The sequence below is a fragment of the Rhododendron vialii genome, chromosome 7a (genome assembly GCF_030253575.1).
Source record: "Rhododendron vialii isolate Sample 1 chromosome 7a, ASM3025357v1".
In the NCBI taxonomy this organism is placed as follows: domain Eukaryota; kingdom Viridiplantae; phylum Streptophyta; class Magnoliopsida; order Ericales; family Ericaceae; genus Rhododendron; species Rhododendron vialii.
In genome coordinates, this window is record NC_080563.1 from 11370037 (window position 1) to 11441151 (window position 71115).

The window sequence follows — 71115 nt, forward strand, 5'->3', positions numbered from 1 at the left end:
GTTCTCTTCTCTTCTCAAAAAAAAATTTTCAAAAAATTCCCCCTACTTCCACTATTTTTCTTTCTATCTCTCTCCACTTATTACCCCTACCATTTTTCAAAAAAAAATTCAAAACACAATCCAAACACATTGTCCAGAGTCATTTTAAAAAATGCCTTAATAAATTTTGTTGATTTACACACAGAGAGAAGAGACAATCTGAAAAAATTCAGAAGCTTGCCTTTACTGGTAATGAAGTGTGTGTGTGTATATATATATATATATATATATATATATATATATATATATATATACATACAGTAAGCTTCCAATAAGGGCGTTCTTACCGTAATACGGTAAGGACGTTCCTTTCCCGACCAATTTGCGATGATTCGAGCCGCTCAATGTGTTCACATTTTCAAACTCAAAAATAATCTAAACAAAAAATAAATTTTTAATTTTTTTTGCACCGTATTAAAGATCTCATTGAGATCTCTTAAAAAAAGATACATATTGCATATTTTTAAATTTCAATAAGCCTATTATTTTTGAGCTTGAAATTGCTTTATTAAAAAATAAGTACTTATTTGACTTTCTGCAACGGCGCCTTAGAAGCCGGTGGACGGCCGCGGCGGAGTGGTCTGTTTCTTGTAGTTGCGCTTGTTGGTGAGAGAATCCGCACCGTACTGTACCTCTTCAGCCATGGTAGTAGGTTTTACGCTGGGAGATTCGTGTGGAGAGAGAGAGAGAGAGAGAGAGAGAGAGAGGTGGGGGTTGTTAAAACCCTAGATAACAGAAGCTCGAGGATGGGAAGCGACTGTGATGACTTTTAGCGTTTTTTGGGTCGTGATTTAAGGTACGATTTACACCTGATTTCAATTCTAGGGTTTGTATGATTTGTGCAATTTTCCAAGGGTTTGGGATTGGGTATGGGTATTCTGCGAATTTTTGTATGATCTGTGCGATTTGTAGGGCTTATGGACTAGAATAGGCTTACAAAAATTTGTTTTTATAATGTTACTTCTTCAAGTTTGATGGTTTTAAACAATATCGCATTAAGTAGCCCTGATTGCAACTAGTATCTCTTACTCAAGGTCATTTAGTATTTGCCCAATACTTCCTCCTTTCTTTCTTTAATTCTTGGTTGCTTCCAGTTTAGCATCATCTGCAACCATTGACTTACCATTCGATAGGAATATTATTCTGCTAACGTTTCGTTGCTGATAAGATCCGCAATTGAATATTGCATTTGGCTTATTCCTGAGATAGGACACAGTATTTGATCCAGTCGCTCTAACCTGCGGTCATATCCACTGCTATACGTGTGCTTGCAAGGCTGCATCAGTGACCATTGTGGATGGATAAAAGGCTGCCGATCGCAAGGAGAAATGCCCTCTCTGATAAAATGTAAGTTAACTGTGCTGAAATTATTGAGCTTATTATTCCTTTTGCTTGGAAATTATTGAGCATATTCTTATTAGAAGCTCCTCCAATCAATCTGTGCACTAAAATTTTGGGAATTGATTTTTGTGCTCCCTGTTTACCATCTGCACCACTTTTTTTCCCCCTTTCTTTGTTATTAATCGTGTGTATTTAATACACCCCGTTTGATGTGTGAAATTGTGAACTTATAGTCATAGAAGGGTAAATGGTATATTCAAATGAATAGAAATAAATATGGTTAAGTAATTGCAAATTTGTTAAATGACAGGGTATAGGTGATTCGATACACTTAAAAGGGCGATGATGAAACAATAACAATGTTAATGAAGATAGTGCCTTGGCGAGGTAACTTTTGTTGCAGCCATGAATACCCTTGTGCTTTTCCTAATACTTTTCTGAGCCCACTTTGTAAACTGTAATTGAAATCTAAAGAGCTTTGGCTATGCGTTTTTTGGCAATGATGACAAAATTTTTAAAACAGCAACAAATGGTGTGGTTGCTATGTCCAAATTGGATATCCACAGACTGAGAGAAAGACGTGAAAAACTAATTGCCGCGCCTGTGCCATTTTGGTTGATTTTTTCAATTGGGCCCTTTGGATTTGGAGCCTTGTGCTTCATGCCGATATTGGTTTGGGTTTAGTATTCTTGTAGGGTATCATCAGCACTCATTTATTCCGCTTTGGCTAACTTAGTGTGTACACTAAACAGTAACTTTTAAATTTGCCCTGTGCCCTGGACTTGCTCGAATCACCACTTGAAAATGAATATCATAACAAATGCAGATTTCCGGTTGGAAATTCTCTGCAGGGCAATTCAACTGTGGGCTTTATGGTTGGAAATTTCAGGTAGTTGTTTTTATCTTTTAGGATTGACTCCCTTTCAATCAATTTTCCTTTCCACTTATCAAAGAGAAGTAACATTCATTTAGGGGAAGGGGTCGCTACAAGCGAAGTCGGTTTAGAAAGAACCTAAAAAAACCTGAAACTAGCCGCCCTTTTGGGCTACCAGATATGATGGGGGGCAAACCAGAAGGAGGGGCTGGGCAGCATTCCTGGTAACAAGGGGAGATCAAATTAGAATGGTCCCATGGGACCCATTGTCTCAATCACACATAAACATGACACGCTTTCTCAATTGCTTTTCATTTTTTAGTATTGGGTGTCTTGTCCAACTTATGCACACATAGACTAATCTTGAAAAACCAATCTCACCGTTCATTATCAAGTGCTCCATTTACAGTCAGAGAAAAAGCTCTATATAGACTGATCCGAAAAAAGTTGATAGCACTAAGAGGGTTTCGAAACTGAAAGCTTAGGAGTTGATTTGCTTTGTAAGTGCCTACAAGCTAGGAATGGGGCAAATTTAGATCACTATCAGTTAAAAAGTAGGGTGGTTATAGTTTTGCAATCTTGGTTCCTTTTTCCTATATCATTTTTCCTAGGGAAAACAAATCATAATACTATATGCCTAGATAGTGGATTATGAGAATATACTCCTATATTAAAGGACACTTGAAGATACAAGTGCTAATCATAATACTAGATGGTGTATACAAGTGCCTGCAAGTGCTATAAAGCATTTCAAACATGTTAGGGAGTTTGTTCTTGTTTAAATGCCTAACATGAATTACTGGGCATCTCCATTACACACATCTAACACACGTCTGATATGCTGACATCCATACTCTTATGCAAGTACAGAGCATCCGACATGAGTATTTGTACATTTAGAAGATTCCATTTCATAAAGACCTTACCTACTTCATGCACAGGTGGGAAACTTTTTCCTGTTCTTGGATCTTGTTTTATACACTATGGGATATTTCACGAGGTTAAAAAAGAAACAAGTGTGTATTTACTATTTAGAATCTTTGGGCAATCTGACTAAATGAAATACTCTATCCTCTTAAGTGGTGTAACACAAGACACTCCCAAGCGCGTGTGCGCAGGTACACACAAAGATGAAATGAATGAACTTACTAAAACAAGCACAGCTTGAGTCCAATGATAGAGAACGCATCCAGCGGCTTAAGTTAAGGTGGGCAGAAACTACTCTGCCTATGAAATGTATGTACAAAAAACATACATTGCAGCATATAATTGTGAAGCTAAATCTTTCACTTTCTCTTTGTTCATCCCCTGGTCCATCCGCTAAATCTCTATTTTTCTTTTCTTGATCCAAACTTTTCTTGCACTAGAGTAATTTTTTCAGGAAAAAACAACTCCAAAAAAGTAGCTGCTGCACTTGGGGTTAGCTACCGTTTGCCTCTCTCATTCTCATATGCAATTATGTTCGTACATATATTGGAGAAGAAATAGATCAAAAAAGCATACAGTTCTTACCATCACTGGTTAGTAACTTACAATTACCATTCTATAGATGCTTCGATTTGTTTTTTGGTTTGGTTAACTTTGTGTTTTGGGTTTTGTTTTTTGCTTTAGAATAAAACCTATGAAAATGCTGAAAGCCTCGTCATCGGAGTAAAGTTTTCATCTGTGTAAGGAAATGGAGTAATTCTTAAAAATTCAGAAACATTTTCCCTTTTCAAGTTGTCTATTTCAGGAAAATCTTCCCATTATGAGTTTTCGAAAACGTTTGTTTAACCTTTTGTGGAGTTTTTCGAAGAGAACTGAAAAAAAAGAACTGGTCTCTTGTTTCTTTTTCTTTTTCCTTTCATAAGTATGTATATTGTGTATATCAATGGTTTACAAGATCCTTAACAGGGGCCAGCAGCTATATACATATACACATAGCATTCTCAGAAGTTAGAGCTTCAAGTTTCTACACACTATTTTAGCTCTAAGAACATACTTGATGCCATGGGTTTTGGAAATGTCTACAGGCGAAAGTTGGCGGATGAGACAATAGTGGCCATATAACGCTTGAAGGATGTAATAGGAACAGCTGGGGAATCACAATTTTGGACTGAATTGGAGATGATTAGCTTGTTATCCGATGGAATCACAAATCCATCGGACTATGTTGCACTTGATGGGAAAGGCTTCTGGTGTATCCCTTGATGTGTAAGAGCAGTGTGATCACTAGGCTTAGAGATTAGTACCTCTCTTACTTGCTTAGAAATACTATCACTCTTCGGCTTTTGTTGAGTAAACTGAAAAGGTGATGTAAATGATAAGAAGATAGTGAAGTGACAAAATTAATTTTGATTTCTCTATCATTTTCGTCACCTATGCAAATTCTTCATCCAAACATCAAACAATGATCTTTTTTTTCAACAATCACAAATTCAAGGCCTGAGCTGGAGTCCTGTTATATTCTCATTTCAGTACTTGCTGAATTATGAAGTGAGGTACTTTATTAGTTTTTAACTTGATATAGACTATTATGAGCTACGGCTAGGTTAGAGTTGGGATCATGCTTAACTACTTTAGAAGGTTTTGTGGTTATGGGTAATCATTTATTTTTATTCCTACCTGAACTTTTCCCAGGATATGCCAATTTGGAGTTAAACTTGGAACTAATTCTGAAATTCTGGTACTTCTAATTCATTTCAAATGGAAACTTGAGTATCAGAACCATGCCTTGTGGATGACTTTTAACGGATGACAAGTATCTTCATCCTCAATTTCTTGGACAACTGTGGTTTGAAGCTCTGTTCTTTTAACTTTCTTGTCCTCATATAATACGTGTAAGTGTGACAGTTTTGCCTATTTAAGCTTTTTTGTGCTATATTTTTACTTTGGGTGTTTAAACCTTTTCCTTTGGACTTCATGCACCAATTTGAGCACAAGTATATTACAAGTTTCTTAACTTGAAGCTCCCATCTATTGTTGTCTGGTTCAATTTTGCCATATGGGTTGTTAGTATTTGGGGTGCTTCAAACTTGAGATTAATGCTATGAAAAATAAATTTCTAAATTCTTTCCATTGTGATGTTCATTATAATGTTCTGGCCATCTTAATATGTTGGCTATCTTAAAACATGTTTGTAACTCAGTACATAAGCATGTGCTTAAATATGATGCAGCTAAACTTTGAATATGAAACTTTTCAAGAACATATAAATCTTTGTGTTTTGCATTTTGTAAAATATATCTTAGTTCAAATATTGCTAATTGTGAAACCATGGGCATGATTGATCGTGCGTAACACGTAGGCCATGCTGGTCATGCTTTGTCGCCACTCAAACTTTTCATAACCATAAATATATATGCGTTTCAGCTAACACATATTTCTTATGATTACAATACCAAAGCACATAATTAGAATATATTACAACAATACCAAACATGAAAGCACCAGGCATGACTTTAGCCTACTACCTAAAGTAAGTATAAAAGGTGCGTGGGGGAAAAAACCCCATGTCTTTGCCCTTTCTGGCTTGATTTTTACGATTGTGTGCTTTGCTCCATACTACTGCATTACTCATTCTGTTACTTTCGCAAGCATAACAAAACATAAAAAACACACTTATAAGACTAATCAGTGCATTTGATGGAGGGACCATAGATAACCAAACTAGCCATTACTAAAATACAAAACGATCATATGCCAAACAAACAAACCTCAACAAATAAAACTTCGTAATTAACCCTTCTTTTACAACAATCTACCAAAAGAAACCCACATAATCCAAAATTAAACAATAATGCTAAATAAAATTCATTATGAGACCAGCGAGCATGACCGAGTGTGCAACGCACGTTGCTAACAACCTAGTATATATATATATATATATATATATATATATATAGAGAGAGAGAGAGAGAGAGAGAGAGAGAGAGAGAGAGAGAGAGTAAGCTTCTAATGCGGACCTCCGCATCCAAGCAAAGTGCGTACCTCCCCTTTCCCGATCGAATTTCAATGATCCGAGCAGCTAAATGTGTTCAGAACGTGATTTTAAGGGTATCTGCGAGAAATCAACAAAAAAAAAAAGGACCGGGAAGGGCTTCATCCGAGCAGTTTTTGTTTATTTTTTTATTGAATGGTTCAAATAAAAACTGTTCAAATCAAGCCCTTCTAGGTCATTTTTTTTCCCGATTTCTAGCATGTATCTTTAAAATCACATTTTGAACACATTGAACGGCTCGAATCATAAAAATTCAATCGGGAAAGAGAAGAAATGGGGTGGTCCGCACTTTGCTTGGATGTGGAGGTCCGCATTAGAAGCTTACTCTCTATATACTCCTTCCGTCCCAATTTACTTGTCCCAATTCTATTCTAACTGGTTTAAAAAACTTGTTTTATCTTTAAAGTAGTAATGAATTTTATGTCCAATATGGATCTTGTTTGATAAATCTCAATTTGTTCTATAATTCAATGTTTTCGAAATCACCAAAAGCATTATAAATTACAATATATAATTAATTGAAAAGTGACACGAACTCCAAAAAATGACAAGTAAATTGGGACGGAGGGAGTATATATATATGGACGTGTGAAATTGATTTTGTGATTTTGATTTTTTTTAAAAGGAATTTTGGGATTTGAGTAGGCATTTGCTTAGGTTGTTGGGAGAGGGGTGTATTTTGTGACCAATCAAAAAAGAACTTTGGTGGTTTGAGTATTTGCTGAGAATGCCATTGAGGCTGTTGGAGATGATCTAACAAATACTCTTTCTATCACAAATTGTTGGATACCTACGAAAACATGTATAATTTTGTGATAAAAAAATACTTTCGCACATCATTTTTTAAATTTCTTCGCACCATATTAAAGAGCTCTTGAAGTGCTTTAATTTGGTGTAAAGAAACTTAAAAACATAATGCTTGAAAATACTAATTTTCCAAACCAAAAATTGCATGACTCTTCCCAAAGGATGAGCAATTTTGGAAGGAAGGAGTCTATGTCATAGATTTTTATCTATACTGTTTTGTACTACTTCCGTCCCAATTTACTTGTTTCAGTTCTATTCTAATCGGATAAAAAAAACTAGTTATATCTTTGCATTGGTAATGAATTTTATATCTAATATGAATCTTGTTTGATAGATCTCGATTTATTCTATAATACAATATTTTCAAAATCACCTAAAATATTATAAATTACAAGATATAATCAATTGAAAAATGGCACGAACTTTCAAAAGTGACTATTAAATTGGGATGGAGGGAGTACTATAACTAACGAAAACACTACGTCCACTAACAGTGGAGTCGGTGGCCGGCCACCGACCGGTGTGTGGGGCCCACTCCAGGCCTCTCACAGATGATCCGAGCCGTTGAAAAAAAAATTTAAAAAAATTCAAGTGGAAAACTGCTAATCTTGATATCTGTTCTAAATCAGCCGGTGTAGTTTGGTTTAGTTTTTAATAGTCTAGTTTGGTCCTAAAAGCAAACAGTAGTGTTACCCACATAGTTTGTGCATAGATTATGGTGTTGGGTTCACTCCGGGTCACACACAAACAATCTGAGTCATTCATTAAGTGTAGAACATTTTTTCAAGGGCCCTTGCAAATAATTAGTTCAATCCAATGCTTATAAGTGTTTGATCCAATCATCTAATTTTTTCACACAGATTTTAGGACAATGAAAAGCTAGATTATTGGATCAAGCATCTACAAGTACCAGATTGAGCTAATTTTTTCGGAAAAGCCCTTAAAATAATATTTTACATTTCATGAACGGCTCGGATTGATTGTGTAGGATCCGGAATGGGCCCCACACATGTGTCTAACAGACTTTCCGAAAAGCAAAAAACAACACAGCTTTGGAAGATTATGCACGTACGCGTATACCACCGGGATCCAACAAATTCACTCTGTTTTCCAGTAGTATTTCTGTTAGTTAATTATGGATTAACGTTTTGACAGCCAATTTTATTTTATTTTGGTTTTGTGAGAAAATCATGGTCGGTTGGGGGAAAAAGGCCGTCATAATTAGGTGCCTTCTTTTGTATATTTCCCTCGTGGATGGTAAAAGAATTTATTCAAACCTCTTTAGTAAAAAGCAGTTAATTGGCCAGTGTAGTCACCTTTAAAGATGATTGGTGGATCTCATCGGACAAACCCAAATTTCGTAGAGCGGCTTTCGGCTGAATATTCACATGACCTTAATCGATTTTTTAAGCTTGAACGAGATTAGCTTGACTCGTCCGGCGTAAAGATTGAGAACGGGAGCGCATTGATACAAATTTTTGGATAGAACTCATTCTTGAAAACCGGCTTACAATGGGAGGTTGCCCAATAACTAATTATATGCACTTGGCCAAGCTCATACTTAGCCGATGTGGACATTAGGATCGTAACACGCATGATATTTTGGAAAATTTTGTGACTAAGGATATGACCGAAGTATGATTGTCGTAAACTGACTCGGACACACCTTGTTATTAAAAAAGTATGATTGTCATAAAGAACAATTTAACATATGGGTCGACTCTTTGCAAGTGGAGTAGTAGCCCCGTGTGAGATTCAAACCTCACTACCTACAACTAACATTACTAACTTTTGGTAAGTAAAAAAAAAAAAAGGCTCAACTCATTAAGAATTTGGCGAACAATTATTTTGGTTCGTTTTGTAAATAGGTCAAGCTTGAGTTAGCTGTAGCTCTGCTCTTGCAGATAAGGTTGGCTGGTATGTACAAGCTCGGTTCTTTTTATCGGCTCATTCAGAATTCGAACCGATCGAGCAAGAGTTCTCAAATAGTAATCAAACTCGAGCTCGAATATTTGCGCTTGATTCGAGCTTGAGACGAACTTGAGCTTACCGAATGTTAACAAACTGAAAGTTCAAATGCCGTAAAACTCAGCTCGACCTGTTTGCACTTGTAACGGGAGCTATGATTATGAAAATAAACTTGTGGATGCGTGCGGGACCATATGTTGCTCAAACTTTCGAATCTGTTTTAGTCCTTGCATGGAATTGGACGCTGTTGCTCTAAATTTGGATAAGTATTGTACTAGTTTGTGGCTTAGGGCATTTCATTGGAAGTCCTAATTTTACACCAGAAGAAGATGAAGAACATTCCAAATTCAACGGTTCTACAGTGACAAGTCGTCGGCCAGCGGTTTGGTCTCTATCCTCTTTTGTACAGTACATCAAAAAGTTCTGAGTCTAGACTCAGCCCTTTTTTTATCATTAGGGCAAATATCATTATGCCGCGGATCAGGTCAATTTGGCTTCCAACCACTTCAGTCCCTTCAGTGTATTCGGACCATCCAAAAGTGCCAAATTGACCAGACACCTTCTTGGGAAAATGACGGTTCAGAACGTGTTTTGTTAATTAATATCTGCCAATGATAAGCTAAGATCATTTGTTAAAGCTAAAAATATTCTTAACGAGTATTAATTATCAAAACATGTCATTGGCCGTCATTTTCCCCACCTTCTTTAAATCTGGATCGTCCAAAACACTTTTGGATGGTCTGAAAACTCCGAATGCACCAAAATGTTCGGTAGCCAAATTAAACGGATCCAATCCCCCCCTTTTATGAGCCCACAGAAAGGGGCCCCTTCAGTCTTTCGACTCTTTCTGAAGCAAATATGGTATGTGAGACCCATCGGGTGACATAGGGTATAGGTGCGAATATCATCACCATAGAGATTTCGCCTATTCTCATCGATAAACGTTTGTGCCAACTTGCACCGTTTTGACCAATTATTCTAATAACCTGAAGTTTACTACCATGCAAACTTTTAAGGACTCTAAGATATTTTGCTAATAGTGAGAGCCAAACATGCGAACTTGAAAGAATAAGGTTTTACTTTTAAGGACTCCAAGCCTTTTACTTTTTTGTCATGCTCTCACTCAAGAGAATAAGGTTTTATGTACTTAATTCAGAATACGGGATGGGATAATCCCTCACCATTCTAATCCCAAACCAATATTGGCCCTTCCCTATGACATGTTTTAACTCTTAACCTTAATTAAAGGAGTACGAGTATTCGCATAACCTTATTAGGGGTGTTTTTACTAACAAAAACACTAAAAATTTAATGCATTTTACCATTTCATTTTCGCTGACAAAAAAAGTTGTCAATAAAAACTTTTTTTACTACAGTAACTTTACTACAAACCCATCAACAATTTATTCAACATTATCGAAAACACTTAACAACGTTTTCAACCACAAATAAAAATCTAAAATGGTTTTTATTACCGGAAACACCCCTCACGTGTCCAGAATGTTGAGAACAACAAGAGCCATGTGAATATACGATGAGGTTATGGAAAGTGTTCCAGTTGAGTGTAACATCTCCATCATCAATCTAAAATCTTTGACAATTCCATGGGCTGCGACTAGTCTTCTTGTATTAATCAAGGACAATTTCCGTTTGACCAAAAAAAAAAAAAAAAGAATTAATCAAGGACGACAGCAGCAGCCCCCCAAATCTCATAGTAGACTAAGGTCCCGTTTTAAAAACATTCTTAAAAAATAAACAGCTTATTTCACACTTTCAAACTCAAAAATAATGTAAATGAAAAATAAATTTTTAATTTTTTTTACATCATATAAAAGATCTCATTGAGATTTTTCAAATAAGATTCATAATGCATATTTTTAAATTGAGAGCTGCTACACACACAGCAGTCTGTGCACAGATTGTGCACAGATTTTTTTGTGGGGCCCACCACGGGTCCCACACAAATCATCCGAGCCGTTCATTAAATGTAAAACAGTTTTTCAAAGGTCCCCGTAAAAAATAGGCTCAATCCAATACCTATAGGTGCTTCATCCAACCATGTAACTTTTCATTCAGATTTTCGATTAATGAAAAGTTATGTGGTTGGATCGAGCACTTATAGGTATCGGATTAAGCTTATTTTTTATGGGGTCCCTTGAAAAAGTGTTTTACATTTAATGAACGGCTCGGATGATTCGTGTGGGACCCGTGGTGGGCCCCACAATAAAATCTGTGCACAATCTGTGCACAAAGTGTATGTGTGTGTAGACTTTCTGTTTTAAATTTCAGAAATGCTGCTTGTACAGCAGGTTTTACACAGACAGTGCGTACAGCGCACATTTGGGCCCGTCTCGGGTCCAAAAAAGATAATCGGAGCCGCTCATTTTGTTCAATATATTTTTCTTAAGGTCCCTGTAAAAAACCAGCTTCATCCGAAAACGATAAGGGCATTTGCGAAGGGTCCGAAATCGCTTTAGAATTCTTTTACGGGGATTTTGGACGGTTCGCAAATGCCCTTATCATTTTCAGATGAAGCTGATTTTTTACAAGGACCTTAAGCAAAATATATTGAACAAAATGAGCGGCTCCGATTATCTTTATTGAACCCGAGATGGGCCCAAACACGCGCTGTGTAAAATCTGTTGTATCAGTAGCAAGGTCCTTTAAATTTCAAGATCCAGTGACCGCTCACTCGGCATTGATGTGCACGAGTTTCGTGTACGACTTGACAGCTAGCCTTTCTTCGCTTTATGACCTATTTGACTTCATCCTTCTCCAAGGTTTGGTAGTCAAATACTTGTAATAAAAGTCCTTTTGGGCCCACCATAAAAAGATGTGCAACTTCTGATCCTCTGCTATCAACTATGCCTTGATAATCATGTGCACAGTTAAAATATTTTTAAGAATTAAGCTTCAAAAAATAATATAAAAATAAATTTAAAAATGATAAATTAAAAGACGTGTATGTAAATATTTAAGCGTCTATCAAAAAATGATAAATTAAAGGGCGAAATTAGTTAGACGGTCGGTGAAATTTGTTGAATAAAGGAGTTAGGGATTGAGGGGAGAAATTAGTTAGAAGGTTATCGATTCTCTTTCTTCTCTCTCGTCTCTCTCTTGCATCTCTTTTTCCTTGTAACTCTTCTTCTTCTCCATTGTAATTCCTGGACTTTTGTAATCGATTCTCCATTAATAAAACCCGGAATTAGTTGAGTTTCCATTACATTTCTGTACAAAAGTTTATCAGAAAGTTGAAGGGATGGGTTGGTTGATCAATTCCCTTATGCTTCCATCAGGGCTGAAGCCCACCTTCTCACTCCCTCACCAGAAACATCAACAGAGTTCTCGCGTAATCTGCAGAAGAACAGTCAAACCCAAGATCCAGAAATCTTTTGTCCCTGTACTTTTCTCCCTTTTATTGGGTTTCTTGAACTAAGATTTAATCAACTGATTTTGTAATAAAATAATGGAAAACATTCACATGTTATGCTTAATTCTTGTGTTGATTGGAGAATTTTTTTTATTGGAACAACAGGTGGCGAGGTTATTTGGGCCAGCTATATTTCAAGCTTCGAAGCTGAAGGTTCTATTCCCGGGAGTGGATGAGAAGCAGCATCCAGGGAACCTTCCTAGAACTTACACACTCACTCATAGCGATATAACCGCTAAGCTCACTCTTGCCATCTCTCAAACCATTAACAACTCCCAGGTAATTGGTTTTTTTGCCAAAATTAAGTAAAACCCACTTCAATTAAGTTGCTTTGAGTTGATTTTTGGAAGGATTTTTAGATCTGCTTTATCACTAGAGCAATAAACAGAGGAAAACAGGGGATTCTTGATTTAATTTTGAACAGGGGGATGTTGCTTCTTTGGGCTTCTTTCTTGTGAATCAAAATTCAGAAAGCCCAGATCAAAAACATCAAATTTGGATTTCAATTTCTTCTGATAGGCCGGTTACTATACATGGATTGTGCTTGGGGCTTAGTCTTGCAAACCAGCCCATGAAGTGCTCACTAGACCAGCAGTAGTCAGCCCAACAATTTAAGAAGATCCAGCCCAGAAGCAGTTACTTAGTTAATTAAATTATTTTCAGTTAATCTCATTAGTTAATTAGTGTTTGGATTAGCTTGTTGGATTAGTGGTAGTTTGTTACGTTGTGCTGGCAAGTATAAAGGGAATGAGAGAGAGAGAAGGGTATGCTTTGTAATCAAGTAAAAAGATTGGGACGAGAATTTCCATAATCGCTTCTCTATCAATTCAATTCCCCAATTTTCCTTCGTTGTTCTTGTTTCTAGGCCAAATTTGATCCAATTACTTTATCATCTTCTTTAAATATGGGTATACATTTTTAGTATTACGTGATCATGCTTAATTTTGAATTTTTCCCCCTTAAGGTTATGTGCCCCCACCCTTAGTAAATCCTGGGTCCGCCACTGAACCTAGCTATGATTAAATTTCAAAAAAACCTTTGATTTATTTTATTCACGCCCAACATGTGTTTGGAAAATATATTCAAATTTTTAGTTTTAACAAAGAAGAAATGAATTTTACTTGCAGTTACAGGGGTGGTATAATAGGCTCTATAGGGATGAAGTGGTTGCAGAGTGGAAGAAGATGAAGGGAAAAATGTCTCTCCATGTTCACTGTCACATAAGTGGAGGCCATTTCCTGTTAGCTTTGTGTGCTGGGCTCAGATACTTCATCTTCTGCAAAGAACTCCCCGTGGTAAAATTCAATTCTTGTCTCTCAATATTAGTATGTAATTCGCAATTCCATTGTGCTAGGAATATAAAAGTTCGAGTAAATTTTAGCAGTAAATTATTCATGTTTGCTTTGATTATTTACTAGTGGATGTTATAAGGTGTTCAAGATTAGTTTGTTCATCAATTGAACCAAATCAGCCAACCAAGAGTCGAGTTCATGGAGCTTAATTATTTTCAACAGTGAAAATTAGTTGAACTTAAGTAGTGAATTGTTTAAGTTTTAGTCTACAATTTAACAAGTTTTACTAATGTATTGAAACTTAGTTGATCTATGTCATACGAAGCCAATCTCAAACGAGCCTTTAACAAACCGAACACATGATAAATTTTCTTGATCAAAACGAGGTTGACTATACATGGGCAATTCATTTCATCAATAAAAACACGTGGGATTGACTCATTTCTTGATCTCTCTTTGTATTACACCATTCCAGTAAGTCACATGAATGACACGACACAAGTATGAACAGGTTTTGAAGGCCTTTGTTCATGGGGATGGAAACCTATTCAACAGCTATCCAGAATTAGAAGAATCTCAAGTTTGGGTATACTTTCACTCCAACATTCCAAAGTTCAACAAGGTGGAATGCTGGGGTCCTCTCAGGGAGGCTGGAGCACCTTCTGATGGGCCCAATGGATCCACCCAACTGGACAAAAGGCAGCAAGAAAATCCATCAAGCAACTGGGAAGTGCCAAAGCCATGTGAAGAGGACTGCAGCTGCTGTTTTCCTCCAATGAGTATGATGATTCCTTGGCCACATGATGACCACCCATCGGAGACCTAGGGGACGCACCAAAGCCTTGCAGGAAGAACAAAACTTTGGAAGGTCTGGTGGGACTCTCTGATTGGTTTGTTTCCCATCAAAAAGGTGTTGTAGGGAAAAAGTCATCAAGATTAAATTTTTAAAAATTGTTTTTAAGTTCTTGGTGGTGGCAGAAACCAGAATTTGCTGCACATAATATTCATAGATAGTGATGGAGTAGTATTTCGTGGTCCCTTCATTTAGATATTTAAAGTTCTATATTGGGACTTCTACAAGGGGGAAAAAAGGGTTGATTGTTGGGCATTTTACCTTTAGGTCAAGAAAATAAAAAGTAATTCTCACAAAGTCTCATCAAATTAACGAAACAGTAAAACTCTATAAAAGTGCCTAAAATCCTAAACACTAAAAGTGTCTAACCCCTAGGGCACCTTATAAAAGTGCCTAAACGTCAAGGTACCCTATTAAAATGCCTAAACTCCTAAGGTACCTTATGAAAGTGCATAAACCGTTAAAACCCTATAATAGGAAAGTGCACCCTAAAACCCTTATGAAAGTACATAAACTTAAACCCTACGGCTTTATGAAAGTGCTTAAACCTAAACCATAGGATACCCTAAACCCTAAAATCTTAAAGTAGCCTAAAACCTTAGAGTACCCTAAAATCCTAGGGTACCCACTAGGGTACCATAAAACTCTAGCATACGTTAAAACCCTAGACTAACACTTCTATTAATGGTAAATATATATTTGTAAAAGTAGACCTAGTGGTAATTAAGTATTCCATCTCTTCTTAATGGAAATTAAGCGTCACTTTTCCGTACTTAGAGGTAAAAATCTCTTGATGTTACCCCGCTCTGGACAAATGTCTCTCAATGGAAGATTGTTTATTTCTTTGTCTTTACATGGATTTTAGCTATGTTGACTGGTCCATTTATTCCTCATTATAGATTTTTTTTTTTTCTTCCTGAAACAAGAATTCACAACCATAAGCAAAGGACACACTGGTTCTCAAAATACAAGAAACGAAAACAAAATACAATGGAAAAAGTCAAAAAAATAGCTGGGGTGTCGGAAGCCACCGATGATGTCGTAGAAGTGGGTGGAAAACAATGACCTGCATCCAGTTGTAGCTCGTTTCCGATGCAGTCGCCGCCACAAAACGCCTTCACTATTGTCAAGTTGTAGTCACCTCCGCAAGACGTCTTCACCGATGTCAATGGGTATAGCCTAGAAATTTGTAGCCTAAGAAGATCGGATCCAAGAGCCAAAACCCAGATCTTGTTTCCCAGATCAGCCACCACAGTCAAAAAATGACGAGGAGAGTGGGAGATCCTCTCTCCATAGGGAAAGAGTTTCAACCACCTCACCGCCGAGGAAGAGATGATGAAACTTCAACTTTCTAGGGACTTTCGCCGAGGAAAAAAAAAACATTATACTGACTACAACTATGTCAGAGTTCACATATTAGAACTATTAAACCAAGTACAAGAACCAAATCTACTTGAAAAACTATCGAAAAGATTACATACCAATCACGCCGAAAAATAACATTCCTTCTTTGGTGCTTTTCTGGATTTTTCGCTGACGAACAGAAAATTGGGTGAGCAATAATCAATTAACAGCTAACTGATTTTGATGGATGGTTGGCAAGAACTGATATTTTGCAAGAAAACATGGCTCTCAAGGCACATTTTAGGTGACTAAATGTTGTGGCAATACAGGTAGGGCTGTGGAGGAAATGGAATTCTACCCCTAACCTCTGACTAAATGTTTTAAAGCCAATAAATCAGTCATGCCATTATTGTCGCCAGCGCTTAATTTCAGTGTTACGACAAAAAGCTTTTTCTTTTGCCAAGATCAAGGAAAATATTTGCAAGTACTTTTAGAAGAAATTGGCCTCCCGGCAGTTTGCCTGGTGCAGTCGAGTCTTTTCCAGTCAATTACTTGCCGGATCTATTTCAGTAATCGGTTCCGCCATGATGTAGATCTTGTCGACATGCATAAAAAGTTAGTTTCCCTTGCACTAACACAGAACAGTGATTCTTTCGTATAGACCAAAACATAAAAACAATATTACAAGGAATTTAGGTGCATTTTGCACATTGATTTTCTAAATGAGTGTTGCTATATGTACCGACCACGGGGAGGGAAAACGTACCGACGGCCGCCGGCGGGCCGTCTCCGGCCACCGGACGGCCGATCCGAGCCGTTCAAAAATTCTAAAAAATAAAACCGAGGGGGTCAACGCGGGAATCAAGGGCATCCGAGGTGTTTAGGGTGCTCGATCAAAGCACCCTTTTTTCGTGTATATATGTGTGTGTACATATATACACGAAAAAAGGGTGCTTTGATCGAGCACCCTAAACACCTCGGATGCCCTTGATTCCCGCGTTGACCCCCTCGGTTTTATTTTTTAGAATTTTTGAACGGCTCGGATCGGCCGTCCGGTGGCCGGAGACGGCCCGCCGGCGGCCGTCGGTACGTTTTCTCTCCCCCAATGGTCGGTACTCATAGATTTTTCGTTTCTAAATATGATCTCTATGCTAATTACACAATGCAAGGGAGTAGTTATCGAGAGCTTCATAACACCTCCCACTGTACATGAAAGTTTACCACAATCGAAACCTATACAGAACCATCAATTACCAAGAAAGCAGAGATAATTAATCCTCTGCTCATCTCCAAGCTTCCGAGTTCCGAGATTCCTACTGCATATTCTCTGGCGATGCGTGGGCTCCGTTCAAGAACGGATTCGGTGTACATTCTTCACATTACCTTCTTTTTCCCTTGACAAACTATAAGATTCCACGCGGTTCTGCAGTAGCAGAAGGAATTCTAGATGCGGCCGCTCAACAAACCTAAGAAAGGTTTGGAAGGCTCACCGTATCTGAGTTCTTCCAAGAGAAGATGCTCCGATTTCACTGTCAGTGTTCTGTAATCATAATACCATCGACATATATGAGTTTTTTTTTTAATTATATATACCGCTAGATGGCTATATAAGAATGTAATCAAGATTCAAGAAGAACAACTATTGCATAAATCCTACTGGAGATTTTTTGTATAGTTTATTTTGTTCCCACTACCAGCGTTATATACGATACAGCAGTGTCTCATTAATCATTTAAAAAATGTGAATGAATTACAAACAAAATCGACATACCAAAAAAGCCAAGAATCTTGCCGTATACGTGTCAGACAGTCCGGGACACGCGTATGGTACACACCACATTGGTGTCAAAGAAATTTAATCATTTTTAAGCTGGGGACACACTGGGTACACATTGGAACTCCAGTGTCTCAACTTGGACACAAATGGAAACATGGCAGGGAACGATTCATAATATTGAAAGCTTATTTTGGGGTTATGATACTCCAAAAAAATATAAGGGAAAAACAAAAAATTAACTTTGATCATATAAAACCCTAATTTGACTTGTATTATTTTAAATGGAAACAATAAGAATTACAAAGATACTATTTGTTTTGGTTATTTCTGGACGGAAGCTTCAAATGACTAACAACTCAATATCTATCCTATATGTAAACATAGTTTTGCCCTCTCCCAGCCATATCAGTTGTCGGACCGCTTTTCCACCCACTCTCCTAACACCAATTGGTGATAGGACGAGTTTCAATTAAGTCTTTTAAGGCATTCGACATTGCACCCGCAAGTCTGTTTTTAGAGCGGTCGCAAGGAGTGGCATTGTGTAACTAAATCCATGAGGGCACTTCGGGCCCAACATCAGTGTCCCCATTTCGTTGGAATTGCCATGTCCCGTATCTGTGTCAGTATCTTGTTCCTATCTGTGATTCTTAGGCAGTGGCAATTTTGTAATTATAAGCTACAATGGCGCGGTCTTGGTGTGAAATGGAAGGACCACAAACAGACACATGTTCTGTATGGGAATCTTAAAAGTGGCACTCGTTGAACCACTCTCATTAATGCTCTAGCAAAGTCTGCCCTTCTGTGGACATGCAAAAACACTTTAGGGGCTTGTCAAGTGGAGAGGTTTCATTCTCAACCAAAGGATCAATTCCTAGGAAATACGACCCGTGTATTTCTATCAATAAGAAACCCAATCAAACTGGAACTCAATTTTAAGCAAATGCTGTTTCATCCAAAAAGAGTGTATTTCCAACTACTAAAGGCTACCTCTGGAATTACTTACTTGAGATTTAGGTGAAGGGAACACATTCCAGAACCTAAGTGTTTCATCCCCTGCACCTGTGACAATTGTCTGCAACAAAAGAAATATATATTGCAAACGCATAATTAAGGGAAAAAATAAAGCAAGGAATAGATTGATAAGTATCACAGTTTGATAAAAGAAACACGCAACAATCATAGCCTATCCAGTTACCTGTCCATCTGGTGAGATAGCAAGGTAAAGAACTCTGTATGTATGACCGGTCAGTGTGGCTAACTGCATTAAGAATATGAAAAATAAAACAATGAGATTTTTCTTCCTTTTTGCCTTTTACCATAGCAAACATGTCAGGAATCAGGATATACCTTTGACATTGTAGGATATCTCCAGACTACTATTTGGTTTTGCGAGTATCCATGGGTGCTGACAAGTTCATTGACGTTTTTAGACCATGCAAGATTGCATACCTGCAATGGGGTAAAATCAAAGTAGAATGGCTTAGTAAACTGGAGCATGGGCACATGTACAATTGAATTCCTTTTTTCTAATGCAAATTTTAGATATGATTTCAAATTTCTGGCTTGCTTGAGATCAAAAGGAAACAAGAGTAGGTAGATATCCCACTATAGGAGGTTTAGCATTTTCTATCCAATGTACTATAAATCCTCATCCTACCAGACTACGGGATCACTGCTGAATTCAGTTTCATCTATTTCTTCCTGGACGGTACGTAAGTTTGCCATTACATACTGTTCCATGAAATCATTGGTACTATCAACACCTTGAATGAGAAACCAAAATTGAAATTAAACAACAGTAGGTAGATATTCCCACATATGCTAAGATGTGTGAAACACCTAATTGAAGTCCAGAGCTGCGTATCAAAAAAAGAAGTCCAGAGCAGACACTTGGTAATGGCCTTCTTTTTCTGCCTTTCTAATAACCTAATCCTGGGGCATTTCTAATAACCTAATCATGGGGCATGAACCCCACTAATAAACAGGCTGCAATTATGTGTGAATCCCAATTGTTAACCCCATAACTACCATTCTTCAAAAAATTGGAGACGAGCAATCATCTGACAGCATTATAACTGTTATAGGATCATAACATGCTTTGAGATAACCCACAGGAGTAACGGAGATGCAAATTTTTATCTCCTTCAGAGAGCACAAATCAAACCACTACACCAAGGGAGAAAATGAGATTACCTGGCTGCCAGTGTCCATGCAGCTTAAATGTGTGTTAGTGGTTGTGTTCCAGAAGCGAATGCATTTGTCAGCAGTACCACCTCCAGAAGCTAGTAGCCCATGAAGATGAGGGGACCATGCAATTGCTTTTACAGCAGCTGTATGTTCGCAGTATTTTAGCACAGGTTGTGTTGAGTTTTGATTCCATACGAAAAGCTGCCAAAGAAAAAAAAAAAAATTGTTACCAGTTAATAGTGTAAATAGGTTATGTAAGCATGCCAATGATAGTACCAGGAATCATGATCAACAAGAACTAATACATACCCGGTTATCATTTCCCCCAGAAGCTAACTCACGGTTATCGTAAGACCACTTAAGCCCGCAAACCTATGCCACAAGAAGTAGATATCCTGGCTTAGAAGCATTTGCAAACATAACAGAAACAAAATCTACCAACCATTAATAAAAAAACTATATATCATCATGTATAACTAAACTCTCATTGACCTGCTAAAAAAAGGTGAATAAAGATGGAAATCTGACCTCTGACTTGTGTCCAGTCATCTTACTAACAAAATCCTCCTGAGTGCGTATATCTCGTTGAAGAATACTCTTATCCCGGCTTCCTGAAGACAGAAGGGATGAACTCCATGCTAGGGCCCCAACACGTAGTCTGTGGCCTTCCATAGTTCTCACCCTCCGACAGCGAGAGGCATCCCATATCTATAGTCACAGGGCAGAAGCATCATCTAGCTTAAGTTGGTGTGGTAAAGGTACTATTCAGACGCGAATTAGATACTTTTAAAAGGATCTATCCATGCATATCATGCTAGCTCATCAAGATTTCAACGTTATATAAACAAGTAGAAAAACTCAACTATGGCCAAAATTAAATTTTCTGTTTTACAATTTCCTGACCAGCCCACAGGCAAGTAATATAGTGTCAGGCCAGAATGATATGGATATACATAATTTCTTGCATGCACCAACAAGATGAGGGACAAGAGAAGTTCTAGGCCCATACATCTACTCCATCTACTTAAGTGTACTATATCAGATTTTGTGGTTTGCTTACTTTTTCACAGTCCAAGCTCTACACTATTTGCAAAAGGAATATAATTCTTCAGCAAACTTAGTTCAGGTAAGATTTACACTTCTGCATCTAGTGGAAGCATACATATCCTGTCGTCACCATCAGTAAAGAAGCATATGACAATTTTTTAATCCCAGCCGATCTTTTTCTCATGGATTGACGAGTAACAATGAAAATAGCTACTTGTGGTTCATCATTTGAGGTGTGATTAATCCATCAGCCGAGTAGCAAAAATCCCCACAAATCTATTTGCAATTGCCATTGAATAGAAAGATAAAGACCACAGCAACACTAAGGAAGAAGAAAATTAAAGGGATCGATTACCCCCTTTAGAGCAGAAAGGAAGGAGATTCAAGGTACGTAGGGTTGGCTTAGACAACTCTACGAGCATTCATGTTGCAAGTGGAAATAGCCATTCTATGTTGGATGTGACATGCCATGTTGAACGAAACGTACAACCCAAAACATGAAATACTTGACCAAGTAGTATTCCTCCAACATATACAGAACACTTTCTACGGCAAGCAAACATTAAGTTTTTGTTGTTTGACAAGTATACCTGAAGTTTTCCATTGCTGGTGCCAACAGCAAGATGTGTCCCACGCTGAGCCCAACCAACTGAACATACACTGTCATCGTTTCCCAAGTCACACAACTTTGTCACCTGCAAATTCAATCATAACACAACGTCGGACATCCTAAAATACTAACTTCTGAACAAGCTGTAAAATATACTGAACTAGTGAAGTCCATCAAAATGGTGGTCTAAACTCTAAAGTGGAAAACAGAAGACAAAAGAGTCAGAAGTGAGACTGCACCTTGCTACTACAAGCATTCCATAGGTAAACGCAATTACCCAAACCAACAGCCAATACATTATGCGAAGACCAGTCAACAAGATTCAGATAGAAATCATCTTGCAAAGCAGGTGCATCCAATACCTAACACACAAACAAACAAACAAAATACCAAACTCCATAAGTTCAAAGCACCAATAGGCCATAACAGAAAACTCAAATATAACCACACCACAACGAGGCAGCAAATAACAGTCGAGGTGAGGAGAGGAATGGGTTTTTTCAGCTTTGTTTAAGGATTTAACGATCAAATATGTTCAAAACTTTTTTCCTCATTCGTCGGGAAGATCTCAGAGTTTACGTTGATCCAGTTACGAGCCAGCTAGAGCTGCTTGATTGAGCCGAGCATTGTTTACCAAGCTTTTAGCTTGGTCAACGAGAAACAAACACATGTTCAAGCTTCGTTCTATTATCAGTCTAGCCAATCTCAAATGAACTTAAGTTGATCCAATCACAAGCCGAGCTTCAGTTCTTGGTTCCAAGTAGTCATCAGCTTATCAAGCCAGGCATTAGGTTGTTTTAACAAGCTCCAAAAAATTGTTCAAACTTACGGTATTTGGATTAAAAATCCGTTTTAACGATACACAGTCAAAACACATGCAAAATTGAGACTTGCTATTGGCAGCCCACTAGCTCTAAATAATCTCAACAAAATGAACAACTCCAGTACACTTTGACACACTTCTATGCATTTTTCACTCATTTCAATACACTTTTTCAATCTTAACAAAAGCCCACGTGGCTCTTTTTAGCATTTTCATTTGAATTAGGTATGCTGTGAGGTGCAGACGCAAACAATAACAACACAACATGCTCTGATACCATCTTAATACCAGTAGTGAAAAACCTAAGAAAGTAACAAGTGAACAACTTTATTATAATTTCACAATCCCAAACCCTCGAATTCAAGAAGTACCTTATAAGGAGACCTAGAAACCTTCCTCGGAGGCTTAACAGGGATACTATGAGTAACACCCCCGCTCAACTCCTCATCAAACCCGAAAGGCTCTAGCGACTGCAACGAAACCCGAGTCTCCGTCTTGTACCGGAATATATTCCGGCTCGGTGGACTCACTTGAAAATTCCTCCCCGTGACGCCCTTGACGGGCGTGGCGGGGGGAACGATCTCGGAGTCGGGGCCGAACAATGCAGTCCGTAGGAGGGCCTTGTAGGCCCGGGAGGCGTCCTCGCGGCCGTCGGAGGGGGAGTCGGAGGCGGGGGAGATGTCGAAGAGGGCGAAGTTGGAGGCGGATCGTGAGGGGATGAAGCGGTCGCTGTAGATGGGGCGGGAGGGGGATGGGTGGTAGTGGGGAGAGATGCGGTGGTGGTGGTGGGGAGGAGGCGGCGGCGGTGTTGGGGGTAGAGAGAGAGGATTTGGGGTTTGTTTGATCTGTTGTGACGATTGCGTGTCGAATGAAGGTAGTAGTGCCGCGGGATTGTCCATTCATGAAATTTTGGTGTGAGATTCGGGAGGGGTTGCGGTGGTGATGATACAGTTTGAGAGAAAAACCCTAGAGAGAGAGAGAGAGCTGAGAAGCTAGATTTGGGAATAGTTTGAGTTAACTTCTCTGTGACAGTTATGGAGAGAGAGAGAGAGAGGTTGTTGATGTCACATTTTTTTTCCCGGGAAAGAGATTATTGCGCGAAATCGGAATCTCCAAGGTAAACGGTGATTGGATTTAGGCCCAGGCCCAAGTCCCAGCCCATTTGGTAATATTCTTTTTTTGACCTGTAAAAAATACAATACCATTGTCTACGCCTGCTAGGCGTTGATGAATCGGATTGAATTTAGATCCGATTCAAATCCGATTTAAAAAAAAAATGAAGATCCGGATCTGTAACGTTAATCCAATAATTTGAATTCGGTAATTTAAATATGGATCGAATTTGGATTATATCAGATTCTGATCCAATCTGACCTATTGACAGACCTACCCTCGTCCAAAGAATCCGGATCCTCCATCAATATTTTTCATTTTGTCTGTCAGGGACTTGAGATGGTTTGCTTAACCTGGCCTCATCCACCTTCCTGCCTTCTTCTCTCTCCCGATTTGGATTATCATGGCGTTTCATTCATAATGCACAATTAAAGTGAATTCTCTCTCAATCTTTCGATTTGGAGCTTTTTTGGGTGTTTTTGTGCGCATATTCTTCTTACCTCATCATTTTTTTCCACTTTTTTCCCAGATCCGAAGTTTCTGCTACGCGTGTGGTGGTGGATGGGTTCGGTGGTGGCTATTGTGGTGAGGCTGTGGCGGTCTTTGGTCGGGGCAGAAGCAGACGTTTTTGGGTTCTTTGGTTCCGTTTGGAGCTCGATTTGGTGTTAACAGGGTGCAGGGCACATTGATCTAGAGTCGGTTCGGCTCCTCTGGCATTTCTCATATTTCGGCGTTGGGGGCAGAGCGTCTGCAGACGGCACCGATGTTGCTTGGCGTTTCTGTGGAGTGGTGTCTTGTTTTCTGTTAGGGTTGGTTTTTCTTTTTGGTCTTTTGGTTCTTTTCTTTGGTGTCCCCAGATTTCTTCCCGTTTGTGGGGCTTCTCTCAACTCTGTGTGGGTGGTTCTGTTACTTTCTGCTATGCTCCGCCTGTTTGGAGTTGATGGTTTAGTTGAAGTTGGGTGTAGTCTTTGGACGGAGTCCCCTCCTTTTGATTTCTTGATCCTTGTTTAGGGATTGAGTTTTCTCCCAATGTTCTGTTCTCTTGATCTATAATATTACTTGTTATTGTTGTGGCAAAAAAAAAGAGACTAAGAGGTTATTGAGGTGAAGGAACCAATTGAAGGGCACTTTCTGCTGCAAAATGTGATCATTGGATTAGTCCTAATTACCCTCACCCTCTTAATTACATTGGTGAAACCGATCAATTATGAGGACACTTGTTCTTGAAATTTGGAAGGGTAGCGAATCAATCCCAATATTGGACTATAATTTCTAACTGTTACTTTCTCGTATGTAGACCTCGGTTAAATGAGTACTACATATGCGAACACCAAAAGCATAAACTTTACCCAACTAAAGTTTAAATGTCATAACCTAGTGGAAGTGGCAAATAAAATTACTCTCTTACCTTTTTGTGTTAAAAAAAAGTCCAAAGGTCAGCGGATTAAACTTTTTGTGTTTGTGGGAAGAGTTTATGTTTGTGTCACTTAGGGATGATCACCCATTATCCATGTATTTTGAGCAAGAAAATTCTTGAGTAGGTTAAGAATGGAGGGTATGGCCACGAAGGAGCGGGGAAAGGTTACGATGACAGCTAATAGTGACGGATGAAGGTGACTGTAAGGAAAAACTAATTTTATGATTTGTCAAGATAAGGGTATTATCAGATTAAATTAAGTTTTTTTAAACGGATGTAGAAAGAAATTTGAGGCTATGGAGAATTTATTTGAGTTCAAATAGATTCATTCATTTTGATAACCTGGACTAGTTTTTATTGCTTTTGAAAGACCTTTATGCCCATTCATAAGCAGGGAAGCTTTTCACTCGGCAATCTATTATGATTCACTTAGAAATTCTGAAAAGGAAGGGAAGAAGATATATATATATATATATCGGGGCGGTTCCGGGGGCCCTTAAAAAAATCCTCCTAGATTTTTTGCCAGTTTCTCGATGGCACCCTTAAAATCACGTTCTGAACACATTGAGCAGCTCGGATCATCAAAATTTGATTGGGAACTATGAGATTAAGATTTGAAGGATTTTTTTTAAGGGTTCCCGGAACCGCCCCGCATATATATATATATATATATATATATATATATATATATATATATTATAAGAACTTTCATTATTTGATTTGAGAAGATAGAGAAAATAACACAACGAAGTATTTGAGCAAAATAATTTCTTCTTTTTTACCAAACTTTTTCTCTTGAACATTTTCTCCTCGTCTCCTTTTCTTTCCACCAGTTACAAACAGAGTGTTAGTGTTAATTTTAGTTTAGTGGCTCAGCTCTACATAATGTTGATGTGCTAAAAATGAAACTCTTTTAGTGATTTTTGACCAATTATAATTTTGTGATCAACTGGCAATTATAGTTTACATCTTACTAGTGGATTTTGAATGGGGAAGTTGTTGTGCAATGGAGGTGGGAGGGGGTGGTTGTATTTAATGAAGGATAAAAGGGTAATCTTCATATGAGATTGTCCTTAGAAGTTAATAAAAATTGAGTTCATTCTTAATGAGAATTAAAGTCTTGATTTTCTAAACCAACAGGTAATTTTCGGTTTTGAAGGGCATATGTTGGTGGTAAACTATTCACAAATCACAACTGCATTTTATTGAAGCCCTATTCACGGCCCATCATATTAATGGGCTTTTGACTGCATCTTATTAGCACCCAAAAAGGACCATCATTTCTTCTTGGTGTATGTGAAGAGTGCAAGACCCAATAAAATAGAGTAGTACAATATATGACATTCGGATCATGAAAAATGTCCATGAAAATAAATGAACGGTCCAGTGAACACTCGAATCATGAAAATGTTCATGAAAAGAAACAAACAGTCTAGTTTAGTTTCCTTTCATGAACATTTTCATGATCCAAGCGTTCACTGGACCGTTCGTTTTCTTTCATGAACATTTTCATGGTCCGAGTGTCATCTATCCTAACATTTTTGCAGAAAAAAGGAGAGAAGGGTTTGGCCTATGGCATGACTTCAAGTTTTGATCACTTAAATTTGTTTTGTACAATAGTCCATTTTGAGTATTTTTTTTTTCTTGTTAAAAAATGAAATGTCAGAAGTTCAGCACATGAAAAGATTCCACCATGAAGCCCATTAATATGATGGTGCATCTTCACAATGTGTCCATCTTCAGTACTTCTTGGCATTTTTTTGGGTCTTTCTTACATCAGGTATGTCAGGTTGGGGCCATCTCCTTAGGACCGGAAGCAAAACAATATCGTTGCAAGGGACTGTCGGTCCCACCGCCCGTCCCAAGCCCGGATCAAGGAAAGCGGTTATGCATTTGATAGGTGATAGCTACCGCGTAAAAGACGCTGTTAGACTCTTGTGATATGACTCCGATTATAACCGTGGGTGATGTTAGGAGCGCTCTTTGAATCACGATGTCTTCAATAGAGTTCAGTGGAGAAGACAAATTCACGTAGCCACCCGAATTCATGCATTTAGCCCCCATGGAATGTTGTTTTAGTTCATACCTTCCTTCATATTGCCCATTGCTCTTCATAGACCAGCACTTTTTTGGTCTTCAATGTGTCAAGTTAACAGCAAACACATTGAGTCATATGGTCCCAGTCCTGATCACTTTTTCCCTTTAAGCTCTCAAGCCAAGCACTGGGATTGTGGGGGCTGGGCTGACTGGTTCATTGGATACCTTCCATTTATAAATTATAACATCCTTTAATTCGACGTGTTACCCAAAAAATAAACACAGAGCCTGGATATTTGTATATAAACAGGGAGGCTAGTATTCTGGCATAACACAACTGTGAGGCAACACACTTCATGACATGTATTTGTCACTGGGCTAGGCAAGACATGGCACGACATATGTACGCTCCGGGCTAAGGAAGGCCCGGAACAACAGGTGTTTTACGACATGTATTTGTTGCTGGGCCGGGCTATGGAACGCCTGGAACAACATGTGCTTGTCACTGGTCTATGGGAAGACATGGCAAGACATGACACGACAACATCACGTTAACCGAGCTAGGCAAGGCATGACACGACATACGCATGTAAAAAGTCGTCTCAGTAAATGTGGTATTGAGGAAAAATAAAGTCAAACCCCCTGGCTTGCATTTATCAACATTATCAATGGAAGACCTGTGAATGTCCAATTTGAAGTCTTAACAATAAACAGAGACCTGGTGTTCATCTAATCTACAAAAGAATGATAGAAAGAAAAACCCAAAAACAAAAAAACAACAATTCAATAAGGAGAAGGTCTATAGTGATGCTCAATCACCGGCACCGTCCTCGTACCCGACGCGGTATGAGCCCTCACATGCCCCACCATAGTCACCTGCAGAGCCTCCTCTTCATAAGCCCTCCTCTCCATCTCATCAATTCTCGCTTTCTTCTTCACCTTCACGAACAAAGCAATCAGCAGCAAACACAGCAGAAAAGCCCCCAATGCGGCCCCAACCGACGTCCCGACCACCAACTTCCACCCGCTCACCTTGCCCGGCCTCCTCTCAGGCAGCAGAGGCGACTCCACCACCAGCCCAAAGTGACCGTCTCCGAACGCCGCGCAAGCGTTTGGCCCCACCTGGTTCGACAGCGTGACTTTTGCGTCGTGTCCGAAGCTGGCGCACAACGGTATGAGACCCGTGGCATTGTCAATGATGGTGGTATTTCCGAAATCGAGAGAAATGGGATTTTTCCCGGGAGCCAGAATCCCAACCTGGAGTGATTTACTCGAGTTCGTCACGTTATCTGCATTATAAGCTAGCAGGCCTAAAACGGGCGATACCAGCTGGTACCCGGTTAAATCGTAGCTGTCGTTGTACAAATAAGACCAGTCGAGCCCGAGGTTTTGCACAACTAACATGACTCTCTCTACACAAGGGTAAACAATCACTCCGGCGGGCAAGTGAAGCTGCATCGCTTGAGCTCCGTACCTCCTGAGGCTGCCGCACCGAAACTTTGCCTCGTTCACGGTTATACCGGAGAGATTTGCTGGTAGATTTACGGTGTGGAATGTCCCTGTCTTGAAGTAATTCTTGTGGGAGTGGAATGAGTAGTCTCTGATGAAAAGATCAAGACTCTGGGCTGATTTGAACCCTTGGGATAATTCACATTTTGCAGATGAAGTTAGTGAAAGGAGTACTAGTGTGAGGGAAAAAAGAGAGGCCATTTTGTGAAAGGGAGAGTGGTGGGTTTGTTAGAAGAAAGTTAGTTAGGACTATAGTGTGGTGTTCGATCTCTGTTTTTTTAGGGATTAAAGTTAGCTAGGGCTATAGTTAAAATCGACTTTTTGTTTACTGTACGTTTACCGTAGCCAGCAGAGAAGACGGTTTGGACGGAATTAGTTTTTATCGGCGAAAGTCAGTATTGTTAGAATAGTTAGATTAACACATTGGAGGAAGAGTTCGAACTCCTGACCTTCTTTCTCTTAGCACTTAAATGCACCCCTGACATAATTGGGCCAGAAGCCTCTTGGGGAAGACAGTTTGGGCTCTTGGGCGAAACATAAAATTATGTGAAACTTTGACAGATGTAAAGTGAAACGAAAAGAGAAGGTAAAGGTCACACTTTTCTTTCTATATTCATGGGTCATTGGTAAAGGGAATATATGTCAGTTTGAGTTGTGGAAGTTCAGTTCATTCTTAATATTAATGCCAGTTGGTTTAGCTGAGTTTAGCTACAGCTAGGGTTTGTTTTGCATTTGGCAAAATGGAAGCATTCTTTATCGTTACTTACTGGTCCTCCCATGGGCATCTCTAGGTGAGTGTGTGTGTGTTAGTGTTGTAGTGTTAATTTGTTACAAAAGTGTATAAGGTGGGTCCCAAAGTGTACAAGGCAGCTCAACTTTTACCACTCTCTCCCCCTCTCAATCTCAACGTTCAAAAGTGTTTGGATGGTTCGAATTTAAAATCCAGACCATTGATTGCCAAGCCAGATGATGAGATGTTGAGCGATGAAACGGAGCGGTGGACGTAACACTACTTAGAAATTAAATATGTGTTGTAGCAGTGTCATTAAAGAATATAAAAATAATATCCCCACCACTCCACAAGTATCTCTCTTCCACATCCCTTTTTCTCTCTCTTCATTTTTGCCAAAGTCAGCCCTCTCCCTCTCTCTCTCTCTCGTGTGCGCCGGTGGGTTTGGCACAGTTACACCTCTTGCAAACTAAAAGGGGCCTGATTTGCACAGTTAGCTATGTACTAACACATGCACTGGGTGCAAATTCATGGTTTTAGTTAGTTAACTGAGTTAATGTCTGGTAAAAAACACTTCTTTAACTCTAGCACTAGAGATGCCCTAAAGGCATTGCCCGATAGTTGTAGGAGCCACATGATCACGTGGAATTCGCCCCGATGTCGATATTATTCAGATTTATATTATCTTGTGACTTCTAGGAACGTCACAGGGCAATGGTTCATGACGGGTAAGGTATTTTCCTCACCTACACTTGTATGCAAGCTTGGAGAGGACTTAAGCCCTCAAAGGTGGCCCTTAAGGTTGACCAGTTGAGCTGGGTTTGGGGAATGATATTATGACACATGAGGGTGATGATTAATGTCATTTCAGGTCAAAAAGGGGAAAATGAAAAAGGAGAGTTGGCGTGCGTAGGGAATGGAGTGAGGGCATGGATTCCTCTTTGGGGACCACTATCCTAATGGCGTTGGGTACATGTCCCCCACTCCCACAACTTTGTGGGTCTTCAACGGGTCAATGGCATGGCCTTCCATACTTGTTTAGACTTTGATAGGGTCCATATGAACACAAATGTGGAGAGAGAAGGAAGTATGTTTAAAAGAGTGACAATGTGACGAATATAATTTGGTGGCAGCTCATAATTAGTTTGATCTGTTTTAGTGTATTAAAAAAAAAAGTATACCGAAAAACAGGTGTCTAACGAGTCATGTGTGCATCATTCGGAGTGAATCTGGTTCGCATGGAAATAAGGAGATCTTTTGATTGGTACAAGAGAATTCAATTTTAAGGGGTTAGCGCTCTCCCTACTCAATCTCTCCATGTCCCCTTCAAACTCTCATTTTGTAGTCCAACCCAGCCCACAATCATGATCCTAACCTTTCGACTCAATCTTTCCATGTCCCCTTCAAACTCTCATTTTGTAGACCAACCCAACCCGCAATCATGATCCTAGCCTTTCAACTCGTTAAAATCCACAGCGAAGAACATGAATGGAAAAAAATTAGTTTGATCAAAAACATGCAGACAATTTGCATTTTGTTCTGTAAAACCAAACAGTATGCGTTTGGAATATATTTGCCTGCCATTTGACAAATTGAAATGCATCTTTTTTCATGTGTCCATCAATTTAAATCAAATTATTTTTTTCAAACATGTTCTTTGCTGATTTTATTAGATTTTACCATATGAGCAATTCATATCGTGATCTTGTGCTCATGATGGACCCAAAAAGTGAGTTTGGAGAGAATTGGTATGAAGAGGACCTGGTCCCTTTTTAAATTGGCTGGAAACGTGCAGGCAGGCTTTGTGCCATATTTGATGTTCAAATACTCTGAAACGATGTGCCAAAAGATGGAACCCAAGTAGGTGTCAGCTGATCCAAACCATATCTCTACACATAGGATAATCCACCAGTAGTACCTGTGGCTACAAAACCTATCAAGAAATTATGCCCCAGAAATCACAACATATAAAAATACATTGGGATAGCTTCAATAATACATGTAAAGTAAGCGGAACACTATTGCTCTGAATAATCGATCACAACTTGCACCTCTTCTGGTCGGCAAGTCTCTACAAGGTATATACATATGAACAGAAATAAAATCCAATTACAAAGTGTGTCGTCCCTCTCTTGCAACTCATGCCAGCCCTTCTCGTATCAGCAACCTCTTCAAAAGTATTCATTCTGCATTCAAAATCCTTGGTGGTGTTAGTCACCTGTCTCATATTATGCCTTGTAGTCTTGTAGAGTTAATTATCTCCTCAAAACTTTGCAATAAGAAAGGAACACTCCAATCTGAAACCCAAGGTGGATGGCATTTAAAAGGAGGGTCAACGGAATTTCCTAAAATGGATAGAATCTAGATATGTATTAGCAAAATGCCAAGTATGGTGATATAGCAGGCATGAATTTCGGTAATCTTGGACATGCTAAGGTGGCAGCAATTGTTCAGCAGGAATGCTGTTATTAGGGACATCGTTGACAACACTGCTCCCTCTCTTAGACCTGATCCTACTCAGGATTCAGGAAGACAGAGTGATTTGGAACCTTAAACCAGAATGGCCAATATTCTGCTAAGTCTGCCTGGCAAGCCTTGAGGGTTGTGTTTCCTGTTATCCTTGGTATAGGCTGTATAGCAGTGTTTGGTTTTCCCACCATATTCCTAGATGGGCTTTTATTGAGTGGCTTTCTTTTCATGTTAAGTTGTCCACCAAAGATAGGCTTCTGGATTGGGGGATGAATGTTGAGCATCTTAGTGCGTTGTGAGGTAGAATCCCACAACCACTTACTCTAGTTAAGTCTGGTCACATATGCTTCAGAAGAATGGGGTTGACAGACCACCTATGATTCTTGAAAGGGAAAGAGATTGGGTTTGTGGAAATAGAACTGGTAGCTCCTGCTCCCATATTGTCTATAAGTTGTACATAATATGGGCTTATGAGGGAAAGAAATCGCAGGATATTTCAGGAGGAGACTTCTGCTACAACTGTGCTTATCCAGATTGAGGAGGAAGTCAGAGTGTGTATTTGTTCTCGGAGGAAGATGAAGAAGTCAGATAATAATAGGCTTCTGGCCAATGATTGGAGGGTGTCTCATTGCATCTTTGCTTCTTAGTTAGGACTTGTTTTGTTTCTTTAAGGGGTTGTCCCCTGTTGTTTTCAACAGGAGTTTCTCCTGCTTTGCTTGGTTGTAAGGGCTTGCCCTGTGGATTCTAGTTTGTTTGCTTAATGAAGGTTAAAAAAAAGTTCGCGTATGGTTTAAGAGACGGGAGACCTAACTCATGCATTTAACAATGAAAGCAGTAACACCGACTATGGAAAAAGATAATGAGCTCATCTACAACAGCATCCAGAAAGGAAATAGATACATAAGAGTTTACAATCAATTTGATATAGAGTTGTGCAACTCACTTTTGCTATTATGATTTAGATTTATCAGAAGAGGAAAACAAAAATGGGAAGCGAGGGGAGAACGAGAAAGGATATTGGGGTTCAAAGGGTGACCTTTGAGGGAGTTTAGACTCCTTAACCTTGCTTCAGGCATTTAGAGAGCTAATGAAGGTAAAATCTCTATTGCTCAGAAGTTGATCACCTTTTCATAGTGACTGAAGACAGAGAGGGAATTTACCTCCACTCAAGCATTACTTCCTTCTGGTAGCGTAATCAAGCGTGAACTTGAATCATAAACCATTTCAGTTCCACAACTGAGGAGAATCGATATAGAAAAGAAAAGAATTAGTGAACTTGAACAAATTGCATTTTTTAAATAAAAAATGTCATCAAGAATATGATTGCAGGAGTGTAAAAATGAGGTACTATTAAATACGACATCAAATTATATGGACAGCGGATATCTGCAGTCTTGGAGCATTTTTAACAGTAGTTGCTTTTGTTAAACGGAAAAAAATGACACCGAAAACATGATTGAACAGTTGTAGATCAGGTATTATGGAGTTCAACAACTAATCTGAACAACAACAAACATACTTTGAGCATTTAACTGTGTTGGTAGAACCGCCACTAGATATCGATAGTATGGTCCCAAAGAAGGAGACGTTTTCGGTTCCACAGTTTGGACAAGGTCCCTAAGAAGAAATGGTGTTCGTTAGATTGCATACGAAACATGACAAGGTTGATTTCTACCATAGATCATTTAGAAATGACAAGAAGGATCCTACCTTCAAAATCAAAAAATCCTTCACAATGAAGTTTGTGATTGATAAAGCTAGCCATAATATGAGGGGCAAAGCAGCAAACCATGTGAAGATGAAACTGAAAGGCTCTGGAAGCTGCAAATTTTAATGACATAAAAGTCAACATCCGTGTATACTGAAGGAGAAACAACAAAAATTATTCACCCGAGAAAACCTGACGATAATTTGTATAATGTTGATCACACTCTGACATTGTCATGTCAACCGTGCTTTTGAGTTATACCATAAATGAATTCTCATGGTCTGCCTATGACACAACTACGTGCCATGGCCAAAAATATGCCATAGGTTGACTAGAGAATCAGTTAAGTGAACTTGATCAACTGTGCTTTGACTAACACTTGGCGTCTTCTGACTCCAGTATGCCTTACAATTAGATGCATGAAAAGGTAATGGAGCAATATTTACCTCCAAAAGATATGTGATCTCAAATCCAGTCAAATCATCCAGGAAGAAAAATCTGCAAATATATATATTTTTTAACAAGAGGATACATTTTTTGGGAGGAGATAAACTGATTTTGAGGTTCTAACTAACGAGGTAAGATCATCAAAGGGAACATCCAAAGAAACATATTGCATAACTATAAAGTAATACCGGTAAGACATTACTTACAATCCCAGTGCAACAACAGCAGCAGGGACATTCAAGAGGAACATCTTGAAATAGTCAACAGCCAGGTCACTGTAGACCTACAGGAAGAAAGTAAATCAGCTCAGGAAATACCAAGCCTGAGTTTACCTATGGGCTAGCACACCCAAGCAAATGATCAGAGTCGGACGGAAAGGTGGACCACTTTCAACAAATAAAGTTTACAGAAGAGAGGAAATCAATTTTTTTTCCTTCACAATAATCAGAACTTTTCCAACAAAAAAACTGTTGGTTCCTGATTGGCAACAAATCCTATGGTAGTTAATATTTACAGCAAATAAACGGAACACAATCGTGCAAGCCTCATAATCTAATTAAGGGCATTAGTACTTCCTAGCATGCTATACCATGCACAGCATTCTATTCATGACATTGAATATTAGTGTTGGGAGTCAAGAATTCTAGATATCAACATTTCAAATCTTCAAGAGATGTAAACTTGAGTGAAATTAGGTGAATGCAAGCACAAACGTTATTGAATAGCCCATCTAATAAGTGGCAATGAGAGAGAGAGAGAGAGAGAGAGAGAGAGAGAGAGAGAGAGAGAGAGAGAGAGAGATTCAATCAGTATAAAAGCAAATGAGGTTAAAGTAGTCGACGTACAATGATTTCAGTACTACCAGGCTACCAGCTATGAGGAAAAAATGCACTTGTCACCTGATACGTAAACACAAATTGAAAAGCATGCAGCTAGTGAGTCAGCTACTATAAAAACAGTACACACCCTTTTACTGCGGAGACTGCATCTTGGACCTTCAACTACAATATCACTACCATCAATCTGCAGGGACAAAATTAAACACAATGAGATGTAGTTAAAATGCCACAAAGTTAACAGGAAACAAGTAAATACAAAAGCATAACATCGTAAGCTTATAGCTTATAACATCAACCATGAGTGGAACATGATAATACAATGCTCATACGCTTAGCTTCAAGTCATCAACTTCAGGAACACCTAAAAGAAAATGCAAGAACATTTCCCAGAACATAAATTTGACTAGCATCTTTATCAAGGCTTTGGTGTGTATTGGAGTGTTAAGAAGTTACATATGTGAAAATGGCCCAATAATAGAACACAGAATGCTGCTTCCCAGAATAACCCTAGGACTATCACTGAGGAAGATTTGAGTATATCGCCTACAAAGGACATAATCAAATATTAGGGCGCAAATGTAAGTGAGAGTAACAATTGGGCCAAGATTCTTTGAACATGTGGTGCTACACCACAATAATGATCAATAGTAGCTGTTCAAAAAGAAATAACGAATCACTTGTAATTTCCATGTCTGAAGTCAAAGTAAATAAAGATATACAAGTTATCTGTTGACGTGCACAAGAACAGGTAGCCAATGCAAACTCGCAAAGTACCTTTAGTTGTCTCTTCAAACTATCATACTCCTGATTGCTCATTATTTGTTTCCCAGCTACGTAAGCCATAGAAGCTTCCAGAAACTTCTGTTCATCAGAAGCTGCACATAAAAAGGTAGAGTCATACAACAGGCGTCTCAGAAGTTCATTGAATATTTAAGGGTTAATCTGGTTGAGACTCCATGGGTAGAATTTAGGATGTACTTAGCATGACGACACTGCTTCCTTCCCACATTAGTTCTTCCTTGAGGTTATCAAACTCCTCATTTGACATAATCGCCTTTCCCTCATAGTAGAAAGACTGCAGAGAAATACAAAATATCTCATATAGAAAACATAAAAACGAGATGTATACAGAACCAGAACAAGTGTTTAGAATGAAGAATAGGAAATCTTCTTTTATGTTTCTCTGAATTCCAAAATTCTTTAATACAACACAAACAAATTTGTGCAACTAGTTTGAATTACAAGTAGTCAGAGCTGAATCCTGAAACAATTAGGAAGCTGTAGGATAACAAAAAGAACATTTACTACCTGTAGTGCTTGAAGAAATTCCTGTTCAAGCTCCCCCAATGACTTCTTCCCTTTCCCGTCTATGCTACAATATTCTAAGATCTTACTGTCGACCACCTCATTTCCTTGGACCTGACCTGCAAGAAGCAGTAGAGTTGGAAATGCAATCCTTGAATTGTCACAAAAATTTGCTGCCCATTTTTAACTCATATCAGCTTTTTATTAAGTGTTATGGGGTTTTTTTTTTTTTTTTATTTCGCTCAGCAAAAGAAATTTTATTAATCTTCGAAAAGGTACAAAGATTAAAAGGACAAGGGCAACCGAAAGGAAAGATTAATAACCTAAGGCTACCCGAGACCCAAGCGTTGGCAAGAGACCAACAAAAGTGGGCCAAGCCCAAGCACACAACCAAAAACCCTAACTGCCACCCGTAATCACCACTGCCTCCAAAAACCCTAACTGCCGCCACACCGGAATAGAAGTTAGCAAAAAGACAACTTAGTCCAGGTAATTAAGTGTTATGAGAAGTTAACAAAAAGACAATTTGCATGACAAAAAGACAATTTTGATAGCAACCCTTACACTTAAGAGAGAAAGAAAACACGTTTGCATAGGCACACCTATGCATGAATGTACGGACCGATCAACCGGCTAGGCGCCCGGACAACTGAGGAGGCTAGAGGTCCACCGGTGAACGGAACCGGTTGACCAGCCAGGTGCCTGGATAACTAGATAAGGGAGTCCCACATCGCAAGAATATCAAAGTATGGTTGATATGGAAGGAAACACTCATCTACCGACTGTCAACCTGAGTCCAAACTTCTGGGCTGAGTTGTGAGAAGCCTTGTTTGGGTCGACAGGGCCAGTAGGTGCGTGGTTCATCATAGTGGTACTAGAGCACAACCCAGGTCCCCCTGTGGGGACTCAGTGGTTGCAACCAGCCGGGTTGTGATTTGGCTATGAGGTGAAACGAGGACGCTGGCCTTAAGTTCTAAATTGAGCTTCAACAAGACCTCAATCACTGAACAACAATGAAAACCTCACCTACTATTTCGATGGCTTCTCGTAGTTGTTGTCCTAAGACCACTCCTTCCTGTGGTTTGGTGCAATACTAAAAGTTTAGGTTGTCAAGGCTGAAGAGCCAGAGTTGAGTCAGTAGATAACCATAAAGACCGCAGCTGGTCTGGTCCTACCAACTGACATAGGTAGACAAGCCAGAGCTCCTCATAACTGGTTTATAATTGGGCGTATCCCTTTCTAGTCCACTTGCAATAGTGATGGTCACATGGAGATTAGGCGTGTCAAAAATTTATGTCACTTTAATGCAACAATTGGTAGATGGATAAACATATGAGACCTTGGAAATATGGTATTGCCTATCCCAGTCAGTCACTCATTACAAGTTAGTCAGATGTAAGTAACCATCCTAGATTCCTGGGAGATTAATCTCCCACTCTAATTACCCGGAAAATGAAACATGGCTTAATATTTTCAAGAGCCAAAAAAAAAAAAGCACTTTCCAATGCATAGTCAAGCTATTTTCTTTATAATGCTGAGGAAGGATTTCCCAATGAATTTTCCAATAAGCAAGCTCACTTTATTAGGCCAGGAACGATGAGGTCTAAAAATACCAGAAAGAGAGCAACAAACTGATCTGGAAAAGGGAAAGCTAAAGAAAGGATTGGAAAGGCTTTCATTTTTGACCTGCCATGGCGGGCAAGTAGGTGAGATTTAAATACCCCTGCTTATGATCTTTTATCCTTGGTTGTGAAACTGCCTTTGATTGCTAGACAAAGAATAAAACAGTGCCTTGGATAAATTTAGGGTACCAAACTAAGTGATGCCAGTGCACTATAGGTGGATGAGTCCTAAAGAACCAGAGATGTGTCTGTGATAACCACTTTGAGCCTATAAAACCAAATGTCACGACTGCAGCTGTTTTTGTTTTAATGCAGGATGTCTCCATCCAGCTTGTGCCCCTGGGACTAATCCCTAATCATGGGGGTGAACCCTAAGAGTTGCTGGCAAGGTCATTCTAACCTGAGACCTTAGGAGGGGCAAAAATCTAAGTCCTAGACCAAGATACCATGCCAATCCCTTGGGGTTGACTACAAGTTGTTCTTATTTTCTAGTCCACTTGCAAAAGTGATGGTAACAAGGTTAACACATTTGGTTGGCTATACAAACTTTCACAGATATTGAGGTGTGCATCACCTTCTCGATGGGGTCTGGGTTTTGTTGACCAATATGTCAACCTTGCAACCCAATGACCGCACGTGGACTAGTACTGCAGGGCACAGTTAATACGCAACTGCAGTTGTTTTACTTTCAGTCAACGCGGAAGTTGCTAGGTACACTACAGGAAATTTGTTAAGAGGCAAAGTTTAAAAGCTCAGCTACAATTTGGTTGGACACACAGCAAGAGCCATGGTTCACTCACAGGGGGATTAGGCCGGTGAGAAATTTATGGCATTTGAATTCAACAATTGGTAGATGGGTAACTATGGATTGGACAACTTATCGTACTAAACATGCCACACTATGTGTGATACCTTGGAAACATGGTATTGCCTATCCCACTCACAGACTCATTGTTCACTAGAAGTGAGTAATCATCCTAGGAGATTTATCTCCCACTCTAAACCCGGCCAATAAAGCATGGCTTACTATCAGCCCGACTAGTTTTTATGGTTTTCACAACATAGGAGGACCAATGGGGTGAGACTAATCCACTTAAGGCCGGTCGCATGAATCAACACCCAGAGAAAAAACAACCCGACCATGGGTACACCATTTTTGGTACACCAAACATACCCCCAATTGCGTGGGACGCATCTCAACATCCCACACAAGTTATCCGAGCAGTTCAATTTGTTTGAAATGTTTTTTAAGGGTCCTGCGAAAATCAGCTCAATCGAGAACGGTAACACCGTGATCAATTCATTCAATTTTTGTCCCTGCTAATTCATACACAAAAATTCGGATGAATTGATCAAGCCTTAACCGTATTCGATTGAGCTGGTTTCTGTACAGTGTCCCTTAAAAATATTGTAATCAATATACATGAGATTCAGATGAAGAAACCTAACCAGGCTGGTCAGAAGTGGCCTTGGGAGAAAGAATGAAGAGTCTGCGTCGGAAAGAGAACTGGCGGCCGACGAGTGGCACCGAGTGAACCCTCGGAAAGGAAGCAGAAGAAGAGGAAGAAGAAGTTGAACAGAGAGGAAGAAAGGGTTTAACTCTAAAGTGAGAAGTGATCAGCAGACGAGGGGGTGTTAGAATATAGGCCAATTTGGTGGCCATTTGTGGCGGCGGCGGTGGGTGTGAGGTAGAGGCCAAGATGGGGTGGGTAAGGGTTGCATTGGGAAGTTCAGTGGGTGTATGGTTTAGTTTTGGGGGGTGGGAAAGGAAGTGGGATAAGGCAATGGCAAAATGTGTGGAGGGCAATTGAGGGAAGAGCAATCAGAGCATCAAAGATTGAAATCTTTCTGTGGGTGGTTTGTTTGTTTGTTTGGTTTTTATCCACCAAAGATCAGATGCCAAGTGCCACATCACAATTTGGAAGAATAATTCTATGGATACCGATAGGGCCGTAAACGAACCGAATTGAGCTGAACTTATTAAGTTTGGCTCGGATTTGTTAAGGTATTAGTCTGACTCGAGTTCAGCGAGAGTTCAATTCGAGCCTGAACAATTTGGCTCGAGTTCGGCTCGATAAAAATTTTCAAGGCTCGGGTTCGGCTTGGTTGGGTTTGTTAAGGTACTAATCTGGCTCGAGTCAAGACTCAGGTTCGGTTTGGCTCGGCTCATTAAACTCTAACGAACTCAAACTCTCTCATTGCTCGTATAGAATTTAAGAGAAAAATAGGTATTGAATTATATATACAACCTTAAAATTTTTTATATTTACAAATAGACCCCTATTGAATTATTAATTAAATTTAAGTATAGGTTCTCGAGTCTAACCGAGCCAAATACCGTTAGGCTCAGGTTTGGCTCATTTACGGAACGAGCTTACAATTGATGTTCATTTTCAGTTCGTTTCGCAGACAAAACGAACTCGAACGAGTTCTTGCCGAATCGAGCCTCGAACAGTTCGCGAACGGCTCAGTTCATTTACAGCCCTAGATACTGACCATGAATGCACCGATGGTGGACGGGCTGGCGTACGGGCCCACTTTTCGAGGTTGCACAAATGATATAAAAATCGTCATTAATTTTAAAATATTTTTGGGCTCGGTTCTAAATAAAAATTTGGTACATTAGATCAAACACTTGAAATTATCCGATTGAGCTGATTTTTCTCGAGATCACTCGAAAAAATATTGTGAAACTTAATGAACGGAAGGGGTTATTTATGTCGGTACCCATATTCGGTTGAATTTGGATCGTTCAAAAATTTCTACCACGCACAATCACACAAACACGTTCCACAATTGGTGGTGTAGTGCGTGGTTGTAGAAGAATATGTATTGAAATGAGAATTCACAAGCAGATATATTGGAAAAAGCATTACTTGCTCTTAGAGCTCTGCCACGTGATGTCTAGAAATCTTTTTTATCATACATTGGTATGAGCTCCACCATCAAATGTGTGGCTCCCGACTCTCGTACAGGTACTAAAATATGAGGTCATAGAGCGCACCAAGTAAAAATGCTCTAGGAGCACTGGATAATCACTTGATATATCGGGAAACGTCGTGCATGCAGGGTACCTCACGGCTCACGTGGTCACGAGGGTCCTACTAAGGAAGGATTTGGGGATGCTTGGTGCACCCCTGGACCACAACGTTGTCGTAAGACCAAAACGATATCGTTTTGACTTTTCTCATTTAAGCCTAACACTTTTTTTATTTATAAGATGCGTATGGGATCACAACAAGATGATTCAAACTTTTGTAGGTCTCTTGACATAATCACTAGTTGAAAAAATTATATATTTTGAGTAGACATCAATTGGAAAAGTCATACTTCTGAAATTATTTTTGTGTTTAGTTAGTTATTGATGTCCGATAAGTATAATTTTCATCGTGAATGCTCTTCTCAACAAACCATACAATATGAGTGGTTTAGATCCATTATCTTTCCAATATTCGATTGTGTGCCCAGTATATCTATTTGTGTTTGGCTTTCGATATACCAATACACTATTCTAGAGGGATACTTGATACACAACGGGATTACCTAAACTGCTCATACTGTAAGGCTAGCTTATTTAAAAGAGCATTCGTAGAATACATCTTACTCGGACATTGTGTTAGACTTGTCCCACATAGCCCATTTAAGCCACCCAAGTTTGGTTAATAAAATCTAGAGGCTACTCCACATATTGTCAATTAGTTTTAGGTTGGAACCCTCCAAGAAACTTAACAGATATGTATTTGGTAAAAAATTTACTAGTTATAATGTCAATGAGTTATACGATACAAGCAGTTCAGATAATCTTGAATGAGGAAAGCCATAACAAGACTTTGTTTGGTTGGCATTTCAGTTTAGTTTAGTTTTGGTAGTAGGTGGAGAAAGAAACATGGTAGTGATTGAAGAGACGAGTAGTGATTGAAGAGAGATAGAGAAAGATGAGAAAGTAATAATTGAAGAAATAGAGTAATGATTGGAGAAATAAATAGGATAATGATTGAAAAACTAAACTAAAATGTGAACCAAACACAACCGACGTTTTGACCGTCCTACCGTGCTATGGTGCATCCCGGCACCGCAGCCTCCCGAGTCCTACTAAGGATTAAGGAATAGGTGGTAGTTTATGGAACTAGAGCAATCCATTTGTTTCATCCATTTGATACTAAAGTCGTTGACAAAAACTTGTTACTGTTTTAAAAATGTAAAAACATTGGGAACTGTTTTGTAACGATTTGGCGTCGTTTGATCTAGTATGTGCGGGATCCATCTTTCATGTTAGTGCGAGCGTTTAAGTGGATGTGTGTTTGGGTGTGGTGCTAGCAAAGCTAGAAATTCAAATCATTAATTAAAGTCATCTTTTATTTTTGGGCAAATTTCACTCAGACCCCCTGAGGTATCTGACAATGACAGAAAGTACCCTTCAGTTTTCAAAAATGACAGAAACCTTACCTATTTCACAGTTTGAGTTTCATTCCGTTAGTTCCGTTAGTGAAATGGACGGAAAACATACGGAAAATGAAATTTTCAATTTTATTTAGTTCTACAGCTATCTTAGGGCTCTTATTGAATGTCCTAGAGCAAAAAATTAATTATGACCATTTTGGATAAAATGATCAGAAAAATAAGATTTTCGCACCGATTCAAACGGATTAAAAATTGGAGTACTTAAGTATCTTCTCTTTATTTGGTTCTATGGCTCTCTCAGGGCTCTCATTGAAAGCTTTGGGGCCAAAAATTAACTATGACCATTTAGGATAAAAAAATAAAATTTTTTGCACCGATTCAAACGAATTAAAAATTGGAGCACTTAAGTATCTCCTCTTCGTTTAGTTCTACGGCTATCTTAAGGCTCTCATTGAAATTCTTAGAACTAAAAATTAATTATTGCACTTTAGGATAAAATAATCAAAAAAATAAGATTTTCGCACCGATTCAAATGGATTGAAAATTGGAGCACTTTAAGTATTTGCTCTTCATTGAAAGCCCTAAAATCAAATAAAGAGCAAAATTTTAAATGCTCCAAATTTTAATTCGTTTGAATCGGTATGAAGATTTTATTTTTTAAATTATTTTATCCTAAATGGTCATAGTTAATTTTTGGTTCTAGGACTTTCAATGAGAGCCCTAAAATAGCTGTAGAACTAAATAAAATTGAAGATTTCATTTTCTGTACATTTTCGTACATTTTCCGTCCACTTTACTAACGGAACTAACGGAATGAAACCCAAACTGTGAAATAGGGAAGGTTTCTGTCATTTTTGAAAACTGAGGGGTACTTTCTGTCATTGTCAGATACCTCAGGGGGTCTGAGTGAAATTTGCCCTTTATTTTTCAATGTAAATCAGTTAGTTTGGATGAGGTGGGAGATTTGACAAAGCCGAAGTTCGTGTCAAATTTTGTACTCCTATCAAGGATGACTTGATCATTTTTTTTTCACAATAAAAGACAGCAACAGGTGAATGTAAATTTTGCCTTGGAATTATCAAATTATGGCTTTAATAGTCCAAATAGATAGACTACTTGACGTTAGCACCCCGTGCTCCACCACAAATTCTTGCTATACCCAGAAATTAAATTGTCAAAGGGTTTGGACGCAAACGGATCAAAGGTGATTCCGACCAAATATAAAGAGAAGGTTGCAGGTTCCATTGATCTATATAGCTTTGTTTAAGTGTTGTCTTGCTTTCGGCCCCAAAATTGATCGAAGATCCTTTCCATGGATGAAAAGTCTATCAAATAGGTTTGGATCTCGATCCCCGTTGTTGGGACAAGAGAAGGGATAAAGAAAGTTTTTAGGCTTGGTATAAAGAAATTTGCAAATAAGTTGAATGCTTAGCTGAATTGGGGAATTCCTCTGTGAGTTATTCCATCCAGTTTAGCTGAATGTTTAGCTGCATTGGGGATAGTAGGAGTATTTGTTTGCCCTGTCTTTGGCTTTTGTTTTGTTGGCTTTGCTGCTCAAATTAAGCTGGTGTTTTTTCTTGTTTGTATTTGTTCAAGGCCATCATCCTCTTGAACTTTGGGCTAGTTAATTCCTTAATAAAGGAAAGAACTGTTCCCAAAAAAAAATTTAAGCCAAATAATGAGTTATTAAAGGTTGACTCGGAAACTTAACAAATTTTAAAAATGGCAAGTGATAATGCCAAAACCAAAATTGATGCCGCCAAAACTTAACCATGGAAATGACTTCTTTGCCTTCCTCCCAATCTCACCCTACTTTACTCTCTCTCCCCTGAGCAAACCCACTCTCCCAACTCAACCTCTCCACCTCCGCCGCCAACGCCAACTCAACCTCTCCGGTTGTGTTTAAATTGGTTCCACCACTGGCGGCGGCGGTCGTAGTCGGTACATTTTCTGCGCACCACCGATTGTTTGACATTTCTGAAAATGCAACAAAACCCCTAGATTCAGAATTAGTGCTTCAAAAAAAAAAAAAACCAGAAATTTCAATGAAACTAATGAAGTGAAAGAATGGAACCCTTCATTTATCTGACCTACTTTTTGTTGCCCTTCGCTGTATATGTTGGAAAAATCAACTGGGGATCTTGGAACTTCACTTTGCTGTTCTTGTTTCTTCGCTTTCTCTCTCTCTATATCTATGGAGAAGCAATAGTACAAGGCGAAGTTGAAGCTAGCTTCTTCTTCTTTTTCTCTCCCTTTCTTTGTTTACTTTGCAGAGTCTGGTAGCTATATGTTGTAAGAAATCCGGAATTTGAGATCTAAAAACAAAGACGAGCTACACCAGGGTTTTCTTCGTTTAGCATGAAATCCTAATCGTTGGGAGACTGGGTTGAGTTGGAGAGGTTGAGTTGATGTCGGCAGCGTAGGTGGAAGAGGTTGAGTTGGGAGACACGAAATTCCACTCTCCTCAGCCTCACTCAAGTGAATTGGTTTCGAGAGCATTCCGCCAGTTTTTGGCGACTTTCACTTTCAACCCAATTCACCACTACTTAGTTTCGCAAGCCTTTGCCATTGTCAGTCAACTAAGTAGGGGCCTGAGGCCCCCTGCGAATCTGAGAGAGTAAAGTAGGGTGAGATTGGAAGGAGGGCAAAAAAGTCATTTCGCATGGTTGAGTTTTGGCAGCATCAATTTTGGTTTTGGCATTATCAAATAAAACACATATTCGATCCTAATCCTATCAACTGAACACCATAACACCAAATCGGTATCAACATTCAGCGCCAATAGTACTAGCCGCAAGAGTAACCGGCAAAAACTAGCAAAGAACCCAAATCACACAAGATTTGTTAAACCAACCGAACATAGTTTGACTATGTGCACATATTGTGCACAAACTGCTTTGTGGGGCTCATAGTTAGGGCTGTAAACGAACCGAATCGAGCCAAACCCTGTTAAGTTCGGCTCGGGTTCGTTAAGTTATGAGTTTGGCTTGGGTTCGGCTCGAGCTCGATTTGAGCTTGAACAACTTGCCTCGAGTTCGGCTCGTTAAAATTTTTCAAGGCTCGGGTTCGGCTCAGTTGGGTTCGTTAAGATACTAGTCTGGCTCGAGTTCGGCTCGGATTCGATTCAAACTTGAACATCTTGGCTCGAGTTTGGCTCGTTAAACTCAAATGAATCGAGCCGAGCCGAATCTAAGCTCGAATTGAGCTCGTCAAGACTCAGGTTTGATTCGACTCAGCTCATTAAACTCAAGCGAACTCAAACTCTCTCATTGATCGTATATAATTTGGGAGAAAAATAAGTATTGAATTATATATACAACCTTAAAATTTTTTACATTTACAAATAGACCTTTATTGAATTATTAATTAAATTTAAGTATAGGTTCGCGAATCTAACCGAGCCGAATACCGTTAGGCTCAGGTTCGGCTCATTTACGGAACAAGCCTAGAATTGAGGTTCAGGTTCAGTTCGTTTAGCAGACGAATCGAACTCGAACGAGCTCTTACCGAACCGAGCCTCGAACAGTCCGTGAATGGCTCAGTTCATTTACAGCCCTACTCATAGCTAGTATCATACTCAGCATGGTTTAGTTTTTGCTAGTTTCTTGATGGATTGCTCAATATGACATTAGGATTCAAATCTAAATGAAAAATTGGAAGATTGGAAGCACTTATATTTATCACATTAAGCTGAATGTTTGCAGGACCACACAAAAAAATTATTTTAAATTTAATGAACCACTCGAATTATTTGTGTGAAACCTTGAAATTCCAAAGCAAACAAAAAAAAATTTAGTAAGCTAGATAGTGAAAGCTATGTAATTATGCTTAAATGAATAGTATAATAAAATAATTTTCTGGCACTTTATACTATTTTATTGTACTATCAAACACTCAATAATTTTTCTTTCTTGTGGAATATTTTTTTCATCCTTCATTGTCATTCTTTTTTTTATTTTTTTATCACATTGTCATTCTCATCAACGGATTCACAAAAAAAAAGAAAGAAAGAAAGAAATGAATTTTACTCTTTCTGGTTGTCAATTCACAAAAAAACCAACTTATAATTTATGACTAAACGTTAAAAAACGAATTTGATATTTATGGTTGTCAATTCCAATGCTGCTTGTCCAACAAAATTACGTACGTACCCATTGATGGTTCGCTCTCTCGGGCATTTTGGCTAGCTGGCTTGGCAAAGCTGGTTGCTGACCGGCAGTTGCGCAAACACGTTTTCAACCACCTCTCCTCTCTCCTATGGCTTTTTTCCCAAGTATACTTTACATTCTTTTCTTCTTCTTTTTTCCAAGTATAAAGAGAAGGTACTACACCTGCTCTGTACAATCTACGTCATGCTTCACGTGCATCTAGTTTGTTCTTAAAGAGTCTTGTTACTGACACGGTAAATCTGTGAACAGATTGCGTTGTGGGGCCCACTAAAGGTCCCATACAAATAATTTGATCCGTTAATTATGTTTAAAATATTTTTTCAAGGGCCTTGGCAAAAAAATTAGCTCAATCTGATATATATAAGTGTTTGATCTAATCATCTAACTTTTCATTCAGGTTTTTAGAGAATGAAAAGTTAGACGATTAGATCAAGTACTTATAGGTATCGGATTGAGCTGATTATATGCGGGAGCCCTCGAAAAAATGTTTTAACAGCTTAGATCACTTGTGTGAGATCTGTAGTAGGCCCCACATAGCAATCTATGCACAATTTGTTCACAGATTTGTTGTGTCCACACACTCTCTCTCTCTCTCTCTCTCTCTCTCTCTCTCTCTCTCTCTCTCGGGGTGTGTGTATATGTCTGTCTCTATATCTATATCTCTGTCTCTGTCGTCCAATACCAAAATAGGAGTATATAGTAGTATTTATTCATTAATTTCATCTTCTTATTTATTTAGAAAAATTCTAAAATCAACCAAATTGGCTGATAATAATAAGTGTGTGAATGTGTAAAAAATAAACAGAAATACATATTTTTTTTGCCTTCTAGTGTGCTTATTGTCAGCCGAGTGAACTAGCAAAACGAATTTATTTATCTCCAGGCTTGTTATTTTTCCGCTAAGGAAAATAAGTACTTGTGTTTCAAATAAGTACTATTTATTTTTTGAATTAAAAGTGATATATTGTGAGAGAATGACATGTTTCGTAAAATAAAAAAGAAGAACTTTAGCGGAACGGATGCATGTCCGCACATGAGTACTTGTACTTAATAGTTTAAAACATTTTAAACTATTAAGGGCTAGTTTTTCAAAATTAACTTCTTCTTCTTTTTTTTGATCCGTTTCAAAATTAACTTTGACTTCTTGCTTTGTCCTTCAAAAATACTCCGCTAGTTTTTCAAAATTATCTCTCTTTTTTTCAAAATTAACTTCTTCTTTTTTCAAAATTAACTTTGACTTCTTGTTTTGTCCTTCAAAAATACTCGACTTTTTAAACCAAGGACGTTGGGGGCAGCATGGGTTAGCTTAGCTATCACGTGCATGGAAAGTTGTTAGGTGTGTGTGTGTGTACTGTTTTTTTGTACTACTCTCTTTGGCCTCGAGACCGTCAAGAACCGAAGGTAGTAGTTAGGAGTAAATAGTAATTCAGTTTTCCAGAGAGTCAACTTTTGCCCATTTTAGTAATTAATTTTCCAAGGGTTATTTAAAATTGGGAGAAAGTTTTGTCGACGATTAATTAATTTATGCCTATCTCGAATGATTCTTGAAGGGTCGATATCTTTCAATTTAAAGTTCGCTCAAAATCTCAGATGGACTCAGGCTCCGTTCCGTAACGGGAAAAAAATCTTTATTTTTTAAGAAAATAATTTTAAGCTCAAAAATTATGATCTTATTGAAATTTAAAAATATGCAATATTTTTAAATTAAAAATTTATTTATTTTTCAAAATTAAAAATTTTGAAAAATTAAAAATTTAAACAAGTTGAACGAGTTTGAGTTTGAAAATTAAAAATTTATTTTTCATTTACACTATTTTTGAGTTTGAAAATGTAAAATAAGCTGCTTATTTTTTAAAATTTTTTGTTTTTTTTTTTGTTTCGAGAATAGAAGAGATGGGGTATTTGTATGTGTTACTCTCAAAAGAGAAATAGTGAAAGGAGATGAGCGAGAAGAGGACATCTTCAATTTCTCCATTTGAAAGAAAAAGAGCAATTATCTGCTGACCTAGTGAGAGGATTAGAGGGGAAAAGGACTCGAAGCAGAAAAGAAAAGAGCTGAGAAAAGTGACAAGCACGAGTGAAAATGTCTCTGTGTGACTAAGGAGGGTAAGATGGTCAATGCAAAGAAAGAGTCGTGGCCTTTAGCATTACCCTTTTCTGTTTGCAATTAGGAAAGAAAAGATTCAAACAAAATGATTATCGTCGTCTTCCAATTTTGGAAAGAAAATAATCCAAGGAAAATAACTCGAAACTAGCCTTCCTTTTTCTTTGTCAATTTCCTTCGGCTCGTGTTGAGATAAAACTAGGATATATAGCTGCGTCCCATTTTTATTTTCTTTGTAAAACTAAACAAAACTTCTTTTCACGAGATATGACTCGGATGCATATATTTACAAATGGGAATCTGGGATACCTGATATAGAACACGTGGATGTCCAATTTCATGATCAATTGGACCGGTCGAAGTTTCGGAAGCCTAAATGTTGTTTAATTGCAAATTACCCGATTGGGCAACTTTCGGACGAGCTCGGATCGGGCCCAAACTTGGTGGACTGACTTATTTTCGCGTTGGGGTCCATCAACCCAAGGGTTGATAATCAATGGTATTTTCCAGCCTAATTCCTTCGTTTAGGCCTCCAATTGGACTGCCGTTTTAGGAAATATTTGTTTCGTTAATAACTTTTAGCATATAATTCCGTAGAAGTTGATTATTTTTTGGAAAGTCATGTTTTTCTTTCCTTTTTTCAATTTTCTTATTTTCTCCAAATTTTGAGAATTTTCGTTTTTGAGTTAGGGTTTTGCTAGGGTTCCGCATTTTTCTTATAAAAGAGGTTGTAACCTAATGTTTATAGAGCTTTTTATCAATAATATTCAGACTTTGTCTTTTTCTCTCGTGGACTCGAGTTTATCATTCATTCGATTAGTACGCAACTAATCTCTTTGTTAATTCCGCTGTGTCAATACCCATGTGGAACCAAAAGTTTAGCGTATGAAACTCATATTAATATGTGCAAAATTCTAAGGATTAGTCCAATTGATTGTGGAGTTTTACATCCCACAGATATAATTGATCAGGGTTTGATTTCCTGGATCAGGCACAAGAAAGCAATTACTTGTGAATTTTTCTAATTCCGGCGTCATCTATGACCGGACCAAGGAAGAGATCAGTTCAAGTGTACGTAATCTGGTCCAGAAACCCTGACTGAAAAAATAAGTAAGAAGGGGGCAATGGAGCATCAAATCATGTCTGCTCACTGGTGGGCTAGCTAAGAATGGGGGCATGCAGGGTTGCGTTGCATGGATGCATGGTAAAGGTTTTCGTGTATCTTTCACGACTCATGTACTTTGAAAATATGTAAGCGTACGTCAAGCGTTTTTGTGTAATTTTCTGTTTGAAGATTTAGAGGTGTTTTTACTAATCTAAAAGTTGCGAACTGCAACTTTTTTGGTCGTAAATTGCTTTCTTAATTTCCGCTTGTTTTCATTTTTTCAACTTCTTTTATGTTGGCCCGAATTTATTCTATATTTCTAATTTGTATTATTGCTAAGATTATGAATCGCAAACATAAAACAATAGGAACTCATTTAAAATTAAAACGAATGGAAAAGACCAAAATTGTGAGTTGAAAAATTTAAGCTCGTTTTCCATCTTTGGTCGTGGGCGGTATTAATTAAGGGGGCCGCGGGAAAAATAAATAAAAAATTGTTGGGAAGTCCACTATAGCATATTTGTAACCTACTAAATTCACTTCTAAATTTCATAACCCCTCTAGTCCACTAATTAGGTTTTGGTGAGGCCTTAAGTCCAATTCAATTAAAAAAGGAATTAGTTCAGAACCAAAATACCCTTACCTTTAAAAACTGTTAATCTGATATATCTCACTCCTATAAAATCTCTCATATCTCACTCCTATAAAATCTCTCATATTCACGTTGTTCCCATATCCAAAAGGAAAACAGAGTCCAAACGAGAGAGAGAGAGAGAGAGAGAGAGAGAGAGAGAGAGAGAGAGAGAGAGAGAGAGAGAGAGAGAGAGAGAGAAGATTACCCTTTCCATTCAAATCCCATATTTTTAGCTCATTATCCGTTTTACGTTTGAAATCCCAGCAGTTACGTTGGAATAAAGCGACAGAAGATTCTCATTTTCTGATACACTGTATATAACGTAATTGTACATATATAACGTTATATACTCGTTCATCAGTTCTCATTTAACGTGCGATACTTACATTTTACGTTATATACTCATTCATCGACTCGCATTTAACGTTATATGAGTTTTTGAAATCTTTTTTTATTATAATACAAGAACATATAACATTCCACGTTTACATCTGAACGTACATATATTAACATAAAATGGTATATGTTCTATAATTTTTTTGGAGTTTCGCTGCACAAAAACTCCCATATAACATTATATTTTTACTTTATTGAATTGGTCCGCGCAGCGGCCTCAATGACTTGCTTCGAGTAACAATATATGTTCTTTTTTTGTTGGGAGGTACACAAGTCAGCAGCTTTCATATAATGTTATATGTTCTATTTTTTTGGAGTTTCACAGCATAGAAACTCACATATAACGTTATATGTTTTATTTTATTGAATTGGTCCGCGCAGCGGCTTCATTGACTAACTTCTGATAACCGTATATAAATAATCTTATATATGTTTACAATGCAAAAACAAACAAATAACTTTATATGTGTATTACTTTGCCACATAAATAAATACACAAAAAAAAACGTAATAAGTGTGACAAAAAATAAACATATAGCTTTATAACGTTATACATGAGATTCTGTCCTTTCTAACTCTAAAAAAAATAGGAAAAAAAAGAAGAGGAGATCTTGTAACTTCTTTCCCTTTGTCGCCCTCGCCTTCTTCACGGTTGATTTTACATGTAACTTAATACTCTTCACCCCTTGAACAACTGCACAAATAATAAGTCAGTAAAGCCGCTGCGCGGACCAATTCAATAAAGTAGAACATATAATGATCAGAGTTTGATATAATCATATCTACTCGCAATCAAAACCCTAACTTATATATTATTAACTGTTCAATTGTGCTTTGCTAATGAGTTCCTATATATACCTTGAACTGGACTCAGTTACCAACATTGATATAACCATATATAACCCTATATATTTGTTGAACAGAACATCATATATAATGTCTCACGAGATAGTAGATTGTATATAACGTTATATAACTCAGAAACTATATATACATATATGCAAAAGCGACAGAACATCATATATAATGTCTCACGAGACAGTATATCGTATATGACGTTATATAAATTAGAAACTATATATACATATATGCAAAAGCAACAGAACATCATATAAAATGTTTTACGAGACAGTAGATCATATATAATGTTATATAAATCAAAAACTATATATACATATATGCAAAAGCGACGAAGGGAGACGATCGACGACGGCGAGGAGGAGTGCGATGTCAGCGACGAAGGGCGACGATCGACGACGGATATTTGCAACCATCGTACCTTGGGCTAGGTCGACGATCGACGACGAAGGAAGTCTGGGACTTGGGTTGATCTCTGTTTTTCGTCCGTTGATCTCGTTGTTGGAGTGACGACAGCAATCGACTGCTTGACGACGGCGACGGAGACGACGCCGGTATTTGAGTGCTTGAGGACGGCGACAACGATCGAGTGCTTCTCGCCGATCGTCTGGGTTTTGTTCGTCTGTGGTTTCTAATGGGAAATCATTTGGGTTTTGTTCTTCTGGAAAAGGGGGGAGGGGGGATGGGTTTTATAATGGAGGAATCCGAGAAAAAAAGGGAAATGAAGGAAAAAAGGGAGAGAAAAATGGGAATGGAGGAAAAAACGGGACTAACCAGGGTATATTAGACTAACCAGGGTTATTATATCTTTACTAATAGGTTAGTGGACTTAGGGGGTTATAGAATTTAGAAGTGGACTTAGTGGGTTTAGAAAGTGGTATAGTGAACCTGGGAAAAATTCTCCAAAAATAAATCTCCCTCCGCGAATGTTGGTTCATGATTTTTCATATATTCGGGTAAGTTTATAATGTGTATAACAACTGCTATCGATATATAGCACTGTTTTTGTCCTACCAGTAGCTCATGAGAAAATATCAGCTTTCTTGTTTCCTCTTCCCTTGGCCTTTGATCAACTTCTAAACCTCGGTCAATGCCTTCCATGGAGTCTTGTGGCTTTGGGTACTCTTGGGAGTCCTTGGAACGGTCTCGGATACTTGTTAAATATTCCATTCGTCTCTAAATAAGTGTCTGGTGCGCAAAATTAGGCCTTACAAAATATGCATGTTCTTCATTAAAAAATTTAATTTTTTTTTTACAATCTAATAGAACTCATTGCTATCTATTGATTTGTGAAAAAAAAATTGATTTTTTTAACAAAACAGATGCATGTTTTTGAAGGTCTAGGTTTGCGCGTCGAACACTTATTTAGGGATGATGGGAGTACCAAATTACCTGAAACTACCAAAAACATACCTTGTGCATAATATCAAAATAAATTAAGAAAAATGATATTGGCACTCCAAAAATTGATACTGACATTCCAAAATCAGTGTAATTCCAAAGCACTTTCCTTTGTTTTTTGGAGTGTCTGCATCAATTTTTAGAGTGTCAATATCATTTTTCTAAATTAATGAGTTTGAATGTGTGCTTATTACAAACATTCCAAACTTTGGGATCACTAAATGGTTTGTCCGGTCGTTAATTTCAAAGCTTCCGAATTAGTCAAGATGCATGCAAGCTGGGCCTAGATATCTGTTTATAAAAAAATGTTGCATTATAATACCATGTATTTAAAAAAAACTAGATATTCAGGCCAGTTTGCACGCACCTTGTTAGAACTAAAAATCCTGTCATTGATCTCGGGGTTGTTTGATAAAATTGAGACTGAAATTGAAAGTTGAAAAATTAAGTACTGAATGCTAAATGCTGAATTTTTTAAGCTAAAAAGTTATTTGATAAACATATTAAGCACTAAATTAAAAAAAATAATGAATTAATTTTAGTTTTGATTCTCTTTTAATTTACTAATGGTCACAATGTACTTATGGTAATGGTGGAGTGGTGATTGTGGTGGTGGTGATGAAGCGAGGGTGGTGGTGGTGGAGGGGTGAGGGTGGGGGTGGGGGTGGAGTGGGAGTGGTGGTAGTGGCAGCGGCGGTGTAATAGTAGGGTGACGGTGGAGTGGTGGTAGTGAGTGGTGGCGGTGAAGTGGTGGTTATGCAATGGTGGCGTTATGGTGGTGGTGGCGGCGGCGGCGGCGGCGTGGTGGTGGTATCATGTAGTGGTGGTGGCAGTGAGTGGTGGCAGTAGAGTGGTGATTGTACAATGGTGGCGTTGTGATTGCGGCGGCGGCGTGGTAGTGGTTATGGCGGTGTGGTGGTGGGCTGGAGTGATGGTGGTGGTATGATCGTTGAATGCAAGTATACACAAATTTAGCCAGAATTAAGTAGTTCAAAATTACTTCGGTAACGTTCTAGTTTTGGAAAAAGTACTTTTGTTTTGGTCTAAAAATAAGGTTTGTTCCAGATTTTTGAAACTTCCTATTTTTTAAATTAAAAACTTGGTCTAAGGTCCACTATAGTATATTTGTAACACACCAAGTCCACCTCTTAAGTTTGTAACCCACTAGGTCCACTCAGACAAAGGCCTTGTTTGGTTTAGACTAAAAAATATATTTTTATTTTCTTTCATTTTTTGTGTTGCCAAACTAGGCCTTTGTCAAGCCAAAAAGGAATTAATACAAGACAAAAATGTCCTTGCCTGCTTTTTTTCATTTTTTTTTTCATTTTGACAGCGCTCTCTCTCTCTCTCTACATTCTAGATCTCACCTGCTCTGCCGCTACACAGATAAAATTATATGTTCAAATCTGTTAGGCCACTGCGCAGACCAATTCATATAAGGTTGTCTATGGTTATGGTAACATATATGGTTATATGTTCATACATACACATGTTCAAGTTTTAACATTATATGTTCAGATCTGTTAGGCCGCCGCGCGGACCAATTCATATAAGATTGGCTATGGTTATATATGGTTATATGTTCAGGCATATACATGTTCAAGTTTCAACAATTAGTAACAATCATTGAAACGATTACATCCGCCAATCAAAACATCTGCGTTCAAAATAAATAAAAAATGGATTCAGAGTCTGCTATTGTTCAACTACATAGTTATAAATTTGATCGATTGATCTACAAAATGGATTCAGAGTTTTCTGAATAGCAATATGAAAACACGATAAAGAAATTACACCAAAAGACTTTAACCAAATTAAAATTCTAAATCTAATGTTATTAGCTGTCTTGTCAGGCTCAACGATCTTAATGTGCCCCTTTAACACAATCAGGTATCTTTGGTAGAAAGATTTGATGTGAAGGGCTCTTCTGAGGTTGGAGTTCATTCTAAACTCCATTATCACAGTGTCATTGTGGTGATACTCCAATTTGCAATAAATTGGATTAGAAACTTCATGAAACCATACTCCTATTTCGTTTGAATTCGTCATTTCTGCACATTTAAGAAAAAAGTTAAACAAATGAAAACATATAGCTTTATATGTTAAAAAAATGATTCAAGAATTCGTATATTACCATATATGTTTCATGATATCGGCTGTCAAACGAAAACCTAAATGTTATATGTCTCATGATACACTATAACAGAAAAAATCACATATAACCATATATATTAGGAATGATGGCATAATACAGGGTACATAATTGGATATATAATCATATGTGTCTCATATACAGAGAACATACCATATTTTCTTAAAATACGATTATATGTACAAATAAAACTAATACATTTATACATGAAAACTAATAAAACTACTAAATTTATTTTATTAAATTGGTCCGCGTAGGGGTGTACATGGTCCGGATTGGTCCGGTTCTCTAGAAAACCAGTTACCGAACCATTTCAAACGGTTCTAAAAAATTGAGAACCAGAACCTAACCAGTATATGCATGGAACCTAACCAGAACCAAACCGCAAGACCGGTCCGATTTTGGTCCGGTTCCGGTTCTATCCAATAAGCATCCAAACACTTATTCACAAAATATGAACTCATAAAATTTAAGAAATAACAAGATAATCTGTTGGAATAAGAAAGGAATGAAGAAAATAAAAGTTTTCCTAATAAATGAAATTTCATCTCTAAATAAATTAAGTTTAGCAAGAAAAAGATTAACCTACCAAATTCAAATACTTATTTAATTACACACACACACACACACACACACACACACATATATATATATTATTTTAGTTTTAAACGGTCCGGTCCGGTTCGGTTCTAACCACGGTTCATTAATTGAGAACCAATAACCGAACTAAAATTAATGGTTCTTATTTTTTTGGAACCATAACCTGACCGTAGATCCGCAGAACCTGACCAAATAAGACGGTTCGGTCCGGATCGGATCGGTTCTACGGTTCGGACGGTTTTCTTGAACACCCCTGGGTCCGCGCAGCGGTCTAATAGATCTGAATATATAACCATATAATCATATTAAAGCAGTTCACATGTAACTATATGATAACATGATATAGGGTACATAATTGGATATATAACCATATATATTCACAGAATAAAATGACGACCAGAACAAATGATATAAATTAACAACCAAAATGAAAATATATAACGTCATATAATATTACACGATAACATGTAACATTACAATGTTATATGTTATAACCTAATGTTATATGTTTACATTTGAACTCATATACATATATATATATATATATATATATATATATATATATATATATATATATATATATATATATATATATATATATATATGTGTGTGTGTGTGTGTGTGTGTGTGTGTGTGTGTGTGTGTGTGTGAGCATAGACCTAAACATATAACCATATATGTTACTCAACAGTAGCTTAAAAAAGTACAAAAAACATTCCAAAGCCAGGAAAAAATCAGTTTCAGTGCAATTGGACTACTATTTTTGAAATAGGAAGTCATTAATAAAGCACCTAACTCCACTTCAAACGACTCTAGTCATTTTATAGATAGATAATCACATGTGTTAAACAACCCAAATACTAAACTTTATATGTTCTCTATTTTTGAATTTACAAAGTACAGAGACTCACATATAACCATATGTGTCACTTAAACAATCAAAACGCTACTCCATTGTCCATTACCTATATTGAATTGGTCCGCGCAGCGGCCTCATTGACTGACCTCTATAACATGTAGAGAACAAATTTGGATATATAACTATATATGTCAGTTAAACACACAAATTAATCGAGTAAAAAAATAAATTACATAGATATGTACATATAACCATATATGATGATTCCATTATTAAGGATGCAGACAACCTTCAGCAGTGGTTCAACCCGGAGGTGTGGGGGCGGAGCCCCCCGAACTGCGGCGAAAACGATATTTTCAAAGACTTGGGGTGTAATTTCGGCCATAGAACTTGACCTAATTATATTACAACCTGTACGTAATTAGGGTTATATGTTAAAGAATCCGATGTAAACATATAGTATCATACGTTCTTCTACTGCAATGAAAATGATTTCAAAAGCTCATATATAACATTATATGATTCCATAAGTTCATCCAATACCCTAACCAAACCAGATTTGCACAAACAGTAACAAATAACTTTATATGTTCAACCCTAAACTAAACTTGACTTACTTGTTTGTGTTGAAAACAACGGTGACGGTGGGAACGAAGTCGACGGTGGGAAAGGGCGGTGGGAACGAAGCCAAGGTGAGATCGGGAAGGCAGGACGGGATGCGATGGGGACGAAAGGTGGGTGGCGATGATGACGGCGACTGGAAGTGACGGCGATGGCTGCGACCGTTGGTATCGTTGGTGAACGAACGCGACTGACGCCGACGACGAAGAAGGCCGACGAAGAAGAAGGGCTGATGACGACGAAGAAGGCTGACCACGAAGAAGGGCCGCCGATGATGAAGAAGGGCGACGACGATCTAGTGAAGTGGAGGAGCAAATCGCCTAGGGTTTCCCTAGAAAAGTCTGGTTCGTTTTGAAAAAGGGGGGAGGGGGGAGCAGGGATGGGTTTTGTAATGGGATAAAAATGAATCTTTTTGAAATAGAGGAAAAAACGGGACAAACTGTTTTTTTGAAAGTAAGGGTATATTAGACTAAGCGGTGTTATTATATCATTACTAATAGATTAGTGGACTTAAGGGGTTTTAGAATTTAGAAGTTGACTTAAAGGGTTTGGAAAGTGCTATAGTGGACCTTTGCAAAAATCTCCCTTTTTAAATTTGTTTGATAATACTCCTGTGTGAAATGACACTACTATCCTTCCCCCATTTTGTCAGCATTCAGCAACCCAACCTAGGGTGAAGTGGAAGGACAATACGGTTATTACAACACTTACCTTTTAAAAAAAGAACTTTGCAAGGTGAGGTGGAACGGACATTCCTTTTTTTACTATTCCTGACCAAAAAAAGTAATTTTCTAAAAAGAACCTAATCTGAAACGGCATCTTAATTTTTTTCAACTTTTTAGCCTATATTATAAGTAGCATTTAATTTGTTAAGCAATATAAAATGTGATTATCAAATTTACTGAATCACTTATTATTAATTAAGGGCAAATTTCACTCAGACCCCCTGAGGTATCTGACAATGACAAAAAGTACCCCTTAGTTTTCAAAAATGACAGAAACCTCCCCTATTTCACAGTTTGGGTTTCATTCTGTTAGTTTCGTTAGTGAAATGGACGGAAAACGTACGGAAAATGAAATTTTTAATTTTATTTAGTTCTACAGCTATCTTAGGGCTCTTATTGAATGTCCTAGAGCAAAAAATTAATTATGACCCTTTTGGATAAAATGATCAGAAAAATAAGATCTTCGCACTGATTCAAACGGATTAAAAATTGGAGTACTTAAGTATTTTCTCTTCATTTGGTTCTATGGCTCTCTCAGGGCTCTCATTGAAATCCTTGGGGCCAAAAATTAACTATGACCATTTAGGATAAAATGATAAAAAAATAAAAATCTTTGCACCGATTCAAACGAATTAAAAATTGGAGCACTTAAGTATCTCCTCTTCGTTTAGTTCTACTGCTATCTTAAGGCTCTCATTGAAAATCTTAGAACTAAAAATTAATTATTGCACTTTAGGATAAAATAATCAGAAAAATAAGATTTTCGCACCGATTCAAATGGATTGAAAATTGGAGCACTTTAAGTATTTGCTCTTCATTGAAAGCCCTAAAATCAAATAAAGAGAAAAATTTTAAATGCTCCAAATTTTAATTCGTTTGAATCGATATGAAGATTTTATTTTTTAAATTATTTTATCCTAAATGGTTATAATTAATTTTTGGCTCTAGGACTTTCAATGAGAGCCCTAAGATAGCTGTAGAACTAAATAAAATTGGAGATTTCATTTTCTGTACATTTTTGTACATTTTCCGTCCACTTTACTAACGGAATGAAACCCAAACTGTGAAATAGGGGAGGTTTCTGTCATTTTTGAAAATTGATGGGTACTTTCTGTCATTGTCAGATACCTTAGGGGGTCTGAGTGAAATTTGCCCCTTTAATTAATCTAATTTTAAGTGCTGAATTTATATTATGAAACAAGCCCTTGCTCGTGTGCAAATCCTAACTCTGCCACTGCCTTTGGCGAATGAAAACGGGAAAAAAGTAAAAATTTGGAGCATCCTAAGCATTACCTAACAATAAATTCAGTATCAGAAAATGGTACATGTAATTCCAAACCGGGACCGGAGGAGTGGAGTGGGTTGGTAGACAGAGATTAATTGACCGTAAAAAACCCGCCAACCAACGGGCCTTCCTGTTGTAGTACAAACGAAATCCCACGACGGTTAGACTGCCTCGTGCTCTAACCCTCCCTTCAAACTCACCTTCCCACTGTTCGCTCCACACATTTTCCCTACTGGGTCTGGTAAAATTCCCCCACCACGTGAGTATCTGGTACTCTCTCTCCTCCCTCTCTCTCTCTCTCTCTCTCTCTCTAGGTTGGTAGCTCTAAAACCCCCCAGCTAATGCCTTACTCAAATCCTTCCATTTACCTTCCAATCGCAAGTTATTAGCTCAGCACATGGTTTTAAGTGAATCAGTTTCTCTCTCCTCTCTATAAAAACAGCCCCTCAGACACCAGTCACATACCACAAATAATTGCTCGTTACTTCAATCCGGGATTTCAAAGCAAGCAAACACATCTTTAAGCGTTACGCTATTTCGGGTGCAAAAAATCGCAGATGGTGACTACAATGGTGGCCCCGAGTCGCGTCGAAAGCCTTGCCAGCAGCGGGATCCAATCCATCCCGAAGGAGTACGTGAGGCCTGAGGAGGAGCTCACGAGCATCGGAAACATCTTTGAGGAGGAGAAGAAACACGAGGGGCCTCAGGTAAGCACGAGCGTATATAGTCACACAGGGCAAGTGGGGCAAATTGACCTCGGTTCTATACCCATTTGACTTTCTTGTTCGTTTAGATGGAGTATTTGAGATTTTAGATTCGCTCTCGGCAAACAGTTTTCAATAATTTTTTTTTTCAATCATTATTTTCATTTCTTTCTATCTCTTTTCACTCAAAATTCAAAATTCAATATCCAAATAACAAAACGAACAAACTCTTAGTATTTGGAATAGAAAGCTTATCATTTCGCATTGCACCAATTAGATTTTCCAAAACTTGTGCCAACTAAACCTTACTGTATGATGGAGTATTTGATTTTTGCTTATTACTGCTTGGGCAGTTGTTAAGGAGCAAATAATGACTAAATAAATACGGAGTATAACTTCTTCTTTTTTTACACAAATAAGGACTGCATAAATATAACCTTTTTTTAATTCTTTTTTTAATCTATACTTTCACATAGTACTTTCGTACATATACTTTTTGCGTTTTCCAATATACTTATAAGGGTAAGCATTTTTTTTTATGATGTGGGCTTAAATTTTGTTTTCCCGGTAAAGATGTTTTTCCTTAAATTTTGCCGAGTTCTAACTAAATTTGTGGCTCCGCCGCGGCTGCTCAATCAGGTGCCGACCATCGACCTCGAAGACTTGGTTTCAAAGGACAAAGAGGCCAGAGAGAGATGCCACGAGGCGTTGAAGAAGGCGGCGACCGAGTGGGGCGTGATGCACCTGGTGAACCACGGCGTCCCCGAGGAGCTGGCGGACAGGGTCAGGGTGGCCGGAGAAGGGTTTTTCAATCAGCCGGTGGAGGAGAAGGAGAAGTATGCCAATGATCACGCTTCCGGGAATATCCAGGGGTATGGAAGCAAACTCGCAAACAATGCTAGCGGGCAGCTGGAGTGGGAGGACTATTTTTTCCACCTTGTTCACCCCGAGGACAAGCGGGACATGAAGATTTGGCCCAAGAATCCATCCGACTACATGTAAGTTCTTTCCAACAATTCGTCGCAAGACGAAAACATCCCCGTTCGTCTCCTTACAGCTTTCTTGTTCGTCTCCTACTCGTGTAGGTCTTACGAAAACTGAAGTTAGTTGATTCAACTTTTCCAATTTCGAAATCTAATCGCCTCTGTGTATTACATGAATTATGTCGATGTAGCTCCGCGACAAGCGAGTACTCGAAGCACCTGAGAGGCCTAACCACCAAGGTCCTATCGGCCCTCTCCCTCGGCTTGGGATTGAAAGAAGACAGGCTAGAAACAGAAGTAGGCGGGAAGGACGAACTCCTCATCCAGATGAAAATCAACTACTACCCGAAATGCCCTCAGCCGGAGCTCGCCCTGGGCGTCGAGGCCCACACCGACGTAAGTGCCCTCACCTTCATCCTCCACAACATGGTTCCCGGCCTGCAGCTCTTCTACGAGGGCAAATGGGTCACGGCGAAATGCGTCCCGAACTCCATCATAATGCACATCGGCGACACGGTCGAGATTCTGAGCAACGGGAAGTACAAGAGTATCCTCCACAGGGGGCTCGTCAACAAGGAAAAGGTCAGGATCTCGTGGGCGGCTTTCTGCGAGCCGCCCAAGGAGAAGATCATCCTGAAGCCGCTCCCGGAGACCGTGTCGGAGACTGAGCCGGCGCTGTACCCGCCGCGCACCTTTTCGCAGCACATCGAGCACAAGTTGTTCAGGAAGACCCAGGAACTCAACGGGGCCAAATGAGTAGCCAATCGGCCGGCGATCATGGTCCTACAGTTACTGCTGGATGAGTGCATCTTATACCAATTAAGTTCTTTCGTTGGATGTGGTACTGTTATTTTTGGTTGGTTTTTGTCTTCTGGGGGAACTTTAATTATGGGAGGTACGTAAATATTGGGCATAATGTTGTATTCGTCTTGATCGATCTATTGCGTCCTGATCTTAATTTGCGTGCCTTCTTTCAATAAAAACCATTATGCTGCTCTTGTGATCTTCTGGTGCCTATTCGTTTGAGTAATACGTAAGATATAGACTTATTCACGGAGCCACTAGCCGCCGTAAACAGGCTGTTTACGGAGTCGTGCGATCTCGGTCTTCCGTTTCGGCTTTGGACGATTCGAATTTGAATAAAACTTTTTTAGAGAAGAGTTTAAATTCTTTCTCAGAAAAGTTCTATTAGAATCCGGACAAATTCTTCTCAGAAAAAATTTCATTTAAATTCGGACAGTCCAAAATACTTTGTACGCTCGAGATTTACCTCCATAAAACAACTTATTCACGGAAAACTCCGTAAAAAAAAATGAATATACGGTTGATAGCATTAAAAACTCCATTGATCTTCCCGCCAACCCAATTGTAATTGCGTAGGATTGGGAATTTCACAGAAAGGTAATTGAATGTGGTGAACTGTGTATTGCCAATATCCAACTGAAGTACTGAACTACTTTGCACTTTTTTTTTTTTCAGCAGTCCTTAAAATTTTTTTAGGATTTTATTAATGTCTGCCCCTAAGGCACAAGTTAAAGAAGTTAAAGCACTTGATAAGATTCATTAAATGAGGTCAATTAAACCCCATTATTGTAGAAAGTAGTGAAAATAGTTGGAACATTTGATAAAGAGTAAAATTTGTTTTGGAGACTAAAATACCCCTTAATTTTTTTCTCCACTCCATTTCATTTGTGTTCCCTCCTTTTTATTTTGCCCTTTCATCTTCTTGTCTTTTGGCATTTCGGCTTGACATTTGTCCTTCGTATGTGGCATTCTTCAGCAGGCGAGAGGTAGTCCAACTCTTCTTTTTTTCATTTGTCTGTTTTAAAGTATATATATTTATCCATTCATTTAAATGTTCAGCAAACTAAGGTGTACAATTTTTGTTTACTGTCTTGTAGCTATCATTTTATTGTAATGAGGTTAATTTGTTTATATACCAACGTTAAAAAGAGAGCTTTATGACTTCTTTTTTTGTCTTTCTCAAAAAAAAAAGGAGTTTTGATATAAAAAAATATTGTACTTTTTCGGCTCCTCTCGTCAAGACGAATCAATAAGTCACAAAAGTTCGACACAAAACTAACAAATACAAAAAAAAATTGAAAAAAGACAACAAAAAAAAAGAGCTTTTTTACTCTTTTTTTTTGTCTTTTTCAAAAAAAAAACAAGTTTCGATAAAAAAAAAATTGTACTTTTTCGGCTCCTCCCGTCAATACAAATCAATAAGTTACAAAAGTTTGACACAAAACTAACAAATACTTAAAAATTTGAAAAATATATATATATATATATATTGCCTACTTTTTAATCCAAATCCACTCTTCATTAGCCCTGTTGTTTCTCTTTACTTGCTGCTAATGGGCTATGACGCCACTGTGTATGACTAGGACTTATAGGAAAAATGTTACTACCTGATCGCCAAAAGACAAGAAGGTGAAAGGGCAAAATAAAAAAGGATGGAACAAGAGGGTGTGCATTTAGGGTCCGTTTAGGAGCCTAATTATTTTTTCATTTTTTATTTTGAGATTGTGAGTTATAAATTTTGGATTATGGTCATAATAAATTATGATCTAGGTAAAATGTTTGAGAGATATGTACAGAATAAATTTTACAACAAAGCAGTATTTGAGAGGATAATGCTCAAAATTGATTATGAATGGGTATTTTAAGGATAAAGCTCAAGATAGATTATGAGTTTGACACGATAACCTAAAATGAGAATGAAAAAACTCCTCTAGGGTTGGTTCTCAGATTGTGCATTTAAACAGTAGTTTCTCAAATGCATTGTGAGAGAATCAATTCCCACGATGCAGCTCCGAAACAAAAAAATGTAAGATAATAGATAATCACAAAGTATAAGCCGGCTTCAAACGGGCTCTTAGCATACACCAAATGGTGCACCCATAGTCGGACTCGTCACATAAATATGTTGTTGGGGCCGGAAAATCAACCGCGTACCCTTTTCACCTAACTAATCAAGTGGTGGCAGTTGATACTTCAATCATCTGGCCATCTACTCCCTTCAATACCGCTGTTGTGTTTTTTCACCTAAAATTAGGCATTGCTGTGACTTCCATCAGTGTTGACTCCGCGGCCGGTGCCTAGCTATACCCACTGTAAAATTAGGATTGTTCCTAAAGAGGAGAAATTTTTTGGTGCCCAGTGGGTACCAGGTCACCCGGCTAACGTAGTGTCCGAGCAATACATTTGAGCCATCCAAAAGTGTATTGGATGGCCCAAATTGAAACACTCTTTCTCCTCTCATCCCAACATTCTCTCTCCTCTTTCTCTCTCCAAATCCGAGTCATCCAAATCCGAAATGGACGGCCCGAATTCGCCGAGCGGGCACCACTTGATACCCACTCGGCACTGAAAATCTTCTCCCTAAAGAGAGTTGCTAACTACACAAATTTGGTGCACAACGTTTGTGCACAAATCGTGGTGCGGGATCCACTCCGAATTCCACACAAATGATTTGAGCCGATCATTAAATGTAAAATATTTTTTCAAAGGCTTCCAACAAAAAATTAGCTCAATCCAATATCTATAGGTGATCCAACCATTTAACTTTTCAGGATTCCGAGAAGCTGATTTCTCGCGAGAGCCTTCGAAAAAATATTTTAAATTTGATGAACATCTCGAATTATTGGTGTGGGACCGTGATTTGTGCACAATCGTTGTACACAAAATCTGTGCTGTTAGACTTTCTGGTAACGATCGGCTTTCGATCTGTATGGATCTTCTAGAATTGAGGTTGCAACTTGAAGTTGGAGATAACTCCAGTCCATGCCCGCACCAGTCACCACTATGGTTACATTCTCCCTAATTTTTTGGTATTGTTTGTTTCGGTATTTTCTGATTTTTTATTAAATTTATGTTATATTTTTAAATTAATCATTTGTTCGATGAGTACTTGAGTAGTCTAAAAAAGTAAAAAATTATGAATTAAAAATGTAAAGACAAAAAGTACCAAACAACTTCTTCTTCTTTTTTGTCAAATAAAATGTTGTATTGTATGAATTTTTTTCAATTTCGATTTCCTCTCGTGGAGACGAATTAATGATTAATTTAAAAAATTACTACGAAAAGCTTACAAAAATTATGAAAAGTAAAAAATAAATGAAGAAATTAAATATGCATCCTCTTTGCTAGACTTATTTAGATGTCCATCCTAGAAGTTTAAAATACTTATGTTATCATCCTCAAATTATTATTTTACCCCATTATACCCCTATGTATGTATTTATATACTAATAACTTATTGAGATACATACATATATCTATGGGATATATGTAAGTTTCCAATCCCACAATTACAGGGATTATGCAAATCCCCTCTCCCAACCAACACCACTGCCATAGCCATAACAACCACTATCGGGAGAGATTTCTTCACGGTGGATTTACATCTCTCCTTCGTATTTCGGCGAGGTAGATTTCTATTATTTTTGTTTGCTCCACTATTTGTTACTCCCTCAGTCTCATTTTTATTGTCTATTTTTAATTGCGTGTCATTTTTTAATTGTTTATATCTTTCAATTTATAATATTTTTCATAATTTTGAAAACTTTGTATTATAGAACTGATCGAGATCTATCAAAAAGTATCCATATTGTATATTTTTCAAGATTCACACTAAGAGATATACGCAAAAGACATGAAAGAGACAAACAGAATAATGGACAATAAAAATGAGAATGATAAAGTATTTGTCGGTATGGCAATCGGGTCCATGGATTGGGGACTAATATTGAGTTAATTTATTGGGCTTATTTGTGGTTGTGGTGTGATGAGAGAGAGAGAGAGAGAGAGAGAGAGAGAGAGAGAGAGGAATAGGAGGGGAATAGGAGGGTGTGTGCTGTGGTGATTTGTGTGACGTGAGAGAATGGGACCGAGTGTCGGAGACTATGCTTGGTTGAGTGCATGTGTGCACTGTGCATGGTGAATTGAGGCGTGATATGGGGGTTGTGTTGTTAGGGCATCTTTGAATGAGTTTCCGCGACCCACACCCGTTCGTCCCACTCTGCACCCGCAGCAACCCTGTTCGACCCACTCCGGGTATGGGTATCAAGTTAATGGTGGCGCATCCGGGTTATAAAAAAAAGGAGAAGAAATTGACGGCGATGTTCCGCAACAGCGTCATCATAGTCATCGATCTTGGAGCAGAACTGGGAATGGTGTCGTCGTCATCGATTTTTCATTCATGTCGGGAATGGTGGTGGTGGTGCTTCGAAGATTAAGATAGATCTATGGTTGCTTGATGGATATTGCCTGTGGGTAAAACATATCGATTACTTTTTTAATCGTGAATTCTATTTTGTTCGAAATATATCATGATTTTCTGAGTGCATTCGAAATATATCAGGATTTCCGGAATATTTTTTTTTTGAGCTTTACTGAATATTGGTTTGTTTTTGCTTTTTGATTCAGTTTTCATGATAAATTATTATATCGCGATTTCTAAGTGCATACGAAGTCTATCATGATTGTTGGATTTTTTTTCGAATTTCATTGAATATTGGTTTTGATTTAGTTTTTCGATTGTCCAGATTTACAATTCCGAGCACCCAATGCCATAATTGGGTATAAAAGTTGGTTGGGTCATTAATTACGTACACTCAACAATGATATGGATATATAATTTAGAACAATCTACAATTTACCTGGATTTGTAATTCTAAACACTCGACGATGATGGTCTTTGTCGTTTTGTAGTGGTGACATCTGCAATGGTCACTGGTGGTTTGGGTGGCAACGGTACGTGGCTGACTGGCCGGTGAAGAAATGGTGGTGGGAGCTAGCCAGCTAGGTGTAGAGAATCTTTTAGGAGTATCTAGTACTGGACCAATTATGTTCTTAATTAATGCTAATGATGGCAAAGAATCTATTAATGCTTGTTTGAAGGTTAAGTACTTTCAGAGTTACATTTTACTATTTTTTTTTTAAATCAGCGAAAGTCAGTACTGTTAAAATAATTAGATTGACACATTGAATTAGAAATTGAACGTCTGACCTCATTTCTTTTAACACCTAAGTACACCTCCTGATACCGTCAGTTCAAAGACCTCTTTGACATTTTACTAATCTACTTTGATGGTCGGTGCATCCCAGTTGTGATTAGTAATAAATAAATAGTGTGATGGAGAGGTGAGTTAATGCAAGAGGCAAGAGGGGGACATTGTCATGTGAGAATGAGGGGGCCAGAGGGGAATCACATGAGTTATGTGTTAATAGTGAAAACAACTTGTAAAGAAGGCAAACAGAAGTTTCCTTTCAGGACTCCTTTATTAATTTCGTACCTTATTTTCCAATTCTTATTAGACCTTCTTCTTTGTTTTAACGGAAAAAGTAACATTTCATTAAGGAAAAAGGAGAAAATGGATTTTCAACCAATGGTTGAAAAATTCACAAAAATGGATATAACCCATAACACCTGATGGCCTAAAAGCCCAGATAAAAATAAATAAAACCCGTAAAAACCCTTGAAAGCCTAAAAGCCTAAATATTACAAATAAGCCTAGCCCAAGAAATCAAAGAAGAACATCATTTATATAAATGAAAGAAATATTACAAGGATTTAACAAACATAACCACAATACACAACTGTGTTATCGCCTAAGATAAAGAACGCCGACGACATGCAAAGGCTAAGAGGCCTAAGGTACAGAACACAGTGTGATCGTGAGTGAGAAAAAAAAAAAAACAACTAACAACATAAAATAAAAAAATAAAAAAAGGAAACCCAAAACACAACCCTAAAAATTTGACACCTTCATGTGTACTTCATACATGAATTACACCCGTTTGATAACCAGACTATGTCTTAGGATTGGACTATCAATCCCAAGGGCTTCCCAAACCCATGTTTGATAACCGGATTATTATTCCGTTGGGATGAGTAGTGAGCTTCATAAGGGGGTATTAGCTAATACCCCCAAGGACTTGGTATTCACAATCCTATCCCTTCCCTTAACACTACAATGACCAAACTCTCCCTCCCCTTCCTCCCTGCTCAAGCCATTCCTGTTGCCGGACTGGGTTTGTTTTTTTAGAAAGTCTAGGGTCACCGCACGCCTTTTGGGACCCATTCCGGGTCCTAAAAAAATACAGAAAAATATTCATAAATTTTAAAATAATATTTCACGGGACCCTGTAAAAAATCAGTTTCAACTGATATCGCTAGGTATGTTTTTCAGAATTCGTAGAAACGAAACTGTTTAGTTTTGCAGTTTCGTCCTACAAATTCAAAAAACATATCTACCGATATTCGTTGGAGCTTATTTTTTACAGGGTCACGTAAAACATTATTTTAAAATTTATGAATATTTTTCTGTATTTTTTTGGGACCCAAAATAGGTCCCAAAAGGCGTGCAGTGGACGGTCACCGCGAATTGCATGCGGTGACGGTAGTCCGGCCGTTGTTTTTTTTGCTGGGTTTGGAGAGCGCGGGGGGGGGGGGGGGGGGGGGGGGGGTTCCTGGGTTTGTTTTTTTTTGGTTTTGCTGATTTGCAAGGGCAAGGGCAATGTGGGAAAAAATATATTTCAATCCTATCTCCTTACAAATCCTCTCATCTAATCCCAAGCAAAATAAACATGCAAATTACAAATTCCATCTCCTTCCGAATCCTATTTCCTTATAAATTTCACCTCCTTACGAATTTCACTCATCTAATACTTTTTTTTTTTTGGGTCAAGCGGAAAATCTTTATTTAATACTTTTATCAAACGGGTACACCGCCCTAAAGCTGGAAGCCTGGAACGGTACTAGCGAAGTCCTTTTTCTACGCTTAGGATTTCTCTACTATCCGCTAGAAGACGGAAAGCCTGGACCCCCTCACGAGTGCTAGCTAAACTGCCCAAAAGCCTACTGACTGCCGACTGGCTTGAAAAGCCGGGACCCCCTCACAATCAAAAGTTACTCTTCACAATCAAAAGTTACTCTTCGTGGTGACTTGAAAATGAAAAGATTCAAATCCGAGAAGCTATTACACTTCTGACATATAAAAAAAGATTTTCACACTTTTTTTTTTATTATGATACTCCTTTTCTTTCTTTTTTTTTAGTCAAAAAATGCACACAAAAAGTTCACTAAAGGGTATGTTTGATTAGAGTGAAAATGATAGAAAATGCAAGAAAGAGAGAAAAAAAAAAACAGAAGATACTTTTTTAGTGTTTGATTAGCATGAAAATGGTAGAAATTGGTAGAAACTAGTAAATTTTTTTGTACAACTCATTTAAGCATGGTTACATGGCTCACTTTCTTGCTAAAAATACGAGAAAATTTTATTTTCTTGTGAAAGTTACCACCTCTTATGAGAATTACCATTATGCCTTCTTCTTTTTTCCTTTCCTACTAAGATGCAAATTGTATATTAAGGGTAAGCTAGTAACTATAAGTATTTTTTTACAAAACTTTTCATTTTAATCAAACATGAAGAAGAAAATAAATTTTCTTGTCATTTTCTTTTCTTTTATTTCACTTTCTTTCATTTTCACTTTTTGGCATACATTTCTTTCTAATCAAACGGACCCTAAAAGATGAAAAATGGAGTGTCATTAACAAAAAATGGAGTGTGAAAATTATTTCTAATATATATATATATTATATGTAGGGCCGGTACTAGAGACAATACATTTTTTGAAACCCCACGTGAGACGTTCACACAAATGATCGGAGCCGTTCAATGTATTTAAAACATGTTTTTAAGGAGTCCCATGAAAAATTAGCACATTTGGATATCGGTTATATATAACGAAAAAAACAGAAACTATTACCCTTATAAAAAGTGCAGAGTGGCTTGTTTTCATTAATCAACAAGTTGTAGACTACAAGCTTTTTGTTGTCCTTATTCAATTTTTTTTTGCTTTGGTCAATTTGGGCCAAACTTTTACTTTTATTATTGGTTCGTCTCGAAGAAAGAAATTGGAAAAATAAAAAAGTATGACTTTTACCTAATTTTTTTTGGGAAAATATCAAAGAAAAAAACCCAAAAGCTTACTTTGTGGGCTTTTTATTAGATATTTGAAAAAGTACTTGTGTACATTTTTTACTTTTCCGATTCTCTTTTTGAGACGAACCAATAATACATAAAAACCAAAACACAAAACTAATAAATGTCGAAAAAAATTGAATAAGAACAAAATTAAAAGTGTGTAGTCTTCAAGTTGTTGATTGGTGGAAACACCCAATAAAGGTAAGAATCACTAATATGTATACTTTCGAAAACCAGATTAATAACGTACTCCAAGATACATGGCTCCTTGTCCTTGTTATAGTAATCTGACTGGCTTCCTAAGAACCATCAATAGATGAATTTTCAACTTCTCTCAAAAATGGTACACATGGAAAATAATTTCTGCCTACCTAGGAGTGTGATAATTGAAGGATACAAACGAGCCAAGGTTGGACTCGGGGATCCAGTAGTGCACGGACCTACAGTGCACGATTCGAAGGCAATCAATGATCAAGATTTCATCTTAGCTTCAAAAGATCTGAGTTGTTCTTTGTTGAGATAAAATTTGGATCATTAATTGCTGAGGCGTTAGATTCCCTTTACCTTTCTCCGACTCGATGTACCATTTGTCGAGCTTTTAGTAAAATTATTTTGCCAATAAAAAAATTTGTTCCCGAGGCGGATGGATAGGATCGTGCGCTTACAATCTCTTAGTGCACCTCTACACTACAGGGTCCACAGATCCGGAGGGCAATGGATGGGTATTGAGAAAAGAATGACACAACAACAAATTACATATTAAGTGGCCTTTACAGGCGTTTTTATGATGATATAAGGGCTCCGTTTGTTTGACCGTAAAATGTTTTTGTCAAAAATATTTTACCCATTTTCAATTGTTTGGTTGCAAAAACCTCAGTAAAACAATTTCCTCTGTAAATCATTTTACTGCAAAAATAACTTATCCAATGAAATCCCGTAAGTTGTTTTCCTAGCCGACGTCCGTCTTCTCCGACAACTCAACGGAGACCTCCGTTCATTGAGCCAACATCTCATCTCAGTTGGCATGACCAAGTTCAAATCCCGAGGTTGTTCTACTATGACTATCCCATTCGTATTGCTACACAGAAATGCTACGTGCAAAGAAAATAGACAAAGAATTGACCCTTAAAGTGTACATGAATGGTTCAGATGTATTGCACAGTGAATCTGAACCGTTCATATATACTTTAAGGGTCAATTCTTTGTTCATTTTCTTTGTTCCTAGCACTCCTCTAGATCTATTGCAACACCTCTTCGCTCATTTCGGTCTCTTCTCATTTCAAATCCCAAGGTTTTTTTTCGATCTGTTAGATTTATTTCATATTTTGTGGACTAGCATATTTATTTAGGGCCCGTTTGATAAGGCTCTTGCATGTTGGGATTGGATAACCAATTCTATGGGATTATGAAGCCTTTGTTTGTTAACCATAAATAGTTCGGACTACTAGTTCGATGGGATGAATAATCCAGGTAATAAGGGGTATTGCTTATACCCCGTGGGACTTGATATTAATAGTCTTATCCCAACTCCTTCACATTACCAATCCCTTTTTATTAT

General features: G+C 38.0%; 5 protein-coding genes and 1 long non-coding RNA gene across 7 annotated transcripts; 3 read left to right on the top strand and 3 right to left on the bottom strand.

Annotated features, from left to right (window-relative positions):
- The first annotated feature begins 895 nt into the window (after window positions 1–895).
- Window positions 896–4687, top strand: LOC131331848 (uncharacterized). The gene is made up of 3 exons (XR_009201538.1): window positions 896–1386; window positions 1691–3774; window positions 4267–4687. It is a non-coding gene; the product is annotated as an uncharacterized LOC131331848 (long non-coding RNA).
- A 7394-nt stretch (window positions 4688–12081) lies between these two features.
- Window positions 12082–14836, top strand: LOC131331847 (protein STAY-GREEN homolog, chloroplastic-like). Its single transcript, XM_058365790.1, has 4 exons — window positions 12082–12408; window positions 12544–12717; window positions 13566–13733; window positions 14242–14836. The coding sequence occupies exons 1-4, from the start codon at window positions 12268–12270 to the stop codon at window positions 14554–14556; spliced, it is 798 nt and encodes a 265-aa protein (XP_058221773.1). The 5' UTR covers window positions 12082–12267; the 3' UTR covers window positions 14557–14836.
- Window positions 14837–17064: 2228 nt separating this feature from the next.
- LOC131331845 (B-type cell cycle switch protein ccs52A-like) lies at window positions 17065–23433 on the bottom strand. Its single transcript, XM_058365787.1, has 10 exons — window positions 22743–23433; window positions 21788–21910; window positions 21529–21633; window positions 20420–20599; window positions 20201–20263; window positions 19898–20092; window positions 19052–19153; window positions 18900–18962; window positions 18708–18776; window positions 17065–17467 (listed from the first exon to the last, which is right to left on the bottom strand). Exons 1-10 carry the CDS (start codon window positions 23268–23270, stop codon window positions 17414–17416), a joined length of 1482 nt encoding a protein of 493 aa, XP_058221770.1. The 5' UTR covers window positions 23271–23433; the 3' UTR covers window positions 17065–17413.
- Window positions 23434–27566: 4133 nt separating this feature from the next.
- On the bottom strand, window positions 27567–29070 carry LOC131331851 (uncharacterized). Its single transcript, XM_058365791.1, has one exon. The coding sequence runs from the start codon at window positions 28646–28648 to the stop codon at window positions 27722–27724; it is 927 nt and encodes a 308-aa protein (XP_058221774.1). The 5' UTR covers window positions 28649–29070; the 3' UTR covers window positions 27567–27721.
- A 1979-nt stretch (window positions 29071–31049) lies between these two features.
- Window positions 31050–39416, bottom strand: LOC131331853 (PGR5-like protein 1B, chloroplastic). 2 transcript variants are annotated; one of them, XM_058365793.1, is made up of 11 exons: window positions 39017–39416; window positions 35949–36064; window positions 35619–35715; window positions 35415–35515; window positions 34768–34824; window positions 34008–34084; window positions 33801–33852; window positions 33357–33467; window positions 33166–33263; window positions 32807–32882; window positions 31050–31474 (listed from the first exon to the last, which is right to left on the bottom strand). In XM_058365793.1, the coding sequence occupies exons 1-10, from the start codon at window positions 39228–39230 to the stop codon at window positions 32813–32815; spliced, it is 993 nt and encodes a 330-aa protein (XP_058221776.1). In that variant the 5' UTR covers window positions 39231–39416; the 3' UTR covers window positions 31050–31474; window positions 32807–32812. The 2 variants fall into 2 exon arrangements, with proteins under 2 accessions (XP_058221776.1, XP_058221775.1); XM_058365792.1 differs by having other exon boundaries at window positions 31050–31363; window positions 39017–39414.
- A 19686-nt stretch (window positions 39417–59102) lies between these two features.
- On the top strand, window positions 59103–61569 carry LOC131331854 (anthocyanin synthase). Its single transcript, XM_058365794.1, has 3 exons — window positions 59103–59584; window positions 60221–60579; window positions 60756–61569. The coding sequence occupies exons 1-3, from the start codon at window positions 59435–59437 to the stop codon at window positions 61318–61320; spliced, it is 1074 nt and encodes a 357-aa protein (XP_058221777.1). The 5' UTR covers window positions 59103–59434; the 3' UTR covers window positions 61321–61569.
- Window positions 61570–71115: the final 9546 nt, after the last annotated feature.

Excerpts from the sequence above, each read along its gene's own strand:
- LOC131331847 (XM_058365790.1), top strand. The coding sequence starts at position 12,268 with ATGGGTTGGTTGATCAATTCCCTTATGCTTCCATCAGGGCTGAAGCCC. Across the intron at positions 12,409-12,543 it reads TCCAGAAATCTTTTGTCCCT|GTGGCGAGGTTATTTGGGCC; the intron begins GTACTTTTCTCC and ends TTGGAACAACAG. Across the intron at positions 12,718-13,565 it reads AAACCATTAACAACTCCCAG|TTACAGGGGTGGTATAATAG; the intron begins GTAATTGGTTTT and ends TTTTACTTGCAG.
- LOC131331845 (XM_058365787.1), bottom strand. The coding sequence starts at position 23,270 with ATGGACAATCCCGCGGCACTACTACCTTCATTCGACACGCAATCGTCA. Across the intron at positions 20,093-20,200 it reads CTGGGGGAAATGATAACCGG|CTTTTCGTATGGAATCAAAA; the intron begins GTATGTATTAGT and ends TTTCTTTGGCAG. Across the intron at positions 17,468-18,707 it reads TCCCTTCACCTAAATCTCAA|AACACTGACAGTGAAATCGG; the intron begins GTAAGTAATTCC and ends TTATGATTACAG.
- LOC131331851 (XM_058365791.1), bottom strand. The coding sequence starts at position 28,648 with ATGGCCTCTCTTTTTTCCCTCACACTAGTACTCCTTTCACTAACTTCA.
- LOC131331853 (XM_058365793.1), bottom strand. The coding sequence starts at position 39,230 with ATGGCCACCAAATTGGCCTATATTCTAACACCCCCTCGTCTGCTGATC. Across the intron at positions 36,065-39,016 it reads GGCCACTTCTGACCAGCCTG|GTCAGGTCCAAGGAAATGAG; the intron begins GTTAGGTTTCTT and ends TGCTTCTTGCAG. Across the intron at positions 32,883-33,165 it reads AACACAGTTAAATGCTCAAA|TTGTGGAACTGAAATGGTTT; the intron begins GTATGTTTGTTG and ends GATTCTCCTCAG.
- LOC131331854 (XM_058365794.1), top strand. The coding sequence starts at position 59,435 with ATGGTGACTACAATGGTGGCCCCGAGTCGCGTCGAAAGCCTTGCCAGC. Across the intron at positions 59,585-60,220 it reads AGAAACACGAGGGGCCTCAG|GTGCCGACCATCGACCTCGA; the intron begins GTAAGCACGAGC and ends CTGCTCAATCAG. Across the intron at positions 60,580-60,755 it reads AAGAATCCATCCGACTACAT|CTCCGCGACAAGCGAGTACT; the intron begins GTAAGTTCTTTC and ends ATGTCGATGTAG.